The sequence below is a fragment of the Electrona antarctica genome, assembly GCF_951216825.1.
Source record: "Electrona antarctica genome assembly, contig: scaffold_127, whole genome shotgun sequence".
Classification (NCBI taxonomy): Eukaryota; Metazoa; Chordata; class Actinopteri; order Myctophiformes; family Myctophidae; genus Electrona; species Electrona antarctica.
In genome coordinates, this window is record NW_027636977.1 from 25,522 (window position 1) to 97,610 (window position 72,089).

Here is a 72,089-nt window from a genome sequence, read left to right on the forward strand (position 1 = left end):
TGGAATGGATTCATTCAATGGTTTTTACATTTTAACTGCACCCACCGTTTGAACACACATTAAAGATGGTGCGTTTATATAGCGCCTTTATCCAAGGCGCTTTACATAGACTGTGCATTACATTCACCCATTCACACACACATTCACACACCTTTACATAGATTGTGCATTACATTCACCCATTCACACACACATTCATACACCTTTACATAGATTGTGCATTACATTCACCCATTCACACACATTCACACACCTTTACATAGATTGTGCATTACATTCACCCATTCACACACCTTTACATAGATTGTACATTACATTCACCCATTCACACACCTTTACATAGATTGTGCATTACATTCACCCATTCACACACACATTCACACACCTTTACATAGATTGTGCATTACATTCACCCATTCACACACATTCACACACCTTTACATAGACTGTGCATTACATTCACCCATGCACACACCTTTACATAGACTGTGCATTACATTCACCCATTCACACACACATTCACACACCTTTACATAGATTGTGCATTACATTCACCCATTAACACACACACATTCACACACCTTTACATAGATTGTGCATTACATTCACCCATTCACACACACATTCACACACCTTTACATATATTGTGCATTACATTCACCCATTCACACACACATTCACACCTTTACATAGATTGTGCATTACATTCACCCATTCACACACCTTTACATAGATTGTGCATTACATTCACCCATTCACACACACACATTCACACACCTTTACATAGATTGTGCATTACATTCACCCATTCACACACACACATTCATACACCTTTACATAGATTGTGCATTACATTCACCCATTCACACATTCACACACCTTTACATAGATTGTGCATTACATTCACCCATTCACACACCTTTACATAGATTGTGCATTACATTCACCCATTCACACACACATTCACACACCTTTACATAGATTGTGCATTGCATTCACCCATTCACACACCTTTACATAGATTGTACATTACATTCACCCATTCACACACCTTTACATAGATTGTGCATTACATTCACCCATTCACACACACATTCACACACCTTTACATAGATTGTGCATTACATTCACCCATTCACACACACATTCACACACCTTTACATAGATTGTGCATTACATTCACCCATTCACACACACATTCACACACCATTACATAGACTGTGCATTACATTCACCCATTCACACACCTTTACATAGACTGTGCATTACATTCACCCATTCACACACACATTCACACCTTTACATAGATTGTGCATTACATTCACCCATTCACACACCTTTACATAGATTGTGCATTACATTCACCCATTCACACACACATTCACACACCTTTACATAGATTGTGCATTACATTCACCCATTCACACACACACACATCCATACACCTTTACATAGATTGTGCATTACATTCACCCATTCACACACACCTTTACATAGATTGTGCATTACATTCACCCATTCACACACCTTTACATAGATTGTGCATTACATTCACCCATTCACACACCTTTACATAGATTGTGCATTACATTCACCCATTCACACACACATTCACACACCTTTACATAGATTGTGCATTGCATTCACCCATTCACACACCTTTACATAGATTGTACATTACATTCACCCATTCACACACCTTTACATAGATTGTGCATTACATTCACCCATTCACACACACATTCACACACCTTTACATAGATTGTGCATTACATTCACCCATTCACACACACATTCACACACCATTACATAGACTGTGCATTACATTCACCCATTCACACACCTTTACATAGACTGTGCATTACATTCACCCATTCACACACACATTCACACCTTTACATAGATTGTGCATTACATTCACCCATTCACACACCTTTACATAGATTGTGCATTACATTCACCCATTCACACACCTTTACATAGATTGTGCATTACATTCACCCATTCACACACACATTCACACACCTTTACATAGATTGTGCATTACATTCACCCATTCACACAAACATTCATACACCGATTGAGGCGGAAGCCATGCAAGGTACCAACCAGCATCGGGAGCAATTTGGGGTTCAGTGTCTTGCCCAAGGACACTTCGACATGTAGACGGGAGGAGGAGCCGGGATTCGAACCGCCGACCCATGGATCATTGGACGACCTGCTCTACCTCCTGAGCCACAGTCGCCCATTAAAGATGCCGTAGTGCGGCTTTAGGCCGCGCATGGAAGCTCAGGTGTGTCTCTCTCTCTCTCTCTCTCTCTTTCTCTCTCTCTCTCTCTCTCTCTTTCTCTCTCTCTCTCTCTCTCTCTCTCTCTCTCTCTCTCTCTCTCTCTCTCTCTCTCTCTCTCTCTCTCTCTCTCTCTCTCTCTCTCTCTCTCTCTCTCTCTCTCTCTCTCTCTCTCTCTCTCTCCCGCCTCGGGGCAAGATGTCCGGACCTTCGCGGCGAGTTGGAGGTAACAGGTACGGTCGCCCCTTTTCCATCTCGCCCCACTACTCTACCTATAGCTGTAAATAACAGGTACGGTCACCCCTTTCCCATCTCGCCCCACTACACTACCTATAGCTGTAAATAACAGGTACGGTCACCCCTTTCCCATCTCGCCCCACTACACTACCTATAGCTGTAAATAACAGGTACGGTCGCCCCTTTTCCATCTCGCCCCACTACTCTACCTATAGCTGTAAATAACAGGTACGGTCACCCCTTTCCCATCTCCCCCCACTACACTACCTATAGCTGTAAATAACAGGTACGGTCGCCCCTTTTCCATCTCGCCCCAAATCTTCATATAAACTTCATCTGCCTTCCTTCCTGTGTGGTTCTGCACATCGGTCCAACACCTGTCTCATACCGTGACAGTATACACTAGCCAACATGGACCCAGCAGAACTCCAGGGGATTGATGAGGATCTGCAAGTCATTGACAGCTACGTAAATGCAGTTAAAGCATGTTTTCTGAACCTGCCTGTCTTGGGTCTGCCAGAAGAAGGCGGGGTCGCCATCGCCCCCGCCAGTGGCTGCCCAGAGTCCAGGAGCCCAGCGACGCCAAGACGCGGCCACCGCCGCCCAGCGACGCCGAGTCGCAGCCACCGCCGCCCAGCAACGCCGAGTCGCGGCCACCGCCGCCCCAGATGCCGTCGCTGGCACACAGCGACACATTGCCAGAGCTCTGCGCCACAGAGCCCCCGCCGCTGCAGCTCGCCTCCACTGAGGCCCCGCCGCTGCAGCTCGCCTCCACTGAGGCCCCGCCGCTGCAGCTCGCCTCCACTGAGGCCCCGTCGCTGCAGCTCGCCTCCACTGAGGCCCCGTCGCTGCAGCTCGCCTCCACTGAGGCCCCGTCGCTGCAGCTCGCCTCCACTGAGGCCCCGCCGCTGCAGCTCGCCTCCACTGAGGCCCCGCCGCTGCAGCTCGCCTCCACTGAGGCCCCGCCGCTGCAGCTCGCCTCCACTGAGGCCCCGTCGCTGCAGCTCGCCTCCACTGAGGCCCCGCCGCTGCAGCTCGCCTCCACCGAGGCCCCGCCGCTGCAGCTCGCCTCCACTGAGGCCCCGCCGCTGCAGCCCCCTGCAGCTTTGGGTCCCCAGCCCCCTCAACCCCGCTCTGAACAATGTAATCCTTCTGTGAGTAGTCCTTTGGCCACTCTGTCGTTCTGTCTACCTGTCTCCCTGTTTGTATGTCTGCGTGTCTGTCTGCCAGTATACTTGTGCGTTTGTCTGCTCCCCAGTGTTTTAGTCCCCCTAATCTGTTTACCCACCTGTTGTGTCAGACCGCATGTTTGTCTGCCTGTCTGTCCGTTTGTCAGTTTATTTGCCTGTCTTTGGGTTTGTCTCAGTTTGTGTCTGTGTGCTTGTCTGTGTGTCTTCCCACCTGCCTTTCTATGTGACTCCTTGTTTTGCCCTGCCTAGAGCCATTCCTGTGTTTTGTTACTACTTGTTTTGAGCTTGTAGATCTGTCTTTTTAGCGTTTTTGTCCTGCCAGTCCTATGTTAGTTTTGTGCCCCCGTTTCCCTCCTTTCCAACACCCCTCCACCCACCCTGCTTGTTGTTCTGACAATGTTTTTTGGGATGTTTGGAACCCATCCCTTGGGGGGATGTTTGGAACCCATCCCTTGGGGGGATGTTTGGAACCCATCCCTTGGGGGGAGGTACTGTCACGATATCTGTCTGTAGTAGTGTTTCCTGTTTTCCCTAGTTACTGTTTCCTGTGTTGTCTCACCTCCCTGTCATTACTAGTTACTGTTTCCTGTGTTGTCTCACCTCCCTGTCATTACTAGTTACTGTTTCCTGTGTTGTCTCACCTCCCTGTCATTACTAGTTACTGTTTCCTGTGTTGTCTCACCTCCCTGTCATTACTAGTTACTGTTTCCTGTGTTGTCTCACCTCCCTGTCATTACTAGTTTTCTCCACCTGTGTTCTGTTAGTCTCCCAGCCTATCCCAGTGTTGATTGTTAGTTCTGCTCACCTGTGATTGTTATCCCTGTGTCTACTTAAACCCTCAGTTCCTTGTGTTCCCTGCTAGTGTATAGTTTATGTTATGGTGTGTCCAGCCCATGTATGTCCTGTGTTGGTAAATACATCTTCATATAAACTTCATCTGCCTGCCTTCCTGTGTGGTTCTGCACATCGGTCCAACACCTGTCTCATACCGTGACAGGTACGGTCGCCCCTTTTCCATCTCGCCCCACTACTCTACCTATAGCTGTAAATAACAGGTACGGTCGCCCCTTTTCCATCTCGCCCCACTACTCTACCTATAGCTGTAAATAACAGGTGGGCGTGGCGGGGCGAGTTGGTAACCCGATGACTTATTTGCATTATGGCTATAAAGAGCTGAAGTGGTTAATGGATGTTTTGTAATAATAATAATAATAATAATAACTAGAAAAAGTGCCCTTCTGGGCACAGGTCTCCACCAGGAGGATAGGACTGTGTGAGATGTTTGGCAAAATGTTTAGGAGTATAATATAAACATGTTTTTTTGTTTTAGTTTTTTGCAACAATTTTCTTCATTTTGTTGAGGAAATGCAGAGCCAGATCACTCATAGCATCTTTGAGGATAGAATTCTGGATGAGCAGGACATGTGCAGCATTTTGAACGAAACGGGCCACTCCTGAAAACTTTGGAAGGCAATCTTAGCCAATCAGTGTAGAATCGGAGAAATCCAACAGACTCGTCTTGATCACATGACTACAGAGATCATGTGGACCGATTTGCGTGAGATTTGGATGAAATCTGTGCGACTAACATAAGCAATGTGTTTTGCAGAAATTGGCCTCATGGTGGCGCTATGACCGGCAGATGTGGAGCGATGCAGGGACAATGTTTTTCCATGGCCTCTAGGGAGTGCGCATACATAAGTTGTATACAGATCGATGCAGTTATAGCTAAAACAGGAATTGGCCTGTTATAGCGCCACCGTGAGGCTGATTTGGGGAAAAGAATTGTGGCATGTCGTCCTCGGCCTAGTGGAAATGTGCGTGTATAATTTCACGGAAATTGCACACTGTGTTTGTGATTTGTGGCATTTTGTTCGAAACGGACCAATCGTGTGAGCTTTGGAAGCCAATCTTAGCCAATCAGGATGGAAGATGGGAAATGGTGCCGCTCCGTGTTGATCACATGACTATGGAGATAGTGTATAACGAATTGTGTGATGTATGGATAAAATGTGTACGAGTAATCTACATAAATGGTTTTTGCCTAAATCGGCCTCATGGTGGCGCTATAACAGGCCCTTGAGGAATATTTGGGGCAGAGGTTCGTCGTTGGCATCCAGGGAGTGTGTGTGCAAAGTTTGGCATGGATCGGGCCAACGGTGCCAGAGATTAGCTGATAACGGACGGACGGAAGGACGGACGGACGGACGGACGGAAGGAAGGACACACACACGGACGGAGTGCAAAACATACTCTCTCCCCATGCCTTCGGCCTGGTGGAGACAATAATAATCAAAAGCTACAAAGTAACTAGTAACTAAAGCTGTCAAATAATTGTAGTGGAGTAAAAAAAGTACAATATTTGCCTCTGTCGAGCTAATTTATTTAATGTGACAGTCAGCATGATTGATTGAAATATTTACATAAATATTAATATAACAGTTTGCAGAATGACACACGGTCACCCACACTCACTCCAGAGGGCCGCTATAGTTCCACACTCACTCCAGAGGGCCGCTATAGTTCCACACTCACTCCAGATGGCCGCTATAGTTCCACACTCACTCCAGAGGGCCACTATAGTTCCACACTCACTCCAGAGGGCCGCTATAGTTCCACACTCACTCCAGATGGCCACTATAGTTCCACACTCACTCCAGATGGCCGCTATAGTTCCACACTCACTCCAGATGGCCGCTATAGTTCCACACTCACTCCAGATGGCCACTATAGTTCCACACTCACTCCAGAGGGCCACTATAGTTCCACACTCACTCCAGAGGGCCACTATAGTTCCACACTCACTCCAGAGGGCCACTATAGTTCCACACTCACTCCAGAGGGCCACTATAGTTCCACACTCACTCCAGAGGGCCGCTATAGTTCCACACTCACTCCAGAGGGCCGCTATAGTTCCACACTCACTCCAGAGGGCCACTATAGTTCCACACTCACTCCAGAGGACCACTATAGTTCCACACTCACTCCAGAGGGCCACTATAGTTCCACACTCACTCCAGAGGGCCGCTATAGTTCCACACTCACTCCAGAGGACCACTATAGTTCCACACTCACTCCAGAGGACCACTATAGTTCCACACTCACTCCAGAGGACCACTATAGTTCCACACTCACTCCAGAGGGCCGCTATAGTTCAACACTCACATCAGAGGGCCGCTATAGTTCCTCACTCACTCCAGGTGGCCGCTATAGTTCCACACTCACTCCAGAGGGCCGCTATAGTTCCAAACTCACTCCAGAGGGCCGCTATAGTTCCACACTCACTCCAGATGGCCGCTATAGTTCCACACTCACTCCAGAGGGCCACTATAGTTCCACACTCACTCCAGAGGGCCGCTATAGTTCCACACTCACTCCAGAGGGCCACTATAGTTCCACCCTCACTCCAGAGGGCCACTATAGTTCCACACTCACTCCAGAGGGCCACTATAGTTCCACACTCACTCCAGATGGCCGCTATAGTTCCACACTCACTCCAGAGGGCCACTATAGTTCCACACTCACTCCAGATGGCCACTATAGTTCCACACTCACTCCAGAGGGCCACTATAGTTCCAAACTCACTCCAGATGGCCACTATAGTTCCACACTCACTCCAGAGGGCCACTATAGTTCCAAACTCACTCCAGAGGGCCACTATAGTTCCACACTCACTCCAGAGGGCCACTATAGTTCCAAACTCACTCCAGAGGGCCACTATAGTTCCACACTCACTCCAGAGGGCCACTATAGTTCCACACTCACTCCAGAGGACCACTATAGTTCCACACTCACTCCAGAGGACCACTATAGTTCCACACTCACTCCAGAGGGCCACTATAGTTCCCCACTCACTCCAGAGGACCACTATAGTTCCACACTCACTCCAGAGGGCCACTATAGTTCCCCACTCACTCCAGAGGACCACTATAGTTCCACACTCACTCCAGAGGACCACTATAGTTCCAAACTCACTCCAGAGGGCCACGTTGCATATTACTGTCAGTGCAACGCGTTTTGAACTTATAGATCAGCTATTTTTGCTATATTTGAATTGGGATCCTGAAAAGTAACCTTTTTATCTAATTTCAAATGCATTTATTTATAGTTATGTCAAGTTTATGAACTAAATGCAAATACATTGGACATACAAATAAAAAACAGTAACATTTTATTACTGTACATTACATTACATTACAGTCATTTAGCAGACGCTTTTATCCAAAGCGACTTACAATAAGTGTATTCAACATAGGTAGGGAACAAAAACTACTAATCACCAGAAGTCTTTAGTGCATTTTCTGCAAAAACAAGCAACCAAGAGTATACCTAGCGCTAAGGTAAAAGTGCAATATATCAGCTACCTATTTCCTTAAACAGATGAGACAAAATAGCTAAATCAAATGAGCATGAGCTAAAACAATTAAGTGTATCGACTAAACAAGATCCAATAAACAATACAACAATAGAAAACAAGCGTTCGTACAACTAGTTAACAACAAGTAGGTCAGGCAGAGAGGAAGGGTAGTGTTTCCTGAAGAGGTGGGTTTTCAACCTGCGGCGAAATATGGGCAGTGACTCTGCTGTCCTAACATCAGTGGGGAGTTCATTCCACCACTGTGGGGCCAGAACAGAAAAGAGTCGTGACCGTGTGGATCGGCCAGAAGGACCCTTGAGTGACGAGGCAATCAGTCGCCCGAGGTGGCAGACCGAAGTGGTCGGGCAGGAGTGTAGGCATCGACCATAGCCCGGAGGTAGGAAGGAGCTGTTCCTTTCACTGCCGCTCAGCCGCTCTCAGGCTCCGTCTCTCAGTCCGCACTGAGTCCGACAACCAGGGGGCAGGTGGAGTTTGGCGTGCAGGCCTGGTGGTGAGGGGACAGAGATGGTCGAGAGAAGAGGATAGAGTAGAGAAAAGAAGATCTGTGGCGGTATCAGGGGATAGAAGAGCAAAGGATTCAGGGGCAGGGAGAGCAGAGAGAACAGAAGAGGAAAGATCAGTGGAGGAAAGTGAGCGAAGATTGTGACGTGAGGAAATCATGTGGGTAGGGAGGGGCTGTGAGGGGGGAGAGGAGAGAGAGAGAGAGTAGGACATGAAGTAGTCCTACTCTCATTAAACTATAGACTGATTAATTAAAGCGGGTCATGTTTGGAACTGTAACAGCTGAAATCAATAATAATATATCAATATTCTGATATTAACCTGAGGGCCACATTAAGTGAAGGTGGGGGCCGCATGTGGCCCCCGGGCCGCCCGTTGCCCTTGTATGTTTGTTTACGAGAGGGTCCACCTTGTTCAATTCATCAAAAGAAGCCTAGCTTCTAAAACAATTAAGTTATTATCGCCTTTTTGAACGTAATTAAACACAGAATAATTAATTATGTGTAATTAAATCTAGAATCATTAATTAAATGTAATTAAGCGTTCCATCACACAGTCGACACAACAACAAAATACAAATGTGGTGCCGTTCCTTGTGACGTGAGCCGTGATTGGCCGGCTCACGTCACGTCGCACGGTCGGGCAATCCCATTGGTCAACGGGTCCGTTTCCTCTGTGCAGTGGGCTAATCAGGACGCGCTGTTACTGCTGCGGCTTTATTTGACTTGGTTGCCATGTCCGCTTATTATAAGCGATCTTTGGCTTGTTTCTTTTCTGTAAAGTTGCTTACAACATAATAGTTTTGGTCTTGTTTCTAAAGTGTAGTTGTTTATTTGGTCTTGTTTCTAAAGTGTAGTTGTTTATTGGTCTTGTTTCTAAAGTGTAGTGTTTATTTGGTCTTGTTTCTAAAGTGTAGTTGTTTATTTGGTCTTGTTTCTAAAGTGTAGTGTTTATTTGGTCTTGTTTCTAAAGTGTAGTTGTTTATTTGGTCTTGTTTCTAAAGTGTAGTGTTTATTGGTCTTGTTTCTAAAGTGTAGTTGTTTAGTATCTGTCTGCGGAGGGACCCCCATACATAATCTGTGTTAAAAATGTCTAAAAGAAAATGCCATTACACATTTTTCAAATACTTCAAGATTATTATTTTCTAAAATAGCATATTTGAGGCAATTAGGTTATAACGTTTCTAAAGTGTAGTTGTTTATATTTGGGCTCGTTTTCATCCATAGACCTGGCTGGTCTGCTTGTTTCTGTTTCTCTCCCACAATCTGGCACCCCTCCAGACGTTATGTTGTGCTGCTGACTAAAAGTCACTTCTTTAGTTTTCGTCTCGTCTTTGACGCTTTTATATTTAATATAAACGTTTAAAAACGTCGCTTCATAAACATACATGTCTAAAGGACTTCAAAGACAACGAACAGAGCTGTGAGTGTGTTTAGTGTTTGTGTGTAAAACAATGTTGTTTTAACTGGATGTGTGTTTGTTTGATCATCCGTGCGTGCGTGTGTGTGTGTGCGTGTGTATGTGTGCGCGCGTGCGTGTCTGCAGCATCATGGAATACTTACAATGTTATATTTGGACTAGATTGATATTAAGTGTATATGTCTTTAAATGTCGTGATGAATTGAATATGGAGGACCCTGATGCTCATGTAAACAAGTCTTTAGAACGCTGCAGTGCTGCTGTTTAAATACATTTACCATAACATCTCAATCCCACCGCCCCCCCCCCCCCCGCCCCCTCACTGTATATGTTTATTTTCCCTTTTTACCTCCTTTATGATTAATTCCTGTTCAATTCAATTCAATTCAATTTTATTAAAGTGTCAAATCACAACAAGTTGTCTCAAGACACTTTACAACCAACAAAGATCCACCCCTGTTCTGTTCTTTGACTATATAGAAGTGTATATTTGTAGTCTCTAAATGTTTTGATGAATTGAACAAGGTGGACCCTCTTGTAAACAAGTGTAATGCTTTATGGTGTCGTCCACTCACAGTCTTTGTATTGAGTTTGTGCTTGAAATGTACTGTAATTCTGCAAACTATTAATACATATTTAAATCAATCAATCAAACAAACATCTTTCTGTAGCATCATGGAATCATTGCAATATCATAGAATAGATTGTTATTTAGCAGTGTATATCTGACTGTAATTGATTGATTGATTGAAGTATTTATTAACAGTTTGCAGAATTACAGTACATTTCAAGCACAACTCAATAAAAAGACTGTAAACTGTGAGTGGACGACCCAATTAAGCATTACACTTGTTTACAAGAGGGTCCACCTTGTTAAATTCATCAAAACATTTAGAGACGTACAAATAGACACTTCTATATAGTCAAAGAACAGAACAGGAATTCATCATAATGGAGGTAAAAAGGGAAAAGAAACATATACATATACATATTTAGATGAGAACACTGCAGTTCTGTTTGACAGCACATCTGCACCATGGATGGATTCATATCATTTAGGTCCGACGTCGAAATAAAAACAAAAGAAGTCTTCTAAATCCTGATAGTTTTCTGAAAAACGGTAAAACCTCACAGTGATTCTCAATATTTCATTTCAAGGAACCACAAAAATATATGTAATTGGCCGCCGACCCCCATCTGAAAATATGTTGTTCCCCCCAGTAGCAAAGATTTGAGTTAAAAAACGTTCGCTCTGAAAGAATATATATTCAAAGACTTGCGCCACATTTTCACGATTTAAAAAAAATAGCAGATCTAAGTGCCGCGCTACGAGCTTGTAGGTCTGCTATTTTTCAATAGCTAAAGCATAACATAATGCTTAAAAAACCAAAAGGGGTTTAGTGTTTTATTTATAGTATGATTGACTTTTATACCATTTTAAATGGTGTAAAAGATAAATCAGCTAAATTGCAGATGAGTCATCTGGAGTGAATCTCGTCTCACCGATAGGTGAGCGATTGATCGGAGCCTCTGGTGTAACAGATGTAATGATAACATGTTGATCGGAGCCTCTGGTGTAACAGATGTAATGATAACATGTTGATCGGAGCCTCTGGTGTAACAGATGTAATGATAACATGTTGATCGGAGCCTCTGGTGTAACAGATGTAATGATAACATGTTGATCGGAGCCTCTGGTGTAACAGATGTAATGATAACATGTTGATCGGAGCCTCTGGTGTAACAGATGTAATGATAACATGTTGATCGGAGCCTCTGGTGTAACAGATGTAATGATAACATGTTGATCGGAGCCTCTGGTGTAACAGATGTAATGATAACATGTTGATCGGAGCCTCTGGTGTAACAGATGTAATGATAACATGTTGATCGGAGCCTCTGGTGTAACAGATGTAATGATAACATGTTGATCGGAGCCTCTGGTGTAACAGATGTAATGATAACATGTTGATCGGAGCCTCTGGTGTAACAGATGTAATGATAACATGTTGATCGGAGCCTCTGGTGTAACAGATGTAATGATAACATGTTGATCGGAGCCTCTGGTGTAACAGATGTAATGATAACATGTTGATCGGAGCCTCTGGTGTAACAGATGTAATGATAACATGTTGATCGGAGCCTCTGGTGTAACAGATGTAATGATAACATGTTGATCGGAGCCTCTGGTGTAACAGATGTAATGATAACATGTTGATCGGAGCCTCTGGTGTAACAGATGTAATGATAACATGTTGATCGGAGCCTCTGGTATAACTGGCCGATCGATATTCACTCCGATCGCTGATCGGGCAATTTACCCGATCTGGAGAAACCGATCTTTTACACCATTTAAGTGGTATAATAAAATGTCATCACAGCAAATGATGTTCAGTGTGGGTAATCTATCTAATAATTTAGCGAACGCTCGCCTGGGCGAAACGACTCAAGTTACGCGGAAAAGTGTGTCCCAGTATTAATCTGTGTCCGTCCCAACGGAAGTACTCGGACTGACGGACGGACGGACGGACGGACGGACGGACAGACAGCGACCGAGCTAAATAGACAGCGGGCGAGCGATCGCTAAATTATTAGATAGATAGTAGGCCTATATTAACCCATTTAGGCCTGACGTATGTTTCTGTATCAGTGGTGCTCAATATTTCATGTCAAGGACCCCAAACATGATATGTAATTGGCCGCCGACCCCCATCTGAAAATAGTTGTTTATTTGGTTTTGTTTCTAAAGTGTAGTTGTTTATTTGGTCTTGTTTCTAAAGTGTAGTTGTTTATTTGGTCTTGTTTCTAAAGTGTAGTTGTTTATTTGGTCTTGTTTCTAAAGTGTAGTTGTTTATTTGGTCTTTTTTAGTGTAGTTGTTTATTTGGTCTTGTTTCTAAAGTGTAGTTGTTTATTTGGTCTTGTTTCTAAAGTGTAGTTGTTTATTTGGGCTTGTTTTTAAAGTGTAGTGTTTATTTGGTCTTGTTTCTAAAGTGTAGTTGTTTATTTGGGCTTGTTTCTAAAGTGTAGTGTTTATTTGGTCTTGTTTCTAAAGTGTAGTTGTTTATTTGGTCTTGTTTCTAAAGTGTAGTTGTTTATTTGGTCTTGTTTCTAAAGTGTAGTTGTTTATTTGGTCTTGTTTCCAAAGTGTAGTTGTTTATTTGGTCTTGTTTCTAAAGTGTAGTGTTTATTTGGTCTTGTTTCTAAAGTGTAGTTGTTTATTTGGTCTTGTTTCTAAAGTGTAGTTGTTTATTTGGTCTTGTTTCTAAAGTGTAGTGTTTATTTGGTTTTGTTTCTAAAGTGTAGTTGTTTATTTGGTCTTGTTTCTAAAGTGTAGTTGTTTATTTGGTCTTGTTTCTAAAGTGTAGTTGTTTATTTGGTCTTGTTTCTAAAGTGTAGTGTTTATTTGGTCTTGTTTCTAAAGTGTAGTGTTTATTTGGTTTTGTTTCTAAAGTGTAGTTGTTTATTTCAAATAAAATATCTGCTAAAACCGATATATTATTTCACCGATACCGATGTGTTTGCCGATTAATTTCCCATCACTAGTTGACATACAGTACTCTGTCTTCTGTCCTTACAGGTGACCCGATGTGAACCTGGTGCAGTCCACGACAGACAGACAGACAGACAGACAGACAGACAGACAGACAGACCATCATGTCGTTGGTTGAAGACGTGCTGGACCTGCTCTGCTCCATCCTGGAGTATTTCGGAGTTCCTGCTGACATGGTGAGATGATGTGTCACATTAATATAGTTCCTGACATGGTGAGATGCTGTGTCACATTAATATAGTTCCTGACATGGTGAGATGCTGTGTCACATTAATATAGTTCCTGACATGGTGAGATGCTGTGTCACATTAATATAGTTCCTGACATGGTGAGATGCTGTGTCACATTAATATAGTTCCTGACATGGTGAGATGATGTGTCACATTAATATAGTTCCTGACATGGTGAGATGATGCTGTTAACTAAATGCAACTAACTAACTGATGTAACTAAATGCATTTGAAATTCAATTAAAAAGGTTACTTTTCAGGATTCCAATTGAAAGCTTGTAGATCTGCTATTTTTCAACAGCTAAAGCGTAACATAATTCTATAAACACCACAAGGGGTTCCTGCCCAGAACGGGCTCATCCTGCTCCGTTGACCACCTACTCATATTCATATTTGGACTGAACGATATGTAAAAATACGCTGTTTTTTATACGTTTTCTTTTCCAGAGTTACTTCTGATCCTGATCTATTACCCCATTCTGGACGGGAACCCCTTTTGGTGTTTTAAGCATTATGTTAGGCTTTCACTGTTGAAAAATAGCAGATCTACAAGCTCATAGGGCGGCACTCTGTGCCGCGCTATGAGCTTGTAGGTCTGCTGTTTTTGAAAAATCGTGAAAATGTGCCTGAAATCTTTGAATATATATATATTGTCAGAAAGGGGTCGGCGGCCAATGTCTTATATATTTGGATTTTGGGGTCCTTGAAATGAATATGTTTGAGAACCACTGACATAGAAACATGAGGTTTTAACCCTGTGAGAACCACTGACATAGAAACATGAGGGTTTTAACCCTGTGAGAACCACTGATATAGAAACATGAGGTTTAACCCTGTGAGAACCACTGATATAGAAACATGAGGGTTTTAACCCTGTGAGAACCACTGACATAGAAACATGAGGGTTTTAACCCTGTGAGAACCACTGACATAGAAACATGAGGGTTTTAACCCTGTGAGAACCACTGACATAGAAACATGAGGGTTTTAACCCTGTGAGAACCACTGATATAGAAACATGAGGTTTAACCCTGTGAGAACCACTGACATAGAAACATGAGGTTTAACCCTGTGAGAACCACTGATATAGAAACATAGGGTTTAACCCTGTGAGAACCACTGACATAGAAACATGAGGGTTTTAACCCTGTGAGAACCACTGATATAGAAACATGAGGGTGTTAACCCTGTGAGAACCACTGATATAGAAACATGAGGTTTAACCCTGTGAGAACCACTGATATAGAAACAGGGTTTTTCAGAAAACTGTCAGGATGTAGAAGGCTTTTTTTTTAATACTTCATTTTAATACTATAAAATGCCTACAAACTCTACCGCTTAATAACAGGAAATATACCAACTTCATATTCATGTGTAATCTATACGGATGTTTCTCAGGTCGGTGACGTAGGTCTGATTAGGTAAGGTAAGGTTCTACTTCTAATATCTCAAAACAGCTGGAATGACAAAATATTTGTCTAGTTTTTTGTCGCCTAAATGTCATGTGATTTTAGTCGACTAAATATGCAGTTGATTTAGTCGACTAAAGTGTATTCTGGCGGGCTTTTGATGTCGTCGTAATTCTATTTTTACACTATTTTCAGCATGCAACCAAGTGGGCTAATAAATATCGATTTGGGGGGGAGGGGTCCGGCGGGCTAATAAATATCGATTTGGGGGGGGGGGGGGGGGGGGGGGGGGTCTTGACATGAAAAGGTTTGGGAACAACTGATTTAGTCTCTTCAATAGTTTATTTAGTTTCAGTCACATTTTAGTCACCTGGAATGTTTTAGTGTTTAGTCTAGTTTTAGTTGACTGAATATCATAAGATTTTAGTCGACTAAATCTACAGTTGAGATTTAGTCGACTAAAATGTGTTTTGGCGGGCCTTGATGCCGTCGTAATGGCTGATTTTACACTTTCTGAAAATAGCAGATCTACAAGCTCACTGCTCCGCTGCGACGCGTTGTGAGCTTGTATGATTTGCTATTTTCAGTTGACGAACATTTTTCGAGACTCACCGCTCACTCCAAACACATCTCTCTGTTTTTTACTAAAACTACAACATGATGTCACTGAGCCGCGGTGGTAAGAGACTCCGCTCACCCAAACACATCTCTCTGTTTTTACTAAAACTACAACATGACGTCACTGAGCCGCGGTGGTAAGAGACTCACCGCTCACTCCAAACACACCTCTCTGTTTTTTACTAAAACTACAACATGATGTCACTGAGCCGCGGTGGTAAGAGACTCACCGCTCACCCAAACACATCTCTCTGTTTTTACTAAAACTACAACATGACGTCACTGACCCGCGGTGGTAAGAGACTCACCGCTCACCCAAACACATCTCTCTGTTTTTACTAAAACTACAACATGACGTCACTGAGCCGCGGTGGTAAGAGACTCACCGCTCACCCAAACACATCTCTCTGTTTTTACTAAAACTACAACATGAGTCACTGAGCCGCGGCGGTAAGAGACTCACCGCTCACCCAAACACATCTCTCTGTTTTTACTAAAACTACAACATGACGTCACTGAGCCGCGGCGGTAAGAGACTCACCGCTCACCCAAACACATCTCTCTGTTTTTACTAAAACTACAACATGACGTCACTGAGCCGCGGTGGTAAGAGACTCACCGCTCACCCAAACACATCTCTCTGTTTTTACTAAAACTACAACATGACGTCATTGAGCCGCGGTGATGTCATTGAGCCGCGGTGATGTCATTGAGCTTTGGTGATGTCATTGAGCCGCGGTGGTGAGAGACTCAACTAGAGACTCACTAGTTTGTAGTCACTAGTACATGTCGTGTTGTTCAGTACTGCTCGTAATTGATGGATTCTCTTTCCCTGTGTGTGTGTGTGTGTGTGTGCGTGTGCGTGTGCGTGTGCGTGTGCGTGTGCGTGTGCGTGTGCGCGTGCGCGTGCGCGTGCGCGTGCGCGTGTGCGTGTGCGTGCGTGCGTGCGTGCGTGCGCATTTCTAGTTGGTTCCGGTGTGGGACAGTGAGCTGTGTGGACAGTATCGCAGTGTCGTTCGGATGATTGGAACAAATCTCCCCATAACACCTTCACCAAGGCAACACCTTCAGGTAGGGAACGTGGGGGGGGTACATATTTTCAGATTGGGGTCGCCGGCCAAATACAGATAAATATAGGATTTTGGGGTCCTTGACTTGAATTATTGAGCACCACTGACAGAAACTGTCTAAATTGTTGTTGTTGTCTCATGTTGATGATGTCATCAGATCTTTGAACATGGTCGCGGTCTCGTTGACGTCGCCATGGAGACGCCCGCCTCCCACGTGCCCTCATTGGCTGACGTGCTGTGGGTCGCCGAGGACCAATGGGACGGCTTCACCAGGATCAGGTACCTACGACCGCCCCCTACTGGTCCCTACTGGTACCAAACAGTGTTGTTTTTGTCGACTAAAACTAAGACGAAAAATGTTCGTTGACTACCTTTTTCCACTGAGGAAAACTAAATGGAAAGTAAATTTAAACAACGCGTCGCACTCGTCTATTTCCAGCAAGTGAAAAAAACAGTCATTGCAGTCACCAAAATACAATTTAGTCGACTAAATCAACCGTAGATATAGTCGTCTAAAATCTTATGACATTTAGTCGACTACAACTAGACTAACACTAAGACATTCCAGGTGACTAAAATGTGACTAAAACTAAATTAAAATAATAATAATAATACAACCATTCACACAGTGAATAGACCCATGTTAAAACTAAAGCAGTGAATAGACCCATGTTAAAACTAAAACTAAAGCAGTGAATAGACCCATGTTAAAACTAAAACTAAAGCAGTGAAAAGACCCATGTTAAAACTAAAACTAAAGCAGTGAATAGACCCATGTTAAAACTAAAGCAGTGAATAGACCCATGTTAAAACTAAAACTAAAGCAGTGAATAGACCCATGTTAAAACTAAAGCAGTGAATAGACCCATGTTAAAACTAAAACTAAAGCAGTGAATAGACCCATGTTAAAACTAAAACTAAAGCAGTGAATAGACCCATGTTAAAACTAAAGCAGTGAATAAACCCATGTTAAAACTAAAACTAAAGCAGTGAATAGACCCATGTTAAAACTAAAGCAGTGAATAAACCCATGTTAAAACTAAAACTAAAGCAGTGAATAGACCCATGTTAAAACTAAAGCAGTGAATAGACCCATGTTAAAACTAAAACTAAAGCAGTGAATAGACCCATGTTAAAACTAAAGCAGTGAATAGACCCATGTTAAAACTAAAACTAAAGCAGTGAATAGACCCATGTTAAAACTAAAGCAGTGAATAGACCCATGTTAAAACTAAAGCAGTGAATAGACCCATGTTAAAACTAAAGCAGTGAATAGACCCATGTTAAAACTAAAGCAGTGAACAGACCCATGTTAAAACTAAAGCAGTGAATAGACCCATGTTAAAACTAAAGCAGTGAATAGACCCATGTTAAAACTAAAGCAGTGAATAGACCCATGTTAAAACTAAAACTAAAGCAGTGAATAGACCCATGTTAAAACTAAAGCAGTGAATAGACCCATGTTAAAACTAAAACTAAAGCAGTGAATAGACCCATGTTAAAACTAAAACTAAAGCAGTGAATAGACCCATGTTAAAACTAAAACTAAAGCAGTGAATAGACCCATGTTAAAACTAAAACTAAAGCAGTGAATAGACCCATGTTAAAACTAAAACTAAAGCAGTGAATAGACCCATGTTAAAACTAAAACTAAAGCAGTGAATAGACCCATGTTAAAACTAAAGCAGTGAATAGACCCATGTTAAAACTAAAGCAGTGAATAGACCCATGTTAAAACTAAAGCAGTGAATAGACCCATGTTAAAACTAATGCAGTGAATAGACCCATGTTAAAACTAAAACTAAAGCAGTGAATAGACCCATGTTAAAACTAAAGCAGTGAATAGACCCATGTTAAAACTAAAGCAGTGAATAGACCCATGTTAAAACTAAAACTAAAGCAGTGAATAGACCCATGTTAAAACTAAAACTAAAGCAGTGAATAGACCCATGTTAAAACTAAAACTAAAGCAGTGAATAGACCCATGTTAAAACTAAAACTAAAGCAGTGAACATACCCATGTTAAAACTAAAGCAGTGAATAGACCCATGTTAAAACTAAAACTAAAGCAGTGAATAGACCCATGTTAAAACTAAAACTAAAGCAGTGAATATACCCATGTTAAAACTAAAGCAGTGAATAGACCCATGTTAAAACTAAAACTAAAGCAGTGAATAGACCCATGTTAAAACTAAAACTCAAGCAGTGAACAGACCCATGTTAAAACTAAAGCAGTGAATAGACCCATGTTAAAACTAAAACTAAAGCAGTGAACAGACCCATGTTAAAATTAAAGCAGTGAATAGACCCATGTTAAAACTAAAACTAAAGCAGTGATTGGACCCATGTTAAAACTAAAACTAAAGCAGTGAATAGACCCATGTTAAAACTAAAACTAAAGCAGTGAATATACCCATGTTAAAACTAAAGCAGTGAATAGACCCATGTTAAAACTAAAACTAAAGCAGTGAATAGACCCATGTAAAAATTAAAGCAGTGAATAGACCCATGTTAAAACTAAAGCAGTGAATAGACCCATGTTAAAACTAAAGCAGTGAATAGACCCATGTTAAAACTAAAGCAGTGAATAGACCCATGTTAAAACTAAAGCAGTGAATAGACCCATGTTAAAACTAAAGCAGTGAATAGACCCATGTTAAAAATAAAGCAGTGAATAGACCCATGTTAAAACTAAAACTAAAGCAGTGAATAGACCCATGTAAAAAATAAAACTAAAGCAGTGAATAGACCCATGTTAAAACTAAAGCAGTGAATAGACCCATGTTAAAACTAAAACTAAAGCAGTGAATAGACCCATGTTAAAACTAAAACTAAAGAAGTGAATGTTAAAATAAAAACTTGCATTTCATTTTACATACATTAGATTAAATATTATTTAGGGTGATTTCATGTGTTCTACCTGCATAGCCTTTGTGATCTACTGGTAGATCGCTGTGCGTGCGTGCGTGCGTGCGTGCGTGCGTGCGTGCGTGCGTGCGTGCGTGCGTGCACATTCATGACACCAGAGTCACCTGCTGCACCTCACTGCAGTACCGCTGTTGTCCAGTAGGTGTCACAGTTGACTCAAATAACCAGTAGTTAACTCTGGTTAAATTCACTTTTATTCATTCAAAAACGTCCCAGATTACACCTCTAACAGATATTTAGGGCTTTCTGTCTTATACCTCCTAAAAGAAAAGTTTGTGGAAATGATACGTGTCTGAGGGCTGTGGACTGTTCAGAAACCAGTCTGTGTCTCATAGGAGGGCTGTGGGCGGTTCAGAAACCAGTCTGTGTAGGAGGGCTGTGGGCGGTTCAGAAACCAGTCTGTGTCTCATAGGAGGGCTGTGGGCGGTTCAGAAACCAGTCTGTGTCTCATAGGAGGGCTGTGGGCAGTTCAGAAACCAGTCTGTGTCTCATAGGAGGGCTGTGGGCAGTTCAGACACCAGTCTGTGTCTCATAGGAGGGCTGTGGGCAGTTCAGAAACCAGTCTGTGTCTCATAGGAAGGCTGTGGGCAGTTCAGAAACCAGTCCGTGTCTCATAGGAGGGCTGTGGACAGTTCAGAAGCCAGTCTGTGTCTCATAGGAGGGCTGTGGACAGTTCAGAAACCAGTCTGTGTCAGAAACCAGTCTGTGTCTCATAGGAGGGCTGTGGTCGGTTCAGAAACCAGTTTGTCTCATAGGAGGGCTGTGGGCAGTTCAGAAACCAGTCTGTGTCTCATAGGAGGGCTGTGGGCAGTTCAGAAACCAGTCTGTGTCTCATAGGAGGGCTGTGGGCGTTTCAGAAACCAGTCTGTGTCTCATAGGAGGGCTGTGGGCAGTTCAGAAACCAGTCTGTGTCTCATAGGAGGGCTGTGGGCAGTTCAGAAACCAGTATGTGTCTCATAGGAGGGCTGTGGACAGTTCAGAAGCCAGTCGGAGGGCTGTGGGCAGTTCAGAAACCAGTCTGTGTCTTATAGGAGGGCTGTGGGCAGTTCAGAAACCAGTCTGTGAGGGCTGTGGGCGGTTCAGAAACCAGTCTGTGTCTCATAGGAGGGCTGTGGGCTCACCGAGTGAGCTTGTAGGTCTGCTATTTTTTGAAAAATCGTGAAAATGCGGCACAAATCTTTGAATCTATTATTCTTTCAGAAGACTTTTCAACATCAGGCCTAAATGAATTAATCTATAATTGACATCCCTAATCAACCTAATTAACCCTAATCAACCTAATGAACCCTAATCAACCTAATGAACCCTAATCAACCTAATGAACCCTAATCAACCTAATTAACCCTAATCAACCTAATGAACCCTAATCAGGGCTGACGGCAACCAAACCGTTTGTCCTTTACGATTTACAGTGTAGTCATTTTATCAGACGATCTTAAAAAAAAACCCAATATATTTCACTTTTGTGTTCTCCCCAAGAAATATAATCTGTGCTAATAATAATAATAATAATAATAATAATACAAACTCTTCGGTTGATTTAGGAATCAGATTGTGCTTCCAGCAAGCCAAAACGTGGCTGGAGGCCCCCCCAGAGGCCCCCCCAGACCTGCTGTGATCCACACCCAGAGAACAGCCATGGTCCTGGGCCACAGGGCTGACCCTCACACCCAGAGAACAGCCATGGTCCTGGGGCAGAACCCTGACCCAGACACCCAGAGGAAGATCTCGGCTCTGGAGGAAGAGCTTCTCAAACTGCGAGCCCAGATAGCCATGATTGTCAGCGTTGCACCGGCTGCAGGTACAGTGGGGAAAGAAACGCACGCAGACGCACGCACAGTCGCACGCACGCACGCACGCACACACGCACACACACACACACACACAGCAGTCACGCTAAGTGTCCTTGGTGGTTGGAGTGTCCACTCGGAGCTTCGGAAGTCGGGCGTTCGATCCCCGGCGGTTTAGTCTCGCGTTGCCAGACTGTTGCCTCACAGGCTTCATACAGTCTGGAGCAACGGAAGCTCTGATCATGAGTCAAATATAAATACAGTCTGGAGCAACGGAAGCTCTGATCATGAGTCAAATATAAATACAGTCTGGAGCAACGGAAGCTCTGATCATGAGTCAAATATAAATACAGTCTGGAGCAACGGAAGCTCTGATCATGAGTCAAATATAAATACAGTCTGGAGCAACGGAAGCTCTGATCATGAGTCAAATATAAATACAGTCTGGAGCAACGGAAGCTCTGATCATGAGTCAAATATAAATACAGTCTGGAGCAACGGAAGCTCTGATCATGAGTCAAATATAAATACAGTCTGGAGCAACGGAAGCTCTGATCATGAGTCAAATATAAATACAGTCTGGAGCAACGGAAGCTCTGATCATGAGTCAAATATAAATACAGTCTGGAGCAACGGAAGCTCTGATCATGAGTAAAATATAAATACAGTCTGGAGCAACGGAAGCTCTGATCATGAGTCAAATATAAATACAGTCTGGAGCAACGGAAGCTCTGATCATGAGTCAAATATAAATACAGTCTGGAGCAACGGAAGCTCTGATCATGAGTCAAATATAAATACAGTCTGGAGCAACGGAAGCTCTGATCATGAGTAAAATATAAATACAGTCTGGAGCAACGGAAGCTCTGATCATGAGTCAAATATAAATACAGTCTGGAGCAACGGAAGCTCTGATCATGAGTCAAATATAAATACAGTCTGGAGCAACGGAAGCTCTGATCATGAGTCAAATATAAATACAGTCTGGAGCAACGGAAGCTCTGATCATGAGTCAAATATAAATACAGTCTGGAGCAACGGAAGCTCTGATCATGAGTAAAATATAAATACAGTCTGGAGCAACGGAAGCTCTGATCATGAGTCAAATATAAATACAGTCTGGAGCAACGGAAGCTCTGATCATGAGTCAAATATAAATACAGTCTGGAGCAACGGAAGCTCTGATCATGAGTCAAATATAAATACAGTCTGGAGCAACGGAAGCTCTGATCATGAGTAAAATATAAATACAGTCTGGAGCAACGGAAGCTCTGATCATGAGTCAAATATAAATACAGTCTGGAGCAACGGAAGCTCTGATCATGAGTCAAATATAAATACAGTCTGGAGCAACGGAAGCTCTGATCATGAGTAAAATATAAATACAGTCTGGAGCAACGGAAGCTCTGATCATGAGTCAAATATAAATACAGTCTGGAGCAACGGAAGCTCTGATCATGAGTCAAATATAAATACAGTCTGGAGCAACGGAAGCTCTGATCATGAGTCAAATATAAATACAGTCTGGAGCAACGGAAGCTCTGATCATGAGTAAAATATAAATACAGTCTGGAGCAACGGAAGCTCTGATCATGAGTCAAATATAAATACAGTCTGGAGCAACGGAAGCTCTGATCATGAGTCAAATATAAATACAGTCTGGAGCAACGGAAGCTCTGATCATGAGTCAAATATAAATACAGTCTGGAGCAACGGAAGCTCTGATCATGAGTCAAATATAAATACAGTCTGGAGCAACGGAAGCTCTGATCATGAGTAAAATATAAATACAGTCTGGAGCAACGGAAGCTCTGATCATGAGTCAAATATAAATACAGTCTGGAGCAACGGAAGCTCTGATCATGAGTCAAATATAAATACAGTCTGGAGCAACGGAAGCTCTGATCATGAGTCAAATATAAATACAGTCTGGAGCAACGGAAGCTCTGATCATGAGTAAAATATAAATACAGTCTGGAGCAACGGAAGCTCTGATCATGAGTCAAATATAAATACAGTCTGGAGCAACGGAAGCTCTGATCATGAGTCAAATATAAATACAGTCTGGAGCAACGGAAGCTCTGATCATGAGTAAAATATAAATACAGTCTGGAGCAACGGAAGCTCTGATCATGAGTCAAATATAAATACAGTCTGGAGCAACGGAAGCTCTGATCATGAGTCAAATATAAATACAGTCTGGAGCAACGGAAGCTCTGATCATGAGTCAAATATAAATACAGTCTGGAGCAACGGAAGCTCTGATCATGAGTAAAATATAAATACAGTCTGGAGCAACGGAAGCTCTGATCATGAGTGAAATATAAATACAGTCTGGAGCAACGGAAGCTCTGATCATGAGTGAAATATAAATACAGTCTGGAGCAACGGAAGCTCTGATCATGAGTCAAATATAAATACAGTCTGGAGCAACGGAAGCTCTGATCATGAGTCAAATATAAATACAGTCTGGAGCAACGGAAGCTCTGATCATGAGTCAAATATAAATACAGTCTGGAGCAACGGAAGCTCTGATCATGAGTCAAATATAAATACAGTCTGGAGCAACGGAAGCTCTGATCATGAGTCAAATATAAATACAGTCTGGAACAACAGAAGCTCTGATCATGAGTGAAATATAAATGCTTCCGTCGTACAGTCTGGAGCAACGGAAGCTCTGATCATGAGTCAAATATAAATACAGTCTGGAGCAACGGAAGCTCTGATCATGAGTCAAATATAAATACAGTCTGGAACAACAGAAGCTCTGATCATGAGTGAAATATAAATGCTTCCGTCGTACAGTCTGGAGCAACGGAAGCTCTGATCATGAGTAAAATATAAATGCTTCCGTCGTACAGTCTGGAGCAACGGAAGCTCTGATCATGAGTAAAATATAAATGCTTCCGTCGTACAGTCTGGAGCAACGGAAGCTCTGATCATGAGTGAAATATAAACGCTTCCGTCATACAGTCTGGAGCAACGGAAGCTCTGATCATGAGTCAAATATAAATACAGTCTGGAGCAACGGAAGCTCTGATCATGAGTCAAATATAAATACAGTCTGGAACAACAGAAGCTCTGATCATGAGTGAAATATAAATGCTTCCGTCGTACAGTCTGGAGCAACGGAAGCTCTGATCATGAGTCAAATATAAATACAGTCTGGAGCAACGGAAGCTCTGATCATGAGTCAAATATAAATACAGTCTGGAACAACAGAAGCTCTGATCATGAGTGAAATATAAATGCTTCCGTCGTACAGTCTGGAGCAACGGAAGCTCTGATCATGAGTAAAATATAAATGCTTCCGTCGTACAGTCTGGAGCAACGGAAGCTCTGATCATGAGTAAAATATAAATGCTTCCGTCGTACAGTCTGGAGCAACGGAAGCTCTGATCATGAGTCAAATATAAATACAGTCTGGAGCAACGGAAGCTCTGATCATGAGTCAAATATAAATACAGTCTGGAACAACAGAAGCTCTGATCATGAGTGAAATATAAATGCTTCCGTCGTACAGTCTGGAGCAACGGAAGCTCTGATCATGAGTAAAATATAAATGCTTCCGTCGTACAGTCTGGAGCAACGGAAGCTCTGATCATGAGTAAAATATAAATGCTTCCGTCGTACAGTCTGGAGCAACGGAAGCTCTGATCATGAGTGAAATATAAACGCTTCCGTCATACAGTCTGGAGCAACGGAAGCTCTGATCATGAGTCAAATATAAATACAGTCTGGAGCAACGGAAGCTCTGATCATGAGTCAAATATAAATACAGTCTGGAGCAACGGAAGCTCTGATCATGAGTCAAATATAAATACAGTCTGGAGCAACGGAAGCTCTGATCATGAGTCAAATATAAATACAGTCTGGAACAACAGAAGCTCTGATCATGAGTGAAATATAAATGCTTCCGTCGTACAGTCTGGAGCAACGGAAGCTCTGATCATGAGTCAAATATAAATACAGTCTGGAGCAACGGAAGCTCTGATCATGAGTCAAATATAAATACAGTCTGGAACAACAGAAGCTCTGATCATGAGTGAAATATAAATGCTTCCGTCGTACAGTCTGGAGCAACGGAAGCTCTGATCATGAGTAAAATATAAATGCTTCCGTCGTACAGTCTGGAGCAACGGAAGCTCTGATCATGAGTAAAATATAAATGCTTCCGTCGTACAGTCTGGAGCAACGGAAGCTCTGATCATGAGTCAAATATAAATACAGTCTGGAGCAACGGAAGCTCTGATCATGAGTCAAATATAAATACAGTCTGGAACAACAGAAGCTCTGATCATGAGTGAAATATAAATGCTTCCGTCGTACAGTCTGGAGCAACGGAAGCTCTGATCATGAGTAAAATATAAATGCTTCCGTCGTACAGTCTGGAGCAACGGAAGCTCTGATCATGAGTAAAATATAAATGCTTCCGTCGTACAGTCTGGAGCAACGGAAGCTCTGATCATGAGTGAAATATAAACGCTTCCGTCATACAGTCTGGAGCAACGGAAGCTCTGATCATGAGTCAAATATAAATACAGTCTGGAGCAACGGAAGCTCTGATCATGAGTGAAATATAAATGCTTCCGTCGTACAGTCTGGAGCAACGGAAGCTCTGATCATGAGTGAAATATAAACGCTTCCGTCATACAGTCTGGAGCAACGGAAGCTCTGATCATGAGTCAAATATAAATACAGTCTGGAGCAACGGAAGCTCTGATCATGACTGAAATATAAATGCTTCCGTCGTACAGTCTGGAGCAACGGAAGCTCTGATCATGAGTGAAATATAAATGCTTCCGTCGTACAGTCTGGAGCAACGGAATGGTCGAAATGGGTTCTACTGCGCAAAAAGCATGGAATACGGATGTGTATATTACTGGAAACTCCCGTTAAACTTTCCAACAAACTCCGGTAAACTCCCGAGTTGTACCATCACACCTGTATATTACCGTATATTACTGTATATGTACCATCACACCTGTATATTACCGTATATTACTGTATATGTACCATCACACCTGTATATTACCGTATATTACTGTATATGTACCATCACACCTGTATATTACCGTATATTACTGTATATGTACCATCACACCTGTATATTACCGTATATTACTGTATATGCTGCTAAACTTGAGGTTTACGGGCAAAATACAGTGTCCATAATTGCCCGTTAACTCCTCTTTTCACGCTTTAATGTAGCTTTGAACCATTTTGTCAAATATTCTGGGGGCGGGGCTTAACCCCTTTTGGTGTTAGCATTATGTTATGCTTTAGCTATTGAAACATATCAGATCTACAAGCTCATAGCGTGCCACCGAGTGGCGCGCGACAAGCTTGTACCTGTAGATAATTTTGAAAAATCGAAGAACGACATAGAAACAGCTTTTTCAGAAAATTGTCAGGATGTAGAAGACATTTTTAGAATCTGATCTCAGGTCAAAATGGGTTACAAGGTGTAGTGAAATGAAAAATCACACCCGTGTGAAGTGATGGGCGCTAATATATTAAAGTCTAACTCTAGTTGCAAAAATAGATTTCAACCTTACTACTACTTTGTACTACTAGGACTTTGCAGAGGAAATTTTGTAAAAAAAAAAACAAAAAAAACTTTTATGCAAAACTTATGCACATTTATAATAATTATTAATAAAATAATAATAACTAGAACTGCACTCTGTCGAGTGTCTACTTGCTTGTTGCACACTAGTAGGCCATAAATGGCCTACTAGTGTGCAAGCAGAGTGTGCAAGTACTGTCGACCGCTACAAACCTTCAAATCTCAGCCTCTCTGTGAAAGAACGTTTGCAATATTGAATTATTAGGTTTAGCTATTTGCTACGTACCTTGCTTTTGGAGGAAAACAAGTAGTATTTTGAAGTATGGTAATGATTACTTATGCCTGTTATGGCAGTGGTGTCAGATTACATACATGTATACATAGGGGCATTACCTTTAGTCCACCCGACACTGAAACATGTCATCGTTACGTCAACATCGATAACCAATTATACCCTGGCATTGGTACATATATTCATCACGTCATATGCTCATATGTGACCCCTCACAGTATTTTCAACCACAAGTCAAGTCGGCTCTAATGAAACTCCACAATAGACCAAAATAGCTTTTTTTTTTTTTTTTGTGGTTTTCGTTTTTTGCCACATTAACACAGTTGGAATGTTAAAGAATGTTTTTATTCCATCAGAAAGTCGTTTTAGTGTCATTAAGTCGTTGTAATTACATTGCAAAAATGTCTCTGTAATGAAAGATTATTTGCGTATTTTGGGGGTGTGAACATTCCTGCACGTATTTACATAGAGTTGTTTCGATTGGCCAGACCTATGTATTGTTCTCCAGTTTCACGTAGCCGTCGTCGTCCACTGAAGAAAAAAAAGTCGCTGCCAGTTTTGTGTTTGTGGTCTCCACACTACACACAGCTGTGCGTTCTGACGAGATTGTTGTAGTTACTTGTAATCCATTATTTTGCCCTTTATATCAGTGAACACGTGTAGCTATGTGTGGTTTAGCACTGTGTTTAAATCTTTGTAACTGTATTACCGTTGGATGCTGCTGCCTGATGATCAATACTGAAAGAATAACATTGCGTGTCCGCGTGGTCGCGCATCGCGGTGAAATCCGTCTTTTATATAATTTGTTCAATCCATGACATTGTTGTTGTTAGAAGAACAGCTCAAATATTGAATGTGATGACATGTGTAGTACAAATCCTGGTGTGATCTTCTTAAAACGTGGAAAGGATCATAACAAACGTCTAAGGTATTTTTCCCCCTGACTTTCTGTTGAAAAGATTTTAACTCTTTCACATCAGTGCACGGCTGATTTAAGCCATGCATTTAGGGGTAAAAAAGGTACCTTTGTACATATTAATAATAATGTAATGTAAACATACAGCATTTTTAAATGTAGCAATTAAAAGCATGGGTCTAAAACTACAAGGCTGCAAATAGTTTTACTCCACATGTATTTATTTGAAAACTCAGTTAGCCTACTAGTTACTTTTTAGATTGTATTATTACAAAACATACACTAAACAACGTCAGTCCTATATTTCTATATTGCAATATTGATACTTTAACTTAAGTAAAACAACATGTACTTTAGCACACTGCCTACTAAGTGTTCACTGACAGCTAGCCTAGTGGGGGAGTGGTTAGTGGGTGGGGGAGTGATTATGCAAGCCATTAGGGGTGGAGACAAGTATCTATTGTCACACCCATTCCTGGGGCCCAGAGGTGCTAACATCTTTGCAGGGGAAATTCTCTGCTTTGGGGTTTCCAGTTCAACAAGTTTCAGATGGTCATATATTTTTTTCCAATTTCAATGAACAATACATCATATGAAAGCTTACATTATGTAGTTTCATAATATGTAAAAAACTGAAAAATGACCATGGCCCCCTTGTATATCAAACTACTGTGAGGGGTCACATATGTCTATATATATGTATATGTCTATATGTATGTATGTAATTTCTGAGTTGGTTAGTGGTATAATGTGGTTACTCGGGTGGTTTGATGCGTATGTCCCTTTAGTCCACCCGACACTGAAACATTTCATCATTATGACACCATCGTAAACCAATTATAACCTGGCATTGGTACATATCTTCATCACGTCATGGGACATACGCTTCGTAGCATGACGGAAAACATACCTGCACGGTCAGCTTCGTGCCAGCATATGACGTCATATCATATGCTGCTAAGGGACATACGCATCGTAGCACCTGACTGATAACATTACTTTGCTCTGCTAAGGGACATACGCATATTAAAAAAAATAATATATATATATATATATATATATATATATATATATTAAAAAAATATATATATACATTACAGGCCTTTTACTTACTTTTTTCAGGTTAAAGTTCAAACGTTAAATTGTTAATGTTCAGAGTCCAGAGATTTTAAAGTTGTTTATTTTTCATGATGTTCATTAATTTTGCTGGGGGTGTGTCTTCTAGGTCTCATCCAATCAGTGATGACTCCTCCCCCCGCTCTGAACCAATCAGTGGACGGCCCTGTGATGACCTCCACACCTCTCCGCCCACCTCCCCCTCCTCCTCCTCCACCCCCACCTCCCCCTCCTCCCTGCCTAAGCTCCTCCTCCTCCTCCATCAGGGGGACCAATGGGCTGGCAGGAATCAGTGATGGCTCCTCCTCCTCCATCAGGGGGACCAATAGCCAGGCAGGAAGGTCTCAGGGGGCGGAGCCGACCATGATGGACGTGCTGAAGGACCTCAACCATGTGCAGCTGCGTGTCGTTAAGAGGTTGTTAATAAAAAAAGAATATAATACAACATGCATAGATACTGATATAGCACTTTATATCAGAGTCTGGGACGTGTGGAGCGTTGTCCAGGGTGTTTTAGAGAAGGGAGAAGAGTCTGGGACGCGTGGAGTGTTGTCCAGGGTGTTTTAGAGAAGGGAGAAGAGTCTGGGACGTGTGGAGCGTTGTCCAGGGTGTTTTAGAGAAGGGAGAAGAGTCTGGGACGTGTGGAGCGTTGTCCAGGGTGTTTTAGAGAAGGGAGAAGAGTCTGGGACGTGTGGAGCGTTGTCCAGGGTGTTTTAGAGAAGGGAGAAGAGTCTGGGACGTGTGGAGCGTTGTCCAGGATGTTTTAGAGAAGGGAGAAGAGTCTGGGACGTGTGGAGCGTTGTCCAGGGTGTTTTAGAGAAGGGAGAAGAGTCTGGGACGTGTGGAGCGTTGTCCAGGGTGTTTTAGAGAAGGGAGAAGAGTCTGGGACGTGTGGAGCGTTGTCCAGGGTGTTTTAGAGAAGGGAGAAGAGTCTGGGACGTGTGGAGCGTTGTCCAGGGTGTTTTAGAGAAGGGAGAAGAGTCTGGGACGTGTGGAGCGTTGTCCAGGATGTTTTAGAGAAGGGAGAAGAGTCTGGGACGTGTGGAGCGTTGTCCAGGGTGTTTTAGAGAAGGGAGAAGAGTCTGGGACGTGTTGAGCGTTGTCCAGGGTGTTTTAGAGAAGGGAGAAGAGTCTGGGACACGTGGAGCGTTGTCCAGGGTGTTTTAGAGAAGGGAGAAGAGTCTGGGACGTGTGGAGCGTTGTCCAGGGTGTTTTAGAGAAGGGAGTGTGGAGCGTTGTCCAGGGTGTTTTAGAGAAGGGAGAAGAGTCTGGGACGTGTGGAGCGTTGTCCAGGGTGTTTTAGAGAAGGGAGAAGAGTCTGGGACACGTGGAGCGTTGTCCAGGGTGTTTTAGAGAAGGGAGAAGAGTCTGGGACGTGTGGAGCGTTGTCCAGGGTGTTTTAGAGAAGGGAGTGTGGAGCGTTGTCCAGGATGTTTTAGAGAAGGGAGAAGAGTCTGGGACGTGTGGAGCGTTGTCCAGGGTGTTTTAGAGAAGGGAGAAGAGTCTGGGACGTGTGGAGCGTTGTCCAGGGTGTTTTAGAGAAGGGAGAAGAGTCTGGGACGTGTGGAGCGTTGTCCAGGGTGTTTTAGAGAAGGGAGAAGAGTCTGGGACGTGTGGAGCGTTGTCCAGGGTGTTTTAGAGAAGGGAGAAGAGTCTGGGACGCGTGGAGCGTTGTCCAGGGTGTTTTAGAGAAGGGAGAAGAGTCTGGGACGCGTGGAGCGTTGTCCAGGGTGTTTTAGAGAAGGGAGAAGAGTCTGGGACGCGTGGAGCGTTGTCCAGGGTGTTTTAGAGAAGGGAGAAGAGTCTGGGACATGTGGAGCGTTGTCCAGGGTGTTTTAGAGAAGGGAGAAGAGTCTGGGACGTGTGGAGCGTTGTCCAGGGTGTTTTAGAGAAGGGAGTGTGGAGCGTTGTCCAGGATGTTTTAGAGAAGGGAGAAGAGTCTGGGACGTGTGGAGCGTTGTCCAGGGTGTTTTAGAGAAGGGAGAAGAGTCTGGGACGTGTGGAGCGTTGTCCAGGGTGTTTTAGAGAAGGGAGAAGAGTCTGGGACGTGTGGAGCGTTGTCCAGGGTGTTTTAGAGAAGGGAGAAGAGTCTGGGACGTGTGGAGCATTGTCCAGGGTGTTTTAGAGAAGGGAGAAGAGTCTGGGACATGTGGAGCGTTGTCCAGGGTGTTTTAGAGAAGGGAGAAGAGTCTGGGACGTGTGGAGCGTTGTCCAGGGTGTTTTAGAGAAGGGAGTGTGGAGCGTTGTCCAGGATGTTTTAGAGAAGGGAGAAGAGTCTGGGACGTGTGGAGCGTTGTCCAGGGTGTTTTAGAGAAGGGAGAAGAGTCTGGGACGTGTGGAGCGTTGTCCAGGGTGTTTTAGAGAAGGGAGAAGAGTCTGGGACGTGTGGAGCGTTGTCCAGGGTGTTTTAGAGAAGGGAGAAGAGTCTGGGACGTGTGGAGCGTTGTCCAGGGTGTTTTAGAGAAGGGAGAAGAGTCTGGGACGCGTGGAGCGTTGTCCAGGGTGTTTTAGAGAAGGGAGAAGAGTCTGGGACGCGTGGAGCGTTGTCCAGGGTGTTTTAGAGAAGGGAGAAGAGTCTGGGACGCGTGGAGCGTTGTCCAGGGTGTTTTAGAGAAGGGAGAAGAGTCTGGGACGCGTGGAGCGTTGTCCAGGGTGTTTTAGAGAAGGGAGAAGAGTCTGGGACGTGTGGAGCGTTGTCCAGGATGTTTTAGAGAAGGGAGAAGAGTCTGGGACGCGTGGAGCGTTGTCCAGGGTGTTTTAGAGAAGGGAGAAGAGTCTGGGACATGTGGAGCGTTGTCCAGGGTGTTTTAGAGAAGGGAGAAGAGTCTGGGACGTGTGGAGCGTTGTCCAGGGTGTTTTAGAGAAGGGAGTGTGGAGCGTTGTCCAGGATGTTTTAGAGAAGGGAGAAGAGTCTGGGACGTGTGGAGCGTTGTCCAGGGTGTTTTAGAGAAGGGAGAAGAGTCTGGGACGTGTGGAGCGTTGTCCAGGGTGTTTTAGAGAAGGGAGAAGAGTCTGGGACGTGTGGAGCGTTGTCCAGGGTGTTTTAGAGAAGGGAGAAGAGTCTGGGACGTGTGGAGCGTTGTCCAGGGTGTTTTAGAGAAGGGAGAAGAGTCTGGGACGCGTGGAGCGTTGTCCAGGGTGTTTTAGAGAAGGGAGAAGAGTCTGGGACGCGTGGAGCGTTGTCCAGGGTGTTTTAGAGAAGGGAGAAGAGTCTGGGACGCGTGGAGCGTTGTCCAGGGTGTTTTAGAGAAGGGAGAAGAGTCTGGGACGCGTGGAGCGTTGTCCAGGGTGTTTTAGAGAAGGGAGAAGAGTCTGGGACATGTGGAGCGTTGTCCAGGGTGTTTTAGAGAAGGGAGAAGAGTCTGGGACGTGTGGAGCGTTGTCCAGGGTGTTTTAGAGAAGGGAGTGTGGAGCGTTGTCCAGGATGTTTTAGAGAAGGGAGAAGAGTCTGGGACGTGTGGAGCGTTGTCCAGGGTGTTTTAGAGAAGGGAGAAGAGTCTGGGACGTGTGGAGCGTTGTCCAGGGTGTTTTAGAGAAGGGAGAAGAGTCTGGGACGTGTGGAGCGTTGTCCAGGGTGTTTTAGAGAAGGGAGAAGAGTCTGGGACGTGTGGAGCGTTGTCCAGGGTGTTTTAGAGAAGGGAGAAGAGTCTGGGACGCGTGGAGCGTTGTCCAGGGTGTTTTAGAGAAGGGAGAAGAGTCTGGGACGCGTGGAGCGTTGTCCAGGGTGTTTTAGAGAAGGGAGAAGAGTCTGGGACGCGTGGAGCGTTGTCCAGGGTGTTTTAGAGAAGGGAGAAGAGTCTGGGACGCGTGGAGCGTTGTCCAGGGTGTTTTAGAGAAGGGAGAAGAGTCTGGGACGTGTGGAGCGTTGTCCAGGATGTTTTAGAGAAGGGAGAAGAGTCTGGGACGCGTGGAGCGTTGTCCAGGGTGTTTTAGAGAAGGGAGAAGAGTCTGGGACGTGTGGAGCGTTGTCCAGGGTGTTTTAGAGAAGGGAGAAGAGTCTGGGACGTGTGGAGCGTTGTCCAGGGTGTTTTAGAGAAGGGAGTGTGGAGCGTTGTCCAGGGTGTTTTAGAGAAGGGAGAAGAGTCTGGGACGTGTGGAGCGTTGTCCAGGGTGTTTTAGAGAAGGGAGAAGAGTCTGGGACGTGTGGAGCATTGTCCAGGGTGTTTTAGAGAAGGGAGAAGAGTCTGGGACGTGTGGAGCGTTGTCCAGGGTGTTTTAGAGAAGGGAGAAGAGTCTGGGACGTGTGGAGCGTTGTCCAGGGTGTTTTAGAGAAGGGAGTGTGGAGCGTTGTACAGGGTGTTTTAGAGAAGGGAGAAGAGTCTGGGACCTGTGGAGCGTTGTCCGGGGTGTTTTAGAGAAGGGAGAAGAGTCGGGGACGTGTGAGACTAGTCGACATGTAGACTGACTGAGACATTTTAACGTTTTGTGCCTCTCTCTCTCTCTCTCTATCTCTCTCTCTCTATCCAGGTCGCCGGGCGGTACGCCAGACAGAAAGAGGCGGAGCCTCAAAGGGAGCGCGCTCCGTAGCGACCCGGCCGCTCTGATCGCGGAGGCTCTGAGGAGGAAGTTCGCTCAGCTCTGCATCAACACCTCCTCTGACAAGGAGAACTCTGAACTGTCACCGTTCGGCAGCCCTGAGTCGCCCCGGGTGAGGAAGGGATGAATGAATAAATGAATGAATGAATATATGAATGAATGAATATTCATTCCCAGGAGTTACCATCCCTCCGTAAATGGGAGAGAGATTTTAACAATGAATATATTGAAGATGACTGGCAAGAGGCCATTGACTCAGTTAAAAAGGTTTATACCTGTAACAGACTAAGAGAAACACAATATAAAATTCTTCACAGATTACACATCACACCTGTGTTACTAAACAAAATGGACCGTTCAATATCTCCTTTATGTTCGAAATGTCAAACAGATCTAGGTACCTACTATCACTACTTAGTGAATGTAAGTGTATATCCAGGTTCTGGGGCCAAGTGGCACGTGAGTTAAGCGACATTTTCAAGGTGAAAATAAAGAAGGATCCGGGAGCTTTCTTACTGGGACTCCCGTCAAAAGAAATTAATTTGACACCCTTACAATTCAAACTACTATCCCACGCCCTATAAATACCATCCCACGCCCTATAAATACCATCCCACGCCCTATAAATACCATCCCACGCCCTATAAATAGGGTTAGACTAGTCTAGATAGAACTTAGGTCTAGGGTTAGACTAGTCTAGATAGAACTTAGGTCTAGGGTTAGACTAGTCTAGATAGAACTTAGGTCTAGGGTTAGACTAGTCTAGATAGAACTTAGGTCTAGTGTTAGACTAGTCTAGATAGAACTTAGGTCTATGGTTAGACTAGTCTAGATATAACTTAGGTCTAGGGTTAGACTAGTCTAGATAGAACTTAGGTCTAGTGTTAGACTAGTCTAGATAGAACTTAGGTCTATGGTTAGACTAGTCTAGATATAACTTAGGTCTAGGGTTAGACTAGTCTAGATATAACTTAGGTCTAGGGTTAGACTAGTCTAGATAGAACTTAGGTCTAGGGTTAGACTAGTCTAGATAGAACTTAGGTCTATTGTTAGACTAGTCTAGATAGAACTTAGGTCTAGGGTTAGATAGTCTAGATAGAACTTAGGTCTAGGGTTAGACTAGTCTAGAGATAACTTAGGTCTAGGGTTAGACTAGTCTAGATATAACTTAGGTCTAGGGTTAGACTAGTCTAGATAGAACTTAGGTCTAGGGTTAGACTAGTCTAGAGAGAACTTAGGTCTAGGGTTAGACTAGTCTAGATAGAACTTAGGTCTAGGGTTAGACTAGTCTAGATAGAACTTAGATCTAGTGTTAGACTAGTCTAGAGAGAACTTAGGTCTAGGGTTAGACTAGTCTAGATAGAACTTAGGTCTAGTGTTAGACTAGTCTAGATAGAACTTAGGTCTAGAGTTAGACTAGTCTAGATAGAACTTAGGTCTAGGGTTAGACTAGTCTAGAGATAACTTAGGTCTAGTGTTTGACTAGTCTAGATAGAACTTAGGTCTAGGGTTAGACTAGTCTAGATAGAACTTAGGTCTAGGGTTAGACTAGTCTAGAGAGAACTTAGGTCTAGGGTTAGACTAGTCTAGAGAGAACTTAGGTCTAGTGTTAGACTAGTCTAGATAGAACTTAGGTCTAGTGTTAGACTAGTCTAGAGAGAACTTAGGTCTAGGGTTAGACTAGTCTAGATAGAACTTAGGTCTAGGGTTAGACTAGTCTAGAGAGAACTTAGGTCTAGGGTTAGACTAGTCTAGAGAGAACTTAGGTCTAGTGTTAGACTAGTCTAGATAGAACTTAGGTCTAGTGTTAGACTAGTCTAGAGAGAACTTAGGTCTAGGGTTAGACTAGTCTAGATAGAACTTTGGTCTAGGGTTAGACTAGTCTAGATAGAACTTAGGTCTAGGGTTAGACTAGTCTAGAGAGAACTTAGGTCTAGGGTTAGACTAGTCTAGAGAGAACGTAGGTCTAGTGTTAGACTAGTCTAGATAGAACCTAGGTCTAGGGTTAGACTAGTCTAGATAGAACTTAGGGTTAGACTAGTCTAGATAGAACTTAGGTCTAGGGTTAGACTAGTCTAGATAGAACTTAGGGTTAGACTAGTCTAGATAGAACTTAGGTCTAGGGTTAGACTAGTCTAGATAGAACTTAGGGTTAGACTAGTCTAGATAGAACTTAGGTCTTGGGTTAGACTAGTCTAGATAGAACTTAGGTCTAGGGTTAGACTAGTCTAGATAGGCACATGACTAAATGACTACACTGTAATTCATATAATATCATCTTGTAGGTTAAAACATAATTAAATAATATTATCATATTCTAGGTTAAACCATTTAGACCTGAGACTAGATTCTACAAATGTCTTCTAAATCCTGACAGTTTTCTGAAAACCCTCGTGTTTCTATATCAGTGGTTCTCACAGGGTTAAACCTCATGTTTCTATATCAGTGGTTCTCACAGGGTTAAACCCTATGTTTCTATATCAGTGGTTCTCACAGGGTTAAACCCTATGTTTCTATATCAGTGGTTCTCACAGGGTTAAACCCTCATGTTTCTATATCAGTGGTTCTCACAGGGTTAAACCCTCATGTTTCTATATCAGTGGTTCTCACAGGGTTAAACCTCATGTTTCTATATCAGTGGTTCTCACAGGGTTAAACCCTCATGTTTCTATATCAGTGGTTCTCACAGGGTTAAACCTCATGTTTCTATATCAGTGGTTCTCACAGGGTTAAACCTCATGTTTCTATATCAGTGGTTCTCACAGGGTTAAACCTCATGTTTCTATATCAGTGGTTCTCACAGGGTTAAACCCTCATGTTTCTATATCAGTGGTTCTCACAGGGTTAAACCTCATGTTTCTATATCAGTGGTTCTCACAGGGTTAAACCCTCATGTTTCTATATCAGTGGTTCTCACAGGGTTAAACCCTATGTTTCTATATCAGTGGTTCTCACAGGGTTAAACCCTATGTTTCTATATCAGTGGTTCTCACAGGGTTAAACCCTATGTTTCTATATCAGTGGTTCTCACAGGGTTAAACCCTCATGTTTCTATATCAGTGGTTCTCACAGGGTTAAACCCTCATGTTTCTATATCAGTGGTTCTCACAGGGTTAAACCCTCATGTTTCTATATCAGTGGTTCTCACAGGGTTAAACCCTCATGTTTCTATATCAGTGGTTCTCACAGGGTTAAACCCTCATGTTTCTATATCAGTGGTTCTCAACCTTTTTCACGTCAAGGACCCCCAGAATTATCTGTATTTGGCCGTGGACCCCCATCTGAAAATATGTTGTTCCAGTGAACCCCCCCCCCCCACACACACACACACACACACACAGAAGCAAAGATATGAGTTAAAATGTTTGCTTTGAAAGAATATATATTCAAAGATTTGCGCCACATTTTCACGATTTTTCAAAAAATAGCAGATCTACAAGCTCGTAGCGCGCTGGAGTGCTGCGCTACGAGCTTGTAGATCTGCTATTTTTCAATAGCATATATTTTTCCAAGTGTAACATAATGCTTAAAACACCAGAATGGATTAATATATCATATCATATTCTAGGTTAATAATAATATGATTATAAAACATAATTAATTAATATCATATCATATTCTAGGTTAATAATGATATGGTTATAAAACATAATTAATTCATATATCATATTCTAGGTTAATAATGATATGGTTATAAAAAATAATTAATTAATATATCATATCATATTCTAGGTTAATAATGATATGGTTATAAAACATAATTAATTAATATCATATCATATTCTAGGTTAATAATGATATGGTTATAAAACATAATTAATTCATATATCATATTCTAGGTTAATAATGATATGGTTATAAAACATAATTAATTAATATCATATCATATTCTAGGTTAATAATGATATGGTTATAAAACATAATTAATTAATATCATATCATATTCTAGGTTAATAATGATATGGTTATAAAACATAATTAATTCATATCATATCATGTGGGGCGGCTGTGGCTCAGGAGGTAGAGCAGGTCGTCCAATGATCCATGGGTCGGCGGTTCGAATCCCGGCTCCTCCTGTCTACATGTCGAAGTGTCCTTGGGCAAGACACTGAACCCCAAATTGCTCCCGATGTGCTGGTTGGTACCTTGCATGGCTTCCGCTGCAATCGGTGTATGAATGTGTGTGTGAATGGGTGAATGTAATGCACAATCTATGTAAAGCGCCTTGGATAAAGGCGCTATATAAATGCACCATTTACCATTTTACCATTTACCATATGCTAGGTTAATAATGATATGGTTATAAAACATAATTAATTAATATCATATCATATTCTAGGTTAATAATGATATGGTTATAAAACATAATTAATTCATATCATATCATATTCTAGGTTCCTCAACTCAGCAGGAGGAGTCTGCAGGGTCAGGGACGGCTCCACATGTGACTGTACCGATGACCTCTTGACCTTTGAACCCTGACCTGTTATCCATGGCGTGGCATAACCCCTGGAACCTGAACCTCGATCCTATTGGCTGTCCAGTCAGAGAGGTATCATCCTATTGGCTGTCCGGTCGGAGAGGTATCATCCTATTGGCTGCCCAGTCATAGAGGTATCATCCTATTGGCTGCCCAGTCAGAGAGGTATCATCCTATTGGCTGTCCGGTCGGAGAGGTATCATCCTATTGGCTGTCCGGTCGGAGAGGTATCATCCTATTGGCTGCCCAGTCAGAGAGGTATCGTCCTATTGGCTGCCCAGTCAGAGAGGTATCATCCTATTGGCTGTCCGGTCGGAGAGGTATCATCCTATTGGCTGTCCGGTCGGAGACTGTTTTCCTCTTTACTTTGACTTTCTGCTAGCCTGTTTATGTTTTCTATTCTTATTAATTCCTTTTTTTCATTATTTCGGCAGCAGGTTGAATGTAAAGGCTTTCATTCCATTCACTCATTTATGGCGGCTAACTGTTAGCATAAACCACAGCTCCAGGACCATCGCATACGTTTTGGTTCAGAATGTGACTCTCTGTGAATGTTTGTTCTGTTTCGACGGTCTCCAGTGGGACTCGTGAACGTGTGTGAAAGGGTTAATTCACAGGAAATGTTGTAACGGCATTTGTTTATTTATTTTAAGTACAGTGACATTTAGGGCTTTGAGGTTTTTTAGGTACTTTGCTACTGTATGTGTGATGTCATGTATGATGTCATATTGTATGTGTGATGTCATACTGTATGTAGGAGCCAAATCCTTATATTCAACAATTATATTATTTATTTATCGGCCCTCTGGTGGTGGTCTCTGCCCACTGCAGGATGCCTTATAGGGAGCTGTATGTCACAATAGGGGCGTGGCAAGCAGACAGTCTTTTGACCTGTGCTTGTTTGGTGTGAAGGATTCGTGTGTTACTTTATTTGTTTTATCCTACAAGTTTAAGTTTTCCCGTTTTTTGGCATCCCTGTAAAGGAAGAAAATAAACAACTTTAATTTGACACCTGAACCAACCTGGAATGGACATTCTATCATTTCATCATCATATAAATGAATATATATATCATAACCCTAACCCTGGAATGGACATTCTATTATTATTGTCTCCACCAGGCCGAAGGCATGGGGAGAGAGTATGTTTTGCACTCCGTGTGTGTGTGTGTGTGTGTGTGTGTGTGTGTGTGTGTGTGTGTGTGTGTGTGTGTGTGTGTGTGTGTGTGTGTGTGTGTGTGTGTGTGTGTGTGTGTGTGTGTGTGTGTGTGTGTGTGTGTGTGTGTGTGTGTGTGTGTGTGTGTGTGTGTGTGTGTGTGTGTGTGTGTGTGCGTGCGTGCGTGCGTGCGTGCGTGCGTGCGTGCGTGCGTGCGTGCGTGCGTGCGTGCGTGCGTGCGTGCGTGCGTGCGTGCGTGCGTGCGTGCGTGCGTGCGTGCGTGCGTGCGTGCGTGCGTGCGTGCGTGCGTGCGTGCGTGCGTGCGTGCGTGCGTGCGTGCGTGCGTGCGTGCGTGCGTGCGTGCGTGCGTGCGTGCGTGCGTGCGTGCGTGCGTGCGTGCGTGCGTGCGTGCGTGCGTGCGTGCGTGCCCGCCCGCCCGCCCGCCCGCCCGCCCGCCCGTCCGTCCGCCCGCCCGTCCGTCCGTCCGTCCGTCCGTCCGTCCGTTACCAGCTAATCTCCGGCACCGTTAACCCGGTCGATGCCAAACTTTGCACACACACTCCCTGGATGCCAACGATGAACCTCTGCCCCGCATTTTCCAGAACGGCCTGTTATAGCGCCACCCTGAGGCAGCTTTTCACATTTTTTACCTAAAACTGCACCGATCTGCGTGAAACATTGCATGCACACTCCCTAGAGGCCAAGGACAAACCTTTGACCTGCATTTTCCGCATCTGCCTTTTATAGCGCCACCAGGAGGCCGAATTTTGTAAAACACATTTTTTGATATTACTCCTCCAGATTCTGTCCAGAAATCTCACAAATCGTTACACAGTATCTCTATGGTCATGTGCTCAAGTCGGATCTGTCCGATATTTCATATTCCATCCTAATTGGCTTTCACAGTTTGCAAGATTGCCCCGTTTTGAACAAAAGCCTCAAATCATGAACTCAGCATGCAATTTACGTGAAATCTTTCACACATTTTCTTACTAGGCTGAGGAATATATTCCACCCTTTTGAGGCGATCCAGTGGTCCAGGGACCACCATAGGGCCTTGAAGCGGTCCAGTGGTCCAGGGACCACCATAGGGCCTTGAGGCGGTCCAGTGGTCCAGGGACCACCATAGGGCCTTGAGGCGGTCCAGTGGTCCAGGGACCACCATAGGGCCTTGAGGCGGTCCAGTGGTCCAGGGACCACCATAGGGCCTTGAGGCGGTCCAGTGGTCCAGCCAGGGACCACCATAGGGCCTTGAAGCGGTCCAGTGGTCCAGGGACCACCATAGGGCCTTGAGGCGGTCCAGTGGTCCAGGGACCACCATAGGGCCTTGAGGCGGTCCAGTGGTCCAGGGACCACCATAGGGCCTTGAGGCGGTCCAGTGGTACCAGGGACCACCATAGGGCCTTGAGGCGGTCCAGTGGTCCAGGGACCACCATAGGGCCTTGAGGCGGTCCAGTGGTCCAGCCAGGGACCACCATAGGGCCTTGAGGCGGTCCAGTGGTCCAGGGACCACCATAGGGCCTTGAGGCGGTCCAGTGGTCCAGGGACCACCATAGGGCCTTGAGGCGGTCCAGTGGTCCAGCCAGGGACCACCATAGGGCCTTGAGGCGGTCCAGTGGTCCAGCCAGGGACCACCATAGGGCCTTGAGGCGGTCCAGTGGTCCAGGGACCACCATAGGGCCTTGAGGCGGTCCAGTGGTCCAGGGACCACCATAGGGCCTTGAGGCGGTCCAGTTGTCCAGGGACCACCATAGGGCCTTGAGGCGGTCCAGTGGTCCAGGGACCACCATAGGGCCTTGAAGCGGTCCAGTGGTCCAGGGACCACCATAGGGCCTTGAGGCGGTCGAGTGGTCCAGGGACCACCATAGGGCCTTGAGGCGGTCCAGTGGTCCAGCCAGGGACCACCATAGGGCCTTGAGGCGGTCCAGTGGTCCAGGGACCACCATAGGGCCTTGAGGCGGTCCAGTGGTCCAGGGACCACCATAGGGCCTTGAGGCGGTCCAGTGGTCCAGCCAGGGACCACCATAGGGCCTTGAGGCGGTCCAGTTGTCCAGGGACCACCATAGGGCCTTGAGGCGGTCCAGTGGTCCAGGGACCACCATAGGGCCTTGAGGCGGTCCAGTGGTCCAGCCAGGGACCACCATAGGGCCTTGAGGCGGTCCAGTGGTCCAGGGACCACCATAGGGCCTTGAGGCGGTCCAGTGGTCCAGGGACCACCATAGGGCCTTGAGGCGGTCCAGTGGTCCAGCCAGGGACCACCATAGGGCCTTGAGGCGGTCCAGTGGTCCAGCCAGGGACCACCATAGGGCCTTGAGGCGGTCCAGGGACCACCATAGGGCCTTGAGGCGGTCCAGGGACCACCATAGGGCCTTGAGGCGGTCCAGTTGTCCAGGGACCACCATAGGGCCTTGAGGCGGTCCCAAGTGGTCCAGGGACCACCATAGTGCCTTGAAGCGGTCCAGTGGTCCAGCCAGGGACCACCATAGGGCCTTGAGGCGGTCCAGTGGTCCAGGGACCACCATAGGGCCTTGAGGCGGTCCAGTGGTCCAGGGACTACCATAGGGCCTTGAGGCGGTCCAGTGGTCCAGCCAGGGACCACCATAGGGCCTTGAGGCGGTCCAGTGGTCCAGGGACCACCATAGGCCCTTGAGGCGGTCCAGTGGTCCAGGGACCACCATAGGGCCTTGAGGTGGTCCAGTGGTCCAGGGACCACCATAGGGCCTTGAGGCGGTCCAGTGGTCCAGCCAGGGACCACCATAGGGCCTTGAGGCGGTCCAGTGGACCAGGGACCACCATAGGGCCTTGAGGCGGTCCAGTGGTCCAGGGACCACCATAGGGCCTTGAGGCGGTCCAGTGGTCCAGCCAGGGACCACCATAGGGCCTTGAGGCGGTCCAGTGGTCCAGGGACCACCATAGGGCCTTGAGGCGGTCCAGTGGTCCAGGGACCACCATAGGGCCTTGAGGCGGTCCAGTGGTCCAGCCAGGGACCACCATAGGGCCTTGAGGCGGTCCAGTGGTCCAGGGACCACCATAGGGCCTTGAGGCGGTCCAGTGGTCCAGGGACCACCATAGGGCCTTGAGGCGGTCCAGTGGTCCAGCCAGGGACCACCATAGGGCCTTGAGGCGGTCCAGTGGTCCAGGGACCACCATAGGGCCTTGAGGCGGTCCAGTGGTCCAGGGACCACCATAGGGCCTTGAGGCGGTCCCAAGTGGTCCAGGGACCACCATAGGGCCTTGAGGCGGTCCCAAGTGGTCCAGGGACCACCATAGGGCCTTGAGGCGGTCCCAAGTGGTCCAGGGACCACCATAGGGCCTTGAAGCGGTCCAGTGGTCCAGGGACCACCATAGGGCCTTGAAGCGGTCCAGTGGTCCAGGGACCACCATAGGGCCTTGAGGCGGTCCAGTGGTACCAGGGACCACCATAGGGCCTTGAGGCGGTCCAGTGGTCCAGGGACCACCATAGGGCCTTGAGGCGGTCCAGTAGTCCAGGGACCACCATAGGGCCTTGAGGCGGTCCAGTAGTCCAGGGACCACCATAGGGCCTTGAGGCGGTCCAGTGGTCCAGCCAGGGACCACCATAGGGCCTTGAGGCGGTCCAGTGGTCCAGCCAGGGACCACCATAGGGCCTTGAGGCGGTCCAGTGGTCCAGGGACCACCATAGGGCCTTGAGGCGGTCCAGTGGTCCAGGGACCACCATAGAGCCTTGAGGCGGTCCAGTGGTCCAGGGACCACCATAGGGCCTTGAGGCGGTCCAGTGGTCCAGGGACCACCATAGGGCCTTGAGGCGGTCCCAAGTGGTCCAGGGACCACCATAGGGCCTTGAGGCGGTCCAGTGGTCCAGGGACCACCATAGGGCCTTGAGGCGGTCCAGTGGTCCAGGGACCACCATAGGGCCTTGAGGCGGTCCAGTGGTCCAGGGACCACCATAGGGCCTTGAGGCGGTCCAGTGGTCCAGGGACCACCATAGGGCCTTGAGGCGGTCCAGTGGTCCAGCCAGGGACCACCATAGGGCCTTGAGGCGGTCCAGTGGTCCAGGGACCACCATAGGGCCTTGAGGCGGTCCAGTGGTCCAGGGACCACCATAGGGCCTTGAGGCGGTCCCAAGTGGTCCAGGGACCACCATAGGGCCTTGAGGCGGTCCAGTGGTCCAGGGACCACCATAGGGCCTTGAGGCGGTCCAGTGGTCCCGCCAGAAACCACCATAGGGCCTTGAGGCGGTCCAGTGGTCCAGGGACCACCATAGGGCCTTGAGGCGGTCCAGTGGTCCAGGGACCACCATAGGGCCTTGAGGCGGTCCAGTGGTCCAGCCAGGGACCACCATAGGGCCTTGAGGCGGTCCAGTGGTCCAGGGACCACCATAGGGCCTTGAGGCGGTCCAGTGGTCCAGGGACCACCATAGGGCCTTGAGGCGGTCCAGTGGTCCAGCCAGGGACCACCATAGGGCCTTGAGGCGGTCCAGTGGTCCAGGGACCACCATAGGGCCTTGAGGCGGTCCAGTGGTCCAGCCAGGGACCACCATAGGGCCTTGAGGCGGTCCAGTGGTCCAGGGACCACCATAGGGCCTTGAGGTGGTCCAGTGGTCCAGCCAGGGACCACCATAGGGCCTTGAGGCGGTCCAGTGGTCCAGGGACCACCATAGGGCCTTGAGGCGGTCCAGTGGTCCAGGGACCACCATAGGGCCTTGAGGCGGTCCCAAGTGGTCCCCAGCTACAGGATGGAGAGTTGGTCTCATTTTAGGCTCTCAAGAGGTAATTAATTATTGTTAAACATCTGCATTACTTAAATTACAAGAAATGTACCCATTTAGAGACATCATCACGTAGCATGGAATTGTGGACAACTAAATATTCATACGTGTTGGTGTTCTGTAATTGATTGATTGAAGTATTTATTAACAGTTTGCAGAATTACAGAACATTGTTCAATTCATCATAACATTTAGAGACATACAAATATACACTTCTAGTGAAAAAATAGGAAATCATCATAAAAACAACATAAAAAATATTTTATGGGGGCCAGTTTCGAATTGCAGCCGTCCGTAGGTGCCCTTTGAGAGCAGTTTGAATTGCAGCCGTCCGTAGGTGCCCTTTGAGAGCAGTTTGAATTGTAGCCGTCCGTAGGTGCCCTTTGAGAGCAGTTTGAATTGTAGCCGTCCGTAGGTGCCCTTTGAGAGCAGTTTGAATTGCAGCCGTCCGTAGGTGCCCTTTGAGAGCAGTTTGAATTGCAGCCGTCCGTAGGTGCCCTTTGAGAGCAGTTCTGACTGGCTCAAATGCAGAATAAATAATGGGACGTGATATGAAAAGCATTGAAAACCACACACTGCTCTAGTCTATTGTCACTGCTGGTGCAGTAGAGAGAGAGAGAGAGAGAGAGAGAGAGAGAGTGAAACTACATGTTGTTTAAAGTCGTTTGTCATGGACAGAATGGGAAACCGAACTTTTGCTGCCATCTAGTGTTCACCAGCAGACACTGCATGTGTCTGAAGTGTGTCTGTGAAATTAAATGAAATGAAATTAAATGAAATTAAATTAAATGAAATTAAATGAAATTAAATGAAATTAAATGATTACTATATTTACCCAGGGTATCTGGGCTAAGCTCAAGAACTTGTTTCCAGCCAGGCCCTGCTCATTTTGTGGCAGCGGTGGCCGAACGGATAGCAGAGCGGTCTTGATACCGGAAGGTCGCCAGTTCGAATCAGCGGTCCGACACGTTAAAATTACCACCGCTGAAGTGTCCTTGAACAAGGCATTGAACCACTACGATGAAATGTGTTCTATGAGCAGGGCCTGGCTGGAAACAAGTTCTTGAGCTTAGCCCAGATACCCTGGGTAAATATAGTAATCATTTCATTTCATAGAACACATTTCATCGTAGTGGTTCAATGCCTTGTTCAAGGGCACTTCAGCGGTGGTAATTTTAACGTGTCGGACCGCTGATTCGAACTGGCGACCTTCCGGTATCAAGACCGCTCCGCTATCCGTTCGGCCACCGCTGCCACTGTCTGTCTCGTGTGTGTGCGCGCGCGCATGCGTGCGGCTTGTAAATCCACACAGCTGTGATCCATTCACTCTGACGGACGGACCAATGACCGACGGACTTTCCAATGACGTGGTTCAACAGACCCGGATCCAGTAGGCGGGGCTTATGATTTAAAGTGGAGCGTCACGCGGTGCACAGCAGAGTGTTTGGGGCGTAGCTGCTGAGAGGTAAGGTTTGTTTGAGAACCGCATGGTTTTAAACACCATTAACTCTGTTATTGTTTAAACATTAGTGTTGTTAGAAGGACTGTTTATTGTGACTCTAAAGGACAACAATATGAGGAATGTGTTGGTACTTTTGAGACACAAACAAACAAACAAACTAAACTAATACAGTAGGTGGAAAGTAAATCATTCCATTTACTGAAGTGCTGTGGACAATATATTGTACTTTTATTTGGAAACTTTGAATTACTAGTTACTTTTGTAGATTTGGATTATTATAAAAACATAGCCTCATGGCTACATTGCAATTTACCACTAGGCTACAACCACATTTTGGCCATTTGAAAGTAGCTGATCTACAAGCTCACAATGCATTGTGATGCAACTCATTGTGAGATTGTAGATCTGCTATTTTCAGATTAATAAAAAAATCTACCCTTTTACTTGAGTACATAATGGTAACACAAGTTGTAACTGGCTCAGACACATTCATAAGGTTCATCTAAAATAAATGTCTGTCTCTGCTGGATGGAAAACTCAAATGTACAAACTTCGCAGAATTAAAAGTAGCAGGTCTACAAGCTCAAACTGTTTTGTGCTTTGATTAAAGTCTGGAGGTCACGCCTTAAAACTAAATTAATCCACAGCACTATATAGTCATTAACTAAATGAATCCACAGCACTATATAGTCATTAACTAAATGAATCCACAGCACTATATAGTCATTAACTAAATGAATCCACAGCTCTATATAGTCATTAACTAAATGAATCCACAGCACTATATAGTCATTAACTAAATGAATCCACAGCACTATATAGTCATTAACTAAATGAATCCACAGCTCTATATAGTCATTAACTAAATGAATCCACAGCTCTATATAGTCATTAAAACTAAATGAATCCACAGCACTATATAGTCATTAACTAAATGACTCCACAGCACTATATAGTCATTAACTATATAGTCATTAACTAAATGACTCCACAGCTCTATATAGTCATTAACTAAATGAATCCACAGCACTATATAGTCATTAACTATATAGTCATTAACTAAATGACTCCACAGCTCTATATAGTCATTAACTATATAGTCATTAACTAAATGACTCCACAGCTCTATATAGTCATTAACTAAATGACTCCACAGCTCTATATAGTCATTAACTATATAGTCATTAACTAAATGACTCCACAGCTCTATATAGTCATTAACTAAATGAATCCACAGCACTATATAGTCATTAACTAAATTAATCCACAGCACTATATAGTCATTAACTAAATGAATCCACAGCACTATATAGTCATTAACTAAATGAATCCACAGCACTATATATTCATTAACTAAATGAATCCACAGCTCTATATAGTCATTAACTAAATGACTCCACAGCTCTATATAGTCATTAAAACTAAATGAATCCACAGCACTATATAGTCATTAACTAAATTAATCCACAGCACTATATAGTCATTAACTAAATGACTCCACAGCTCTATATAGTCATTAACTAAATGACTCCACAGCACTATATAGTCTGTTACGTGCCACGTAGTGTAGTTTGTGTAGGGTTGCTCTGTATTCCTCCCCTGTCTCTCCTTCCCTCCACTCTCTCATTCTCAACAGGTTTGAAGTCCCCAGTCACCTCATCTGTCAATCAGCCTGTTACCTGACTCCACCCTCATCCAATCACCACCACCTGCTGTCTATAAAAGACTGCAGTTCCACCTGGACTCACTCTCTCAACCAGTACACCTCAGTTGTTTGTAGTCCTGTCGCTGCATCATTTTTGTCTCCTTTTGTGTCCCAGAGCAAACCTTATGTGTTTAGTTTAATGTTCTACTACTAATGTAAATTCTATACTATATGCCCTGCCTTGGGACAGGTAAGACAGAGGCCTCTATACATAGGCACCACGTAGGTAGAACCTTGTTAAGCACACTAGGTAAGGGGTGTTTGCCACCACATGTATTTTGAACTAAGTTTTGGTTATAGTAGTTAGGTAGGCAGGCTTTTGTTTTACTAATTGTCTAGATAGTTAGTTAGTCTGTCTTTTGTTTCCCTAGCTGCTTCTTTTGTTATTTTGGCAACACTGTGTCCCCTGGCAGTGGCTTAATTGTTTTTGCTTTATTATATGCTTTGTGCATATACTTTTGACCACCTGTAAATATACCTCAAATCAAGAGTAAAAAAGCACATCACCTTTGGTACAATTACAATTTAGGCATTTAGCAGACGCTCTTAATCCAGAGCGATTTACATTAGGCAAGAACAAAAGTATGGGAATACATCACATATATAAAATGCATTTATCAAGAAACATGCGTAAGCTAAGAACGTAACTAGAACATATCTATATAATGACACTATACATATTAACTATACATATATACTATGCTATACATATGTGCTATGATGTGCTATGACTACATACAATGCAATTATTATGCTGTCTACATGACATGCTATAAGTCTGTTTCAAATGCTATCTAAGTCTAAAAAGTGCTATCTAAGGGGGTAGGATAAGTGCTATGGGCCATGATGGAGTCTGAAAAGGTGGGTCTTCAGACTACGGCGGAAGATTGGGAGTGATGCTGCAGTTCTGATTGCAACGGGGAGTGCATTCCACAGTTTTGGGGCCAGAAGGGAGAAGAGTTTGGGACGTGTGGAGCGTTGTCCCGGCGTTTTTAGTGAGGGTACTTCCAGCTTTCCTGCGTTGGCTGATCTGAGTGCGCGGGAGGGTTTGTAGGGTTCAATCATGCTTGCAAGATATGGGGGAGCCATACCTTTGGTTGCTTTGAATGCCAGCATCAGAGTTTTGTATTCTGTGCGGGCAGCGACTGGGAGCCAGTGCAGGGAGCGGAGCAGGGGGGAGACATGTGATAATGTTGGCTGGTTGAAGACCAGACGAGCTGCGGCATTTTGGATCAGTTGGAGAGGCTTAAGTGCACATGCCGGTAGGCCAGTAAGGAGCGAATTACAATAGTCAAGTTTTGACAAGACTGTTGTCTGGATTAGGAGCTGGGCTGATTCCTGGGTGAGGAACGGTCTAATAGTTATAGAGTGTGAACCTACAGGATCGAGTGACAGCTGTGATGTGAGTTTTAAACGAGAGCTGACTGTCCAGGACAACACCAAGGTTCCTGGCTGTTGGGACAGACGTTACCAGGGCGTTGTCTACGGAAATGGTTAGCTCCCGCATAGGGCAGGACTTAGCTGGGAAGAAGAGAAGCTCAGTCTTGTCTGGGTTCAGCTTGAGGTGGTTGGAGGACATCCACTGTGAGATGTCAGCCAGGCATGCAGTGATGCGCTCTTCCACCTGAGTGGCAGAGGGGGGGAAGGATAGAAACAGTTGTGTGTCATCGGCATAGCAGTGATAGGATATATTGTGAGCAGAGATGATAGTGCCAAGGGATTTGGTGTACAGTGAGAAAGGAGGGGACCAAGTACAGATCCCTGTGGGACCCCAGTTTGGAGGGTTCGGGGGGATGATAGCAGACCTTTCCAGGAAACCTGGTAGGTCCGGTCGGTGAGATAGGAAGAGAACCACTTTAGTGCTGTCCCGCCGATGCCTAGATCCGCTAGGGTGTCTAGGAGCAGCTGGTGGTTCACTGTGTCAAATGCCGCCGATAGGTCTAGCAGAATCAATGCTTTTAGACAGAAATGAAAGGAGTGATACCGGTCTGTAGTTCTTGACATCTGAGGGGTCAAGGGTTGGTTTCTTGAGGAGTGGAGTTACTCTGGCTGACTTGAGGGCAGATGGGACGCAGCCTGAGGTTACTGAGGTGTTGATGATGGAGGTGATGAAGGGGAGCAGAGCAGATTGGTGACTCTAAACCTGTGTTGACTCTGTTTATTTGCAACTCCAATGCTTGATATCCCTTTTTCTTACATTGTTGTGAAACCCTAGCCTCTAGACATGTCATAAGACTATTTGGTCTACGGGTTTCCTAACAAGTTGGGGGCTTGTCCGGGATTTGAACCCGGGACCTCTCGCACCCCAAGCGAGAATCATACCCCTACTTGTTACGAAAACCCTAAATGAATCCACAGCACTATATAGTCATTAAAACTAAATTAATGTACAGCACTATATAGTCATTAACTAAATGAATCCACAGCACTATATAGTCATTAAAACTAAATGAATCCACAGCACTATATAGTCATTAAAACTAAATTAATGTACAGCACTATATAGTCATTAAAACTAAATGAATCCACAGCACTATATAGTCATTAAAACGAAATGAATCCACAGCACTATATAGTCATTAAAACTAAATTAATGTACAGCACTATATAGTCATTAACTAAATGAATCCACAGCACTATATAGTCATTAAAACTAAATGAATCCACAGCACTATATAGTCATTAAAACTAAATTAATGTACAGCACTATATAGTCATTAACTAAATGAATCCACAGCACTATATAGTCATTAAAACTAAATGAATCCACAGCACTATATAGTCATTAAAACTAAATGAATCCACAGCACTATATAGTCATTAAAACTAAATTAATGTACAGCACTATATAGTCATTAAAACTAAATGAATCCACAGCACTATATAGTCATTAACTAAATGAATCCACAGCACTATATAGTCATTCAAACTAAATGAATCCACAGCACTATATAGTCATTAAAACTAAATGAATCTACAGCACTATATAGTCATTAAAACTAAATGAATCCACAGCTCTATATAGTCATTAAAACTAAATGACTCCACAGCTCTATATAGTCATTAAAACTAAATGAATCCACAGCACTATATAGTCATTAAAACTAAATGAATCCACAGCTCTATATAGTCATTAAAACTAAATGACTCCACAGCTCTATATAGTCATTAAAACTAAATGACTCCACAGCTCTATATAGTCATTAAAACTAAATGAATCCACAGCTCTATATAGTCATTAACTAAATGACTCCAAAGCACTATATAGTCATTAAAACTAAATGAATCCACAGCACTATATAGTCATTAACTAAATGAATCCACAGCACTATATAGTCATTAACTAAATGAATCCAAAGCACTATATAGTCATTCAAACTAAATGAATCCACTGCACTATATAGTCATTCAAACTAAATGAATCCAAAGCACTATATAGTCATTAACTAAATGAATCCACAGCTCTATATAGTCATTAAAACTAAATGAATCCACAGCTCTATATAATCATTAAAACTAAATGAATCCACAGCTCTATATAGTCATTAAAACTAAATGACTCCAAAGCACTATATAGTCCTTTGTTCTGTTGACCCATTTCTACCAGACAGAGCAACTTGATTTCCACTTTAAAGGGCCACTTCACCCCTTTTGCAACCAGATCTTATTTTAATGATGTTTGGGAGACAAACACTTTCCTGGGGGTTTTGTGTGTTGTTTTTTTTTTGTTTTTTTTTAGTATTTCAAAGTGTCCATGGGCTTCATGTTGTCATGGACACTGGACTCACTTCCTTCCTGGACTACAATTGATCCCATAATGCTTTGGTCATTAAGATAAAATGTTTGTTTAGTCAAATATCTCCACTTATTCACAAGCTGCTCCCGGGCGGCTTTCTCTCCGGGCAAAGGCGCTCGGAATGACAGCTGGACTTAATCAAAACTTCCACACACCATATATCGACGTTTCGAGAAATAAAGTCAGACATCGTTATTTCTGCAAACAAATATAACATCTAAAACAACATTTAATTTATGTAAGTTTGTATTGTAAGTTTGCCTACATGTGGAAGGCTAGTTGGAATTAGCCTGGCTAATAAGCCAGACTAATATCACACAACACTGTCGCGGTATATTAGTCTGGGCTGGCTCCACTTGGATTTCATTTCCCGGGGGGCGGGTTCAAACATTTTCTCTTTGACGCAATTGGTCAGAGCTACTGTCAGTCAAAAGTCTCAAGCATTGAACGTCACTGTACCAAAGCCCGCCCATATTGCATACCGTGTCCCGATTGGTCCGACCTGTTCTCGGTTGTAGGAAAGAGGCGTGCTACTGAGCCTCGCCAGACCGTAATCCGCTGGTAGGCAATTTTTTTTGCCAGCGGCTGATTCGGTCTGGTTTATTAACCAGGCTAAGTTGGAATGCAAATGACACATTAGCTTGAACAATGCCCGTCTCCAGCCGGGAGGGAGGTGTGAAAAGCACTGCTTGTGGGGGAGAAAGGGTGAGGGCTCTAAGAGCGGTCCCACGGACCGAAAAAGAGCAGACATTTTAGTAGAATTATGTCTAAAATCATATTTCCAAAACGTTTCAGATGAAAAAAAAAACAGAGATGGTTTGAATCGAACATTTAGAAAAAGTCATGCAAGGGGAACTTTCTCAGGACTTCATGGGCAAAGAAAATCCACTTCAAAATTTCAAAATCGGTCAGCCAGACCGCTCCGACGCGCTAGTGTTAATCCTCACAAACGTCATCAGGGAAACACAAGTTTGGGGCACAATTGGCAGATGGTGTGATTAATTACCCAGCACCTATCGCAACGCACCGGCCGATTGTGTGACCCAAACATTTGTGCTTCCCTGGTCAATTGGTGTGTTTGTGTGTGGTGGTCAGGAAGTTTTGGTATATCCAGCTGTCATTCCGGACCCCTTTGCCCGGAGTGAAAGGTGTAAAAGTGGAGATATTTGACTAATACACATTTTGTGCCAGAAGTTTCACATGGATATGAAACTAGAGGACAATATCTCACTCCACATCTTTGGAATTATTTAATGGGTGAGTACAAACGGAGCATTTATCACATTAATGCTGCGCATGTAGCGCCGCAACCAGAAGCAATGCGGGGTGTTCTGTGTGTGTGTGTGTAGGCTACAGGAATGTATGATAGTATATGTATGATCAGACATTCTAGTGCTAGACTAATTATATGCATTAATTACATTTCCAAAAATACATTAAAGTGACACTTCACCCCTTTTGCAAGCAGATCTTATTTGAATGAGGTTTGGGAGATCAAAAACACTTTCCTAGTGATTTTATGTGGACAATATGAGGTTTTAGATATTTTGGTATTTTAAAGTGTCCATGGTGTCATGGACACAAGTGGAAAAAATATATTATACACATACATCCCCAGGCAAGTGTGCAATAATGGTGACACAGCCCTGTCAGTGACTGTTATTAATACAGTAATATAATGGTGACACAGCCCTGTCAGTGACTGTTATTAATACAGTAATATAATGGTGACACAGCCCTGTCAGTGACTGTTATTAATACAGTAATATAATGGTGACACAGCCCTGTCAGTGACTGTTATTAATACAGTAATATAATGGTGACACAGCCCTGTCAGTGACTGTTATTAATACAGTAATATAATGGTGACACAGCCCTGTCAGTGACTGTTATTAATACAGTAATATAATGGTGACACAGCCCTGTCAGTGACTGTTATTAATACAGTAATATAATGGTGACACAGCCCTGTCAGTGACTGTTGTTAATACAGTAATATAATGGTGACACAGCCCTGTCAGTGACTGTTATTAATACAGTAATATAATGGTGACACAGCCCTGTCAGTGACTGTTGTTAATACAGTAATATAATGGTGACACAGCCCTGTCAGTGACTGTTATTAATACAGTAATATAATGGTGACACAGCCCTGTCAGTGACTGTTATTAATACAGTAATATAATGGTGACACAGCCCTGTCAGTGACTGTTATTAATACAGTAATATAATGGTGACACAGCCCTGTCAGTGACTGTTATTAATACAGTAATATAATGGTGACACAGCCCTGTCAGTGACTGTTATTAATACAGTAATATAATGGTGACACAGCCCTGTCAGTGACTGTTATTAATACAGTAATATAATGGTGACACAGCCCTGTCAGTGACTGTTATTAATACAGTAATATAATGGTGACACAGCCCTGTCAGTGACTGTTATTAATACAGTAATATAATGGTGACACAGCCCTGTCAGTGACTGTTATTAATACAGTAATATAATGGTGACACAGCCCTGTCAGTGACTGTTATTAATACAGTAATATAATGGTGACACAGCCCTGTCAGTGACTGTTATTAATACAGTAATATAATGGTGACACAGCCCTGTCAGTGACTGTTATTAATACAGTAATATAATGGTGACACAGCCCTGTCAGTGACTGTTATTAATACAGTAATATAATGGTGACACAGCCCTGTCAGTGACTGTTATTAATACAGTAATATAATGGTGACACAGCCCTGTCAGTGACTGTTATTAATACAGTAATATAATGGTGACACAGCCCTGTCAGTGACTGTTATTAATACAGTAATATAATGGTGACACAGCCCTGTCAGTGACTGTTATTAATACAGTAATATAATGGTGACACAGCCCTGTCAGTGACTGTTATTAATACAGTAATATAATGGTGACACAGCCCTGTCAGTGACTGTTATTAATACAGTAATATAATGTTGACACAGCCCTGTCAGTGACTGTTATTAATACAGTAATATAATGGTGACACAGCCCTGTCAGTGACTGTTATTAATACAGTAATATAATGGTGACACAGCCCTGTCAGTGACTGTTATTAATACAGTAATATAATGGTGACACAGCCCTGTCAGTGACTGTTATTAATACAGTAATATAATGGTGACACAGCCCTGTCAGTGACTGTTATTAATACAGTAATATAATGGTGACACAGCCCTGTCAGTGACTGTTATTAATACAGTAATATAATGGTGACACAGCCCTGTCAGTGACTGTTATTAATACAGTAATATAATGGTGACACAGCCCTGTCAGTGACTGTTATTAATACAGTAATATAATGGTGACACAGCCCTGTCAGTGACTGTTGTTAATACAGTAATATAATGGTGACACAGCCCTGTCAGTGACTGTTATTAATACAGTAATATAATGGTGACACAGCCCTGTCAGTGACTGTTAATACAGTAATATAATGGTGACACAGCCCTGTCAGTGACTGTTGTTAATACAGTAATATAATGGTGACACAGCCCTGTCAGTGACTGTTGTTAATACAGTAATATAATGGTGACACAGCCCTGTCAGTGACTGTTATTCATACAGTAATATAATGGTGACACAGCCCTGTCAGTGACTGTTATTAATACAGTAATATAATGGTGACACAGCCCTGTCAGTGACTGTTATTAATACAGTAATATAATGGTGACACAGCCCTGTCAGTGACTGTTATTAATACAGTAATATAATGGTGACACAGCCCTGTCAGTGACTGTTATTAATACAGTAATATACTGTTGACACAGCCCTGTCAGTGACTGTTATTAATACAGTAATATAATGGTGACACAGCCCTGTCAGTGACTGTTATTAATACAGTAATATAATGGTGACACAGCCCTGTCAGTGACTGTTATTAATACAGTAATATAATGGTGACACAGCCCTGTCAGTGACTGTTATTAATACAGTAATATAATGGTGACACAGCCCTGTCAGTGACTGTTATTAATACAGTAATATAATGGTGACACAGCCCTGTCAGTGACTGTTATTAATACAGTAATATAATGGTGACACAGCCCTGTCAGTGACTGTTATTAATACAGTAATATAATGGTGACACAGCCCTGTCAGTGACTGTTATTAATACAGTAATATAATGGTGACACAGCCCTGTCAGTGACTGTTATTAATACAGTAATATAATGGTGACACAGCCCTGTCAGTGACTGTTATTAATACAGTAATATAATGGTGACACAGCCCTGTCAGTGACTGTTGTTAATACAGTAATATAATGGTGACACAGCCCTGTCAGTGACTGTTATTAATACAGTAATATAATGGTGACACAGCCCTGTCAGTGACTGTTGTTAATACAGTAATATAATGGTGACACAGCCCTGTCAGTGACTGTTGTTAATACAGTAATATAATGGTGACACAGCCCTGTCAGTGACTGTTGTTAATACAGTAATATAATGGTGACACAGCCCTGTCAGTGACTGTTATTAATACAGTAATATAATGGTGACACAGCCCTGTCAGTGACTGTTATTAATACAGTAATATAATGGTGACACAGCCCTGTCAGTGACTGTTATTAATACAGTAATATAATGGTGACACAGCCCTGTCAGTGACTGTTATTAATACAGTAATATAATGGTGACACGGCCCTGTCAGTGACTGTTATTAATACAGTAATATAATGGTGACACGGCCCTGTCAGTGACTGTTATTAATACAGTAATATAATGGTGACACGGCCCTGTCAGTGACTGTTATTAATACAGTAATATAATGGTGACACGGCCCTGTCAGTGACTGTTATTAATACAGTAATATAATGGTGACACGGCCCTGTCAGTGACTGTTATTAATACAGTAATATAATGGTGACACAGCCCTGTCAGTGACTGTTATTAATACAGTAATATAATGGTGACACAGCCCTGTCAGTGACTGTTATTAATACAGTAATATAATGGTGACACAGCCCTGTCAGTGACTGTTATTAATACAGTAATATAATGGTGACACAGCCCTGTCAGTGACTGTTATTAATACAGTAATATAATGGTGACACAGCCCTGTCAGTGACTGTTATTAATACAGTAATATAATGGTGACACAGCCCTGTCAGTGACTGTTATTAATACAGTAATATAATGGTGACACAGCCCTGTTAGTGACTGTTATTAATACAGTAATATAATGGTGACACAGCCCTGTCAGTGACTGTTATTAATACAGTAATATAATGGTGACACAGCCCTGTCAGTGACTGTTATGACTTCCAAAATGTCATCCTGTAGGCCGACAACTAATTATTTTCTTCTTTTCCCTGCCATTTCAGAAAGTGAAGCTGACTGGAGGTGTGAACTCTATGCTGTTGTACTGCTGGGTGCTGTTCCTGTTGTACTGCTGGGTGCTGTTCCTGTTGTACTGCTAGGTGCTGTTCCTGTTGTACTGCTGGGTGCTGTTCCTGTTGTACTGCTGGGTGCTGTTCCTGTTGTACTGCTGGGTGCTGTTCCTGTTGTACTGCTGGGTGCTGTTCCTGTTGTACTGCTGGGTGCTGTTCCTGTTGTACTGCTGGGTGCTGTTCCTGTTGTACTGCTGGGTGCTGTTCCTGTTGTACTGCTGGGTGCTGTTCCTGTTGTGCTGCTGGGTGCTGTTCCTGTTGTACTGCTGGGTGCTGTTCCTGTTGTACTGCTGGGTGCTGTTCCTGTTGTACTGCTGGGTCCTGTTGTACTGCTGGGTGCTGTTCCTGTTGTACTGCTGGGTGCTGTTCCTGTTGTACTGCTGGGTCCTGTTCCTGTTGTACTGCTGGGTGCTGTTCCTGTTGCCACTGCTGGGTGCTGTTGTACTGCTGGGTGCTGTTCCTGTTGTACTGCTGGGTGCTGTTGTACTGCTGGGTGCTGTTCCTGTTGTACTGCTGGGTGCTGTTCCTGTTGTACTGCTGGGTCCTGTTCCTGTTGTACTGCTGGGTGCTGTTCCTGTTGTACTGCTGGGTGCTGTTCCTGTTGTACTGCTGGGTGCTGTTCCTGTTGTACTGATGGGTGCTGTTCCTGTTGTACTGCTGGGTGCTGCTCCTGTTGTACTGCTGGGTGCTGTTCCTGTTGTACTGCTGGGTGCTGTTCCTGTTGTACTGCTGGGTGCTGTTCCTGTTGTACTGCTGGGTGCTGTTCCTGTTGTACTGCTGGGTGCTGTTCCTGTTGTACTGCTGGGTGCTGGTCCTGTTGTACTGCTGGGTCCTGGTGTACTGCTGGGTGCTGTTCCTGTTGTACTGCTGGGTGCTGTTCCTGGTGTACTGCTGGGTGCTGTTCCTGTTGTACTGCTGGGTGCTGTTCCTGTTGTACTGCTGGGTGCTGTTCCTGTTGTACTGCTGGGTGCTGTTCCTGTTGTACTGCTGGGTGCTGGTCCTGTTGTACTGCTGGGTGCTGTTCCTGTTGTACTGCTGGGTGCTGTTCCTGTTGCCACTGCTGGGTGCTGTTCCTGTTGTACTGCTGGGTGCTGTTCCTGTTGTACTGCTGGGTGCTGTTCCTGTTGTACTGATGGGTGCTGTTCCTGTTGTACTGCTGGGTGCTGCTCCTGTTGTACTGCTGGGTGCTGTTCCTGTTGTACTGCTGGGTGCTGTTCCTGTTGTACTGCTGGGTGCTGTTCCTGTTGTACTGCTGGGTGCTGTTCCTGTTGTACTGCTGGGTGCTGTTCCTGTTGTACTGCTGGGTGCTGGTCCTGTTGTACTGCTGGGTCCTGGTGTACTGCTGGGTGCTGTTCCTGTTGTACTGCTGGGTGCTGTTCCTGGTGTACTGCTGGGTGCTGTTCCTGTTGTACTGCTGGGTGCTGTTCCTGTTGTACTGCTGGGTGCTGTTCCTGTTGTACTGCTGGGTGCTGTTCCTGTTGTACTGCTGGGTGCTGGTCCTGTTGTACTGCTGGGTGCTGTTCCTGTTGTACTGCTGGGTGCTGTTCCTGTTGTACTGCTGGGTGCTGTTCCTGTTGTACTGCTGGGTGCTGGTCCTGTTGTACTGCTGGGTGCTGTTCCTGTTGTACTGCTGGGTGCTGTTCCTGTTGCCACTGCTGGGTGCTGTTCCTGTTGCCACTGCTGGGTGCCGTTAGCAGTGAAGGTGGTTAGTTAACCTTTTGATTGCTGATGCTTGTTTAAGTGGGCTACATGCTACCATACCGTAGGTTGCCTTTCGCGCCATGTGCCGTTTCACTTAATTTGTGTATAATGCCAGTCCACATCACATGCCCTTGTGGAGGCATGTGATTTATTTATCGTTTAACATAATTTACGGGTAAAGTCTGTCCACATCACATTATGCATGTTCTCGTCTAGTGTCTCCTTTCTCTTCTCTATTCTTTGGTTTTAATAAAGTTATTTATTCTTTGTTGTCATAGTTTTTAATCGCATTCCGCTTTATTTTCTTTAAGTAATTTATTTATTCTTGCCTATCTATTGCCCTAGTTCTTCACTAGTGTTCTATGTGTGTACAAATGTGATGTGGAGGTATGTGATTTATGTCTGTCTGACTTATGTGTCATTATGATAGCATGTAGCCCCTTAACACTGTGTTTACAGCTTACTATGCAGGAAGCAAATGATGGCCGCTGTGTCATTTGCTTCCTTGGTTAGTGTTTGTGTTTTGAGTTTACTGGCTGATATTGAAGGAAAGTGAGCTTAGTTTATTATCCTTGGCTGTCGGGCAGAAACCTTGTATCTCCATAGTTCAACCTTCTTTTGTAAATTAATTTCCTTACTTGGTCATGCTACAGTGTCTCACACTAAAGTAGCAAATAGCTGATCTACAAGCTCACGAGGCAAAGATAATGTAGTATTCTGTTTGTTTTTTTAAATATCGAACCAGTGAAGTATCAACAAGACCTTGTGACTAAATGATATATTAATAATAATAATAAATAACATTGGAACAGATTATTATATTAATAATATCGTTGGATCACAGTTTTGTTTTTTTGGTCCAGAAAAGTAACTGTTTTGGACGTACAAGGTTTCTACCTGACCTTCATCTTTTCTCTCTTCTATTATTTGCTTTAATAAAGTTATTTGTTATTGTGGTCTCAGAGTTTTTAATCGCATTTTGCTTTATTTTTATTATTTTTAAAGTTATTTCTTTCTTGCCTATCTATGACACTAGTTCTTCACTAGTGTATGTGTGATTCAGGTCGTGTCTCGTGTACAGTTTCTCATTTGGAGCTGTTTCATGTAATTTACCAGTAAAGCGTCATCACGTCAGTTCACATCAGATATGAACACAGGCCCGGTATGTGATGTGCGTTTATGTGAGTTTTTTAATGTGATATTTCACAGCAATTGCGGATAGCTCGTCATTCACGTCTGTCGGCATCGTTCACGCCATACGAATTTTGTTTATTGCTGTTGTGTTCTAATGTCGTCCATAGTGTTGTATGTTGTGTACTAATGTTCATAGTATTGCTGACAAATACTGGGGCGCAAAGAATGCTGCTACCTCGTATAATTTATGCCAATCGTCCACAAATGGCATAAATTGTACAGTGTTGTCCCATGTTTCCTACATGGGACATGTTTCCTACATGGGACAGCTGGATAGAAAAATACTTGCGCCACGGAAACCTAAGGCCAACTGCTTGGGCAGAGACTAAGAAACTAAGAAAGTGCTTAAAGGCAGTGAAACGGAAATGGTGGATATTTTATTTTGAAGTTTCAGACGGTCTCAAGTTGAAACACCGCTATGAAGTTTCTGAACCAATCAGAGCGTCGCATCCCTTCAGGGGATGGGACGGTAGCTAGGGACGGGTAGCTATGCTACGCAGGAAAGCGTGTGGATGTTTGTTTACAAATCAGATAGTCGGCCAGCTTTACCAGTTTATTCTTAATGTGGCTTATTTCTACCCTATAATGTTTTCAGATACATTTTTTTAGCGTGATGATTAAGTTGAAACCGATTAATACACTCTCTGGATGTTATCTTGAATGGGAATAAAAACGGAAGATTTCTGTAATCAGTAGCAGCTGTGCAGCCTGTGCTGGACGGATGCGGAGATATGGGGAATTAAACTGGTGAGCTTCATTTTTATTGGCTTTTATCGATGTGGGCCTCGACAAGTCATCACGCAGCACGTTTTCGTTTTCAGGAAGTAATACAAAATATTTGTTATGGACTTTTGATATAAAAACTCACAAATGAGAATTTTCCCATTTTGTTTTGGCATCCATTGTTAGGTATGCCCATATGATGACCACGGATATGGTCCAAAAGTGTGAAAAACGTATTTTTCATTTCACTACACCTTTAAAGTGAAAAGTGCAGCAGCAAACATCTATGTCATAAGACCATTGTTGGTGCTATATTATCAGATCTAATTTGTGAGTAAAGCTTCATTATGTAAGCCCACATCACATATGAACACAGGCCCGGTATGTGATGTGAGTAAAGCTTCATTATGTAAGCCCACATCACATATGAACACAGGCCCGGTATGTGATGTGTGTTTATGTCTCGTATCATTTCACATTTGTGAGTAAGGCTTCAATATGTCATCCCACATCACATAATGAACATTGGGTTAGGTTAGGGTTAGGTATGTTCATTATGTCATCCCACATCACATAATGAACATAGGGTTAGGTTAGGGTAGGGTTAGGGGTAGGGTTAGGTTAGGGTTAGGTATGTGATGTTGGTTGATCATAATGAACATAGGTTTAGGTTAGGGTAGGTATGTGATGTTGGTTGATCATAATGAACATAGGGTTAGGTTAGGGTAGGTATGTGATGTTGGTTGATGTGATGAATGTCTTTTATAATGTGCGAGTGAAGCTTCATCGCGTCAGATCACATTATGTGGTGTGTATTGGTGTGATTTATTTATGCTGCCATTTGCAGCTAAAACGTCATCATTCATGCCGGTCAGTAGGCGAGGCATTGACGATGGGCCTTTGACCCAAACGTTTTCTGCTGCACTTTTCACTTTTAGCACTTTGCAGCACTTTATGAGCATGACAAAATAAGATATTTTCTTAGTTTATGTCTGAGGATGACATAAACTAAGGGTTAGGGTTAGGGTGTCTGAGGATGACATAAACTAAGGGTTAGGGTGTCTGAGGATGACATAAACTAAGGGTTAGGATTAGGGTTAGGGTGTCTGAGGATGACATAAACTAAGGGTTAGGGTTAGGGTGTCTGAGGATGACATAAACTAAGGGTTAGGGTTAGGGTGTCTGAGGATGACATAAACTAAGGGTTAGGGTTAGGGTGTCTGAGGATGACATAAACTAAGGGTTAGGGTTAGGGTGTCTGAGAATGACATAAACTAAGGGTTAGGGTTAGGGTTAGGGTGTCTGAGGATGACATAAACTAAGGGTTAGGGTTAGGGTGTCTGAGGATGACATAAACTAAGGGTTAGGGTTAGGGTGTCTGAGGATGACATAAACTAAGGATGATTTTTTGAATCATCAAATTATCTTGCCGCAGGAGGTCGACAAGAGTATGTTTAAAAAATATTTAGCAAATTTGAACTAATGACTGATTTGGAACAAACACTAAGGCACTGGTTGTGGTACTACTGGTTTACCAGAACGGGGTTCAACTCTCTGCGTTGCCCTCAATTTGTTGTATTTACATGGTTCATTTTCTGCTCATTGTGTTGCCTTTTCATAGATGACAACCCCCAGGTTCTTTACTGTGTGTGTTCTCCCTACAGTTAGGATGATAACCCCCAGGTTCTTTACTGTGTTTGTACTCCCTACAGTTAGGATGATAACCCCCAGGTTCTTTACTGTGTTTGTACTCCCTACAGTTAGGATGATAACCCCCAGGTTATTTACTGTGTGTGTTCTCCCTACAGTTAGGATGATAACCCCCAGGTTCTTTACTGTGTGTGTACTCCCTACAGTTAGGATGATAACCCCCAGGTTCTTTACTGTGTTTGTACTCCCTACAGTTAGGATGATAACCCCCAGGTTCTCTACTGTGTTCTCCCTACAGTTAGGATGATAACCCCCAGGTTCTTTACTGTGTTTGTACTCCCTATAGTTAGGATGATAACCCCCAGGTTCTCTACTGTGTTCTCTCTACAGTTAGGATGATAACCCCCAGGTTCTCTACTGTGTTTGTACTCCCTACAGTTAGGATGATAACCCCCAGGTTCTTTACTGTGTTTGTACTCCCTACAGTTAGGATGATAACCCCCAGGTTCTTTACTGTGTTTGTACTCTCTACAGTTAGGATGATAACCCCCAGGTTCTTTACTGTGTTTGTACTCTCTACAGTTAGGATGATAACCCCCAGGTTCTTTACTGTGTTTGTACTCTCTACAGTTAGGATGATAACCCCCAGGTTCTCTACTGTGTTTGTACTCCCTACAGTTAGGATGATAACCCCCAGGTTCTTTACTGTGTTTGTACTCCCTACAGTTAGGATGATAACCCCCAGGTTCTTTACTGTGTTTGTACTCCCTACAGTTAGGATGATAACCCCCAGGTTCTTTACTGTGTTTGTACTCCCTACAGTTAGGATGATAACCCCCAGGTTCTTTACTGTGTTTGTACTCCCTACAGTTAGGATGATAACCCCCAGGTTCTTTACTGTGTTTGTACTCCCTACAGTTAGGATGATAACCCCCAGGTTCTTTACTGTGTGTGTTCTCCCTACAGTTAGGATGATAACTGATGTGGCAGTTTTGCACTGAACTAACGCGTGAGAAATACAAAGATGAGCGAAAGACTGTCTTAATAGATGATGTTTATTAACGTGATCACGGATGCTGGTTTCCCAACAACCCAGGCACGTATGCCCAAGCAGCTTAATGTCAGAATACAGAGGTGCAGTTTATATAGAGTTAGTCCCACCCACAAGGTGGACCCCGAGAGAAGGGTTTCAGAGACAGGATACAAAGGGTTTTAGGAGACAGGATGCAGACAGGAATACAAGCTCACAAAGATGAAAGAACCATTTGCTTATAGACAAAAGGAAGAGAGGGGGGTGGGGGGGAACAGGTGAGAAGGGGGTTCCAGGTCACCAGAGCCAAAGTGTCAGACACACTGTGTTCTCACAGCATGGTTCAGAGCTTCAAAGTCAGGGTGTATAGACTAACTTCAATGTATTTAAATGACCTTTTGGTCAGATGGAAGCAGTAGAGATGGTCACAGGTGACAAGAAGGCATTGTGTTTGGACAGGCCTTGGCGTTATCACACCATGGGTGGGAACTGTGTGAAGACCGTATTTGAGTGAATGCATGATGGGAAATTCCTCATCATAACCCCCAGGTTCTTTACTGTTCAGATTCAGATTCAGATTCAGATACCTTTATTTGCCATTTGTGTATACACACATAGGAATTTGCTTTGACATAACATGAGTGCATTCAATTCTTTTTTCACAAATACCAACAGACATAAGACAACACCGTGCAGGGAAATAAATATAAAGTGCAGGGCAGTAGTTCATAGTGCATCAAATGTTGAAATAAATATAAAGTGCAGGGCAGTAGTTCATAGTGCATCAAATGTTGAAATAAATATAAAGTGCAGGGCAGTAGTTCATAGTGCATCAAATGTTGAAATAAATATAAAGTGCAGGGCAGTAGTTCATAGTGCATCAAATGTTGCCGGTGATTAAAGTGCCGGTGTCACTAGGAGGCAGGGGTGGAAGGGAAGCCAGAGTCATTGAGCAGCCTGTTCCTGGTGTCACTATAGGAGGTAGGGGTGGAAGGGAAGCCAGAGTCATTGAGCAGCCTGGCAGCTGACGGGAAAAAACGTAGTCTGTGGCGGGCTTTCGTAGCCTTCAGCAGCCGCAGTCTTCTCCCAGAGGGGAGCAGGGTGAGGAGGCCGTGGCCAGGGTGGGAGGAGTCGGCCATAATCTTCCTTGCTCTCTTCAGCGCCCTGGCATCGTGCAGGGACTTGAGGGAGGGCAGAGGGTGGCCAATCACCCTCTCCGCAGAGCGAATCACCCGCTGCAGCTTGGTGAGGTCTTTAGCAGCAGCAGCAGGGAACCAGGTGATGATGGAGTGTGTGAGGATGGACTCCACAATGGCTGTGTAGAACTGAGCCATCATGAGCCTCGACAGCCTGAATTTTTTCAGCTGTCGGAGGAAGTATAGCCTCTGCTGGGCCTTCTTCAGGAGGGCCATGATGTTCAGCTCCCACTTGAGGTCCCGAGAGATAGTCATAACCAGAAACCAGCATGATGGGAGGGGGCGGGGCTGCGTTCCTGCGGAAGTCCACCACCATCTCCACTGTCTTAAGAGCATTAAGCTCCAGGTTGTAGTTGCTGCACCAACTCTGCAGCCGCTCGATCTCCTTCCTGTAGGCCGACTCATCCCCTTTAGAGATGAGGCCCACCAGGGTGGTATCGTCAGCAAACTTCAGGAGCTTGACTGACGGATGGAGGGAAACACAGCTGTTGGTGTACAGGGAGAACAGAAGTGGGGACAGGACACAGCCCTGCGGGGAGCCGGTGTTGGTGGACCTGGAGCTGGAAATGTTCTTCCCCAGCTTCACCCGCTGAGACCTGTTTGTAAGAAAGTCCGTAATCCACCTGCGAGTGGAGTCCGGCACTTGCAGCAGGGACAGCTGGTGCTCCAGGATGGATGGCAGGATCGTGTTGAAGGCAGAGCTGAAGTCCACGAACAGGATCCTGGCGTAGTTGCCTGCAGTGTCAAGGTGTTCTAGCGTATTGTGTTTGTACTCCCTACAGTTAGGATGATAACCCCCAGGTTCTTTACTGTGTTTGTACTCCCTACAGTTAGGATGATAACCCCCAGGTTCTTTACTGTGTTTGTACTCCCTACAGTTAGGATGATAACCCCCAGGTTCTCTACTGTGTTTGTACTCCCTACAGTTAGGATGATAACCCCCAGGTTCTCTACTGTGTTTGTACTCCCTACAGTTAGGATGATAACCCCCAGGTTCTCTACTGTGTTTGTACTCCCTACAGTTAGGATGATAACCCCCAGGTTCTTTACTGTGTTTGTACTCCCTACAGTTAGGATGATAACCCCCAGGTTCTCTACTGTGTTTGTACTCCCTACAGTTAGGATGATAACCCCCAGGTTCTTTACTGTGTTTGTACTCTCTACAGTTAGGATGATAACCCCCAGGTTCTCTACTGTGTTTGTACTCCCTACAGTTAGGATGATAACCCCCAGGTTCTTTACTGTGTTTGTACTCCCTACAGTTTATTTCTCTTCTGGTTGGGTTTTCGAGAAACTTGGCAATAGAGGGTATGCGCATGCATAAAGTAAATGGGAAATCGAGTGGCAAAGTGAGTTTAATGTTTAATGCAATTAGATATTACTTTTCTGTTTGGATGCATGTGCTGTCAAGGCCAGAAAGTAGTTTTAGCCACTCGGTAGGCATTCCTGTAGAACTTCCTGGTTTGATGATGATGTCATGCGCATACCCTCTATATGGTAGCCCTTTAATTATGTTTTGCTGCCAATCCGATTCCAATCATTTGAGAATGACTTGGCCCTGGTTTCCGATCACCCAATCTGATCGGGACAACCTCTAGCGGGCAATGCCAAACCGTGAGGACGCAAAGCCCACAACCATTGGCCAATGGGTGGCGCGATCAAGGGTATGCGCGTGACATCATCGTCAAACCAGGAAGTTATGCAAGAATGCCTACTGAGTGGCTAAAAACTACTTACTGGCCTTGACAGCCCAGACATACAAACAGAAAAGTCATATCTAATTGCATTAAACGACATTAAACAATGTTAAACTCACTTTGCCACTCTATTTGCCATTCACTTTATACATGTGCATACCCTCTATAGCACTCAACTGAAAATGCAAACTTTAAACGGGCATAGCTCATGAACCGTCTGACCGTGAGCAATAGAACTTTGATACCCATGTGTCTCCTCTTGCCTCACTTTCATGTTCTGACTTTAGACCTGACCTTTAGATCACCTGCCATTTTGAATTGTATCTCTCTCCTCCCGGGATCTTTGCTCAAATGTCCAAACCTTTCTACTTTTTTTCTAAGTCACTAAAAAATGGCTTGTGGGTTTACTTTAATTACTAAACTGTAGTCATGTCAGAACCTGGAAGGACCACAGACGAGGTTTTTAAATATATAACGGAGCAATCTTAAAGTCAATACTCAGTGGGTTATAGAATGAGGCAAAACGGTGATACTACAAGACATTTCATATATGCAGAGCACTTAAACACAATTAAAATCCCTTCACATAAAACGTTTCTATATAATACTAGCCTAGTATTGCGTGTACGCGATATACAACAGCTTTTGGTTGTGTAATTGACTCGCCCTGGCGGCGTGACCACACCAAGGTTTTGGGTGGACTCAGTTCTCACCCTTTTTACTTTGTCGGGTGGCCGAGTACTGAAGTCTAGCTATAGTCTGTCCTAGAGGTGACCGAGTACTGAAGACTAGCTGTAGTCTGTCCTAGAGGTGACAGAGTACTGAAGACTAGCTATAGTCTGTCCTAGAGGTGACCGAGTACTGAAGACCAGCTCTAGTCTTTGTCCTAGAGGTGACCGAGTACTGAAGACTAGCTATAGTCTGTCCTAGAGGTGACCGAGTACTGAAGACCAGCTCTAGTCTTTGTCCTAGAGGTGACCGAGTACTGAAGACCAGCTCTAGTCTTTGTCCTAGAGGTGACCGAGTACTGAGGACTAGCTATAGTCTTTGCTCTAGAGGTGACCGAGTACTGAAGACTAGCTATAGTCTGTCCTAGAGGTGACAGAGTACTGAAGACTAGCTATAGTCTGTCCTAGAGGTGACCGAGTACTGAAGACTAGCTATAGTCTGTCCTAGAGGTGACAGAGTACTGAAGACTAGCTATAGTCTGTCCTAGAGGTGACCGAGTACTGAAGACTAGCTATAGTCTGTCCTAGAGGTGACCGAGTACTGAAGACTAGCTATAGTCTTTGTCCTAGAGGTGACCGAGTACTGAAGACTAGCTATAGTCTGTCCTAGAGGTGACCGAGTACTGAAGACCAGCTATAGTCTTTGTCCTAGAGGTGACCGAGTACTGAAGACTAGCTATAGTCTTTGTCCTAGAGGTGACCGAGTACTGAAGACTAGCTATAGTCTTTGTCCTAGAGGTGACCGAGTACTGAAGACTAGCTATAGTCTGTCCTAGAGGTGACCGAGTACTGAAGACTAGCTATAGTCTGTCCTAGAGGTGACCGAGTACTGAAGACTAGCTATAGTCTTTGTCCTAGAGGTGACAGAGTACTGAAGACTAGCTATAGTCTGTCGTAGAGGTGACCGAGTACTGAAGACCAGCTATAGTCTTTGTCCTAGAGGTGACCGAGTACTGAAGACTAGCTATAGTCTGTCCTAGAGGTGACCGAGTACTGAAGACTAGCTATAGTCTTTGTCCTAGAGGTTTTTAATCTAGTCTTGACTGTGCAGAGCGTGTCAGCCCCACGGACCGAAGCCGGGAGAAGGTTCCTGGTACTTAAACGCCCTGCCTCCTATTGTAACTTTTGATATTTCGGGGACTGTAAGCTTTTTTGTATACTATAAACGCTCTGTTGTTCTGTTAAGATTGTAGGGATCGATGAGTTCTCTGAGATATTGTGGTGCCTGACCATTGAGAGCTTTGTAGGTGAGGAGGATTTAGAACTATGTTCTGTATTTAACCAGAGCCAGTGTAGAGAGGCCAGTGATGGTTCTGATCACATGGTTCTGTATTTAACCAGAGCCAGTGTAGAGAGGCCAGTGATGGTTCTGATCACATGGTTCTGTATTTAACCAGAGCCAGTGTAGAGAGGCCAGTGATGGTTCTGATCACATGGTTCTGTATTTAACCAGAGCCAGTGTAGAGAGGCCAGTGATGGTTCTGATCACATGGTTCTGTATTTAACCAGAGCCAGTGTAGAGAGGCCAGTGATGGTTCTGATCACATGGTTCTGTATTTAACCAGAGCCAGTGTAGAGAGGCCAGTGATGGTTCTGATCACATGGTTCTGTATTTAACCAGAGCCAGTGTAGAGGCCAGTGATGGTTCTGATCACATGGTTCTGTATTTAACCAGAGCCAGTGTAGAGAGGCCAGTGATGGTTCTGATCACATGGTTCTGTATTTAACCAGAGCCAGTGTAGAGGCCAGTGATGGTTCTGATCACATGGTTCTGTATTTAACCAGAGCCAGTGTAGAGGCCAGTGATGGTTCTGATCACATGGTTCTCGGACCCCTAGTTTAGGGGTTCCTCGTTACTACAGAGGAGTTCCAAATCTTTGATTGCAACTTTTTCAATTTAATATTCGTTCATATCATTATACATCAATTTTCATTTATGTATTTATTACATTAATGACATGAACCCTAGAATCACTGTTCTGAGGAACATTAGCAAAACAAATCAGATCTACAAGCTCATTATTTAAGAAGATTTGAAAAAAATGACAGTCCATGGTCTCATACTATAGTATGCCGTGGTGCAACCCAACGGAGTTGTAAGTGGTGCAACCCAACGGAGTTGTAAGTGGTGCAACCCAACGGAGTTGTAAGTGGTGCAACCCAACGGAGTTGTAAGTGGTGCAACCCAACGGAGTTGTAAGTGGTGCAACCCAACAGAGTTGTAAGTGGTGCAACCCAACGGAGTTGTAAGTGGTGCAACCCAACGGAGTTGTAAGTGGTGCAACCCAACGGAGTTGTAAGTGGTGCAACCCAATGTGTAAGTGGTGCAACCCAACAGAGTTGTAAGTGGTGCAACCCAACAGAGTTGTAAGTGGTGCAACCCAACGTGTAAGTGGTGCAACCCAACGTGTAAGTGGTGCAACCCAACGTGTAAGTGGTGCAACCCAACGGAGTTGTAAGTGGTGCAACCCAACAGAGTTGTAAGTGGTGCAACCCAACAGAGTTGTAAGTGGTGCAACCCAACAGAGTTGTAAGTGGTGCAACCCAACAGAGTTGTAAGTGGTGCAACCCAATGTGTAAGTGGTGCAATCCAACAGAGTTGTAAGTGGTGCAACCCAACAGAGTTGTAAGTGGTGCAACCCAATGTGTAAGTGGTGCAACCCAACAGAGTTGTAAGTGGTGCAACCCAACAGAGTTGTAAGTGGTGCAACCCAACAGAGTTGTAAGTGGTGCAACCCAACGGAGTTGTAAGTGGTGCAACCCAACAGAGTTGTAAGTGGTGCAACCCAATGTGTAAGTGGTGCAACCCAACAGAGTTGTAAGTGGTGCAACCCAACGGAGTTGTAAGTGGTGCAACCCAACAGAGTTGTAAGTGGTGCAACCCAACGGAGTTGTAAGTGGTGCAACCCAACAGAGTTGTAAGTGGTGCAACCCAACGGAGTTGTAAGTGGTGCAACCCAACAGAGTTGTAAGTGGTGCAAACCAACGGAGTTGTAAGTGGTGCAACCCAACAGAGTTGTAAGTGGTGCAACCCAACGGAGTTGTAAGTGGTGCAACCCAACAGAGTTGTAAGTGGTGCAACCCAACGGAGTTGTAAGTGGTGCAACCCAACGGAGTTGTAAGTGGTGCAACCCAACAGAGTTGTAAGTGGTGCAACCCAACGTGTAAGTGGTGCAACCCAACGTGTAAGTGGTAAGTGGTGCAACCCAACGGAGTTGTAAGTGGTGCAACCCAACAGAGTTGTAAGTGGTGCAACCCAACAGAGTTGCACCACTTACTTCACACGGGTGTGATTTTCATGATTTTGGAGGATTTGAGGAAAAAGATGAATCACGAAAAACTATCCATGGTTTCGGACTGCATGATGTTTTTCATGATTTGGCAGGATTTGAGAACAAGATGAAAATAATGGACCTGTAAATTACAACAAAACAAACTAAGGCACTGGTGTGGTACTCCTGGTTTACCAGAACAGGGTTCAAGTCCCTGCAGTGCTCGGCTCAATGTGTTGTATTTACATGGTTTATTTTAATGTTCTGCTCATTGTGTTGCCTTTTCATAGATGATAGCCCCCAGGTTCTCTACTGTGTTTGTACTCTCTACAGTTAGGTTACAGGGTCTATTTATTACATATAATATGATTTCTGTTCACTAGACTAGACTAGAAGTATGAGAACGTCTGTCTTATTTTTGTTTGAGAAAGTTCTCACACGAATATTTCTTCTGTGAAGATTAGTGATGAAGTGATGTTTTAAGAGCAACACAACACTGACTCATCAAAGTTGGTTTGGAGATTTTATACATTGTGACTTGTGAGATACATGTCTTCTTATATTATCACCACTTTATCCAAATACAGCTCAATGTGTTCTTATATTATCACCACTTTACCCAAATACAGCTCAATGTGTTCTTATATTATCACCACTTTATCCAAATACAGCTCAATGTGTTCTTATATTATCACCACTTTACCCAAATACAGCTCAATGTGTTCTTATATTATCACCACTTTATCCAAATACAGCTCAATGTGTTCTTATATTATCACCACTTTATCCAAATACAGCTCAATGTGTTCTTATATTATCACCACTTTATCCAAATACAGCTCAATGTGTTCTTATATTATCACCACTTTACCCAAATACAGCTCAATGTGTTCTTATATTATCACCACTTTATCCAAATACAGCTCAATGTGTTCTTATATTATCACCACTTTATCCAAATACAGCTCAATGTGTTCTTATATTATCACCACTTTACCCAAATACAGCTCAATGTGTTCTTATATTATCACCACTTTACCCAAATACAGCTCAATGTGTTCTTATATTATCACCACTTTACCCAAATACAGCTCAATGTGTTCTTATATTATCACCACTTTACCCAAATACAGCTCAATGTGTTCTTATATTATCACCACTTTACCCAAATACAGCTCAATGTGTAACTTCTTATATTATCACCACTTTACCCAAATACAGCTCAATGTGTTCTTATATTATCACCACTTTATCCAAATACAGCTCAATGTGTTATTTTATTATTATTATCATTATTATTGAAGGTGGCAACAGTCCATTTCTCAGTACAATATTTCGGGGGCATATTTAGAATGTGTGCAGGCTTGAGTATGTTGAATCTAGTTTGCATTATTGAGGATTTAGTTAACACAATGAAATAAAATGGCGATAGTATCCAGTGTAGGACGGCCTGTCACAGCCAGATTTGAGAGAGCAACAGCTTTGTTGTTGCGAGAAAAGCGGTAAAATGAGACTTTCGTGGTTTTCGTCTCAGATTTAGTCCGACGGAGCGTCACAGTATAACTCTATGGGGACACAAAAGCGACACAAAAGTAGGACCCGGAATTATCTCTGGAGGGGGCGCTCACGTCACAGCTAAAATACTGAATAGCATGCGCTCCGAGACGATGGACTATAGCCTGTCGCTTTTCCGCGATTTTCACCTTTTTTTTAAAAAAATCCTCCGAAATCGTGAAAAATGGCACCCTATAGCATGCTCTCCGAGACGATGGACTATAGCCTGTCGCTTTTCCGCGATTTTCACTTTTTTTTAAATCCTCCGAAATCGTGAAAAATGGCACCCTATAACATGCACTCCGAGACGATGGACTATAGCCTGTCGCTTTTCCGCGATTTTCACCTTTTTTTTTTAAATCCTCCGAAATCGTGAAAAATGTTACCCTATAGCATGTGCTCCGAGACGATGGACTATAGCCTGTCGCTTTTCCGCGATTTTCACCTTTTTTTTTTAAATCCTCCGAAATCGTGAAAAATGGCACCCTATAGCATGCGCTCCGAGACGATGGACTATAGCCTGTCGATTTTCCGCGA

At 43.9% G+C, this 72,089-nt stretch overlaps 1 protein-coding gene across 1 annotated transcript; it reads left to right on the forward strand.

Annotated features, from left to right (window-relative positions):
* The first annotated feature begins 9,839 nt into the window (after nucleotides 1–9,839).
* On the forward strand, nucleotides 9,840–39,534 carry mtfr2 (mitochondrial fission regulator 2). Its single transcript, XM_079532353.1, has 8 exons — nucleotides 9,840–10,015; nucleotides 13,591–13,739; nucleotides 16,787–16,891; nucleotides 17,048–17,169; nucleotides 21,363–21,619; nucleotides 29,611–29,917; nucleotides 33,969–34,149; nucleotides 38,432–39,534. Exons 2-8 carry the CDS (start codon nucleotides 13,668–13,670, stop codon nucleotides 38,483–38,485), a joined length of 1,098 nt encoding a protein of 365 aa, XP_079388479.1. The 5' UTR covers nucleotides 9,840–10,015; nucleotides 13,591–13,667; the 3' UTR covers nucleotides 38,486–39,534.
* Nucleotides 39,535–72,089: the final 32,555 nt, after the last annotated feature.

What these genes read in the sequence shown, in the direction of transcription:
- mtfr2 (XM_079532353.1), top strand. Translation starts at nt 13,668, where the DNA reads ATGTCGTTGGTTGAAGACGTGCTGGACCTGCTCTGCTCCATCCTGGAG. An exon ending in GACGGCTTCACCAGGATCAG is followed by an intron (nt 17,170 to 21,362) that starts GTACCTACGACC and finishes CGGTTGATTTAG; the next exon opens with GAATCAGATTGTGCTTCCAG. An exon ending in GCAGCCCTGAGTCGCCCCGG is followed by an intron (nt 34,150 to 38,431) that starts GTGAGGAAGGGA and finishes ATCATATTCTAG; the next exon opens with GTTCCTCAACTCAGCAGGAG.